The 72,089-nt window shown below is 41.6% G+C and overlaps 1 protein-coding gene across 1 annotated transcript; it reads right to left on the minus strand.

The window, feature by feature from the left end:
- Positions 1–9,861: 9,861 nt before the first annotated feature.
- Positions 9,862–33,331, minus strand: LOC104834737 (A-kinase anchor protein 13-like). The gene is made up of 4 exons (XM_010572300.1): positions 33,281–33,331; positions 32,524–32,671; positions 21,908–22,204; positions 9,862–10,049 (listed from the first exon to the last, which is right to left on the minus strand). Exons 1-4 carry the CDS (start codon positions 33,329–33,331, stop codon positions 9,862–9,864), a joined length of 684 nt encoding a protein of 227 aa, XP_010570602.1.
- Between the last annotated feature and the right edge of the window lie 38,758 nt (positions 33,332–72,089).

The raw sequence follows: 72,089 nt of genomic DNA on the forward strand, positions 1-72,089 counted from the left end.
GAAACACAGACCTCTCTGTCTGGAGTATTTTTCTTTTCAGCTGTCATATATGAGAAACCACTGTACTCAAGGCCACTCTCAGAGTACAACAGAGGCAGTCAGCACAAAACCCATATTCACCCACTCATGGGGACAACATCAGCTGGCTTAAAGAACTGAGCGTGATGAGCCTGCTCCAGTTTCTCATAAGCTTCAAGTACACTTATGAGCATCTTCAAATCAGCACCCACAAAGCAGCCTGCACGACTTGAGCCTTAAAGGACCCTCAGCGACTTCAAAAGCCGCAAAATCCAGAGCAAGGTGAAAGGCAAGCACAGTCCCCTGCAACACCATGAGCATGCCCACCTCTCCTGCCATCTACCACCTTCACACAGCCCAGACAGGTCAAAAAATCACTTCTGCTTCCAAAGACAGCAATTTCTTTTCATATTCAAGCTAACAATCTGTGTTACACTGTATAAAGAGCTTTAAACCTTTTGAAAAACCAAGATCTTTCTCACATCCAGCCAACTACAAACAACTCCAAGCTCTCATTTCCAGTAGCAGCCACCTACGCTGCACAAAATTAAGCAGTAAGGTAGTAGATGGCTCAATCTATTGACTCCTTCAAATCATCCCTTTCATACACTGCTGCATCCTGGCACTAATGGTCTGCAGCAGAGAGGACAAATGGGTATTTGCAAGTGTTAATTTGTTTGCACACCACTATTTCTGTTGTTCAGGCAATCACTTCCAAGGCCATGTAGATCATACGAGAAAACACTCCTGCTTGTTTGTCTTCATACACTGAGCTTAACAGTTTGTGTCTTTCCTTTATGTCTCACTGCAAGCCCTGGGTTTTACTGAGAGATGATAAAAACACACTTTCTTCCAGAGAAAAAAAGCTTTGCAGTCATGTATTTTGTACTCCCTGGTTGTGAAAGATGCTTATTTTGTACAAATTAGGAATTTCTGTAATGGTTGCATAGAAGTACATACCCAAGCCCATCTACTAGGAGATAAAAACAAATATGCAAATATTTACTGAAGATTTATTAACAAAAATGTACATAGAAACTCCAGCATTTGAGAAGTCTGAAAATCTGCTTCCATTCAGCACAAAAATTCAGTTTGCTGCAGTTTGCCAGCTACAAGGGAAATCTGTCTTCTTATGAGGTTTAACCATCTGGGCCAATTCTTTCTCATCCTCTTTTCAACAGCTTCCCATTGAAATATGTAAAAGATACCAGTGAACTGAAAATTTCATCGGCATCATCTCTGAGCCCAACTGTTGCAGAAGAAATTATCTTGCTTGGTTAAAAAAAGCAAGGACTGCTCAATAAGGTTGACAGTGTTCACTAGCACAACCATGCCGTGTCCCACTGAAGAAGCCTAGAAGAAGTACTCCAGCTCCAGTCCCTGCTGCGGTCTTCTGTCCCATGGAGGTAAACCCAGAAGGGGAATTCCTGGCTTCAAGAAAGGACAGACTTACCAACCTGCCCTTCATTTGCGGAAGAGTGGCTCAAAGAAGGATGCCAACCCCAAACAGGGTGAGAGAAGAAGCAAACAAGCCTCCAAAATACTCTCAGGCCTTGACCTGCGCGATCCAGGAGCCGATTAGATTGCTTAAACCGCAGCATCACCTCCTGCCCATTTGGCACCTAGGACAAAACGATAGGCTGTGGTTTTTAAACCTCTCAGCATCACCCAAGTAGACTCATCCTTGGCGAAGGAGGAGCCATACCGTACTCGAGTGCTGAATCTCTTCTTGTCTTGTGGGGGAGCAGATAGGATGGCCCCGGGCCAGTGAGCAGCGGAAAGAGGGAGAGGAAAGCGTGCACCGACACAGCACAGCTCCCAGCTTCCTGCAGATACACGCGAGATATTTTTAAGAAGAGAGAAGATAAGTGAGAAAGGGAGAACAAAAAAAATGAGTAAAAGCTCTGCCAGCCTTCAAAAGCTGCAGAAACTGTGCTCGGTAACAAGGGTTTGAAATTCAGCAGTGCCGGTGCTCCCGGCAGGCGTACTTTCCGGTACAGAGATAACAGGTTTTAAATGGTGGGGAGAGGAAGAGGAGGGGGGAAGAGATCAAAAGATGAACAAAAAAGCCTCAGTGGGTTAAGCAAAACCTCGTGTTAGGAAGATTTATCCCACAGTTTTACAAATGGGCAAGGAAGACAGTGTGGGAACTCAAGGTGTTATTTCCTGGGGATATCCCCTCCAGATTTCTGAGCTGGACTTTGGCTGAAACAAAACAAACTCAGTAGCGTTGCCAGCTCTTATGATCTTGCTGCAAGCCTGACAGCAGCTGTGCGTTTATTCTGAAAGCACCAGCTCCCAGATTCATGTGATAAAGAAAAAAAGAAAAAAAAATCACCACTTTTTTTTTTTTTTTAAATTAAACAAAGTCCCTAGCATTACAGCTACCATGAAAAACTAGGAAATGCTAGAATTTAGATGCTGTTATCTGTAAGGAAAATAAAAACTAAACTAAACTGCATTTTAATCTTACATTCTTTTTTATTACTATTATTGTAATATCACACTGAAAATACTAGATCAGACAGATTGTGATCTGGGATAAACAAGGAACGGTGCCTACTGGGACAGGATGCTGGACTTGCTGACAATTGCACAACATGTCCGTAACACAGGTAATTTAAATCAAGCCAACAATCCCTCCTGTGAAAACCCAACACCCAGACTTAAAGCAGTCACCAGCACCTAAACCCAAGACATCTTAGAAATTTGACAAAATAGAACTTAAATGCTATTTGCAGAAGTGTTGAGGTAATAGAGGCTTTGTATACATATGATCAACTTTTCACCCACAATCTTTAGTGATATACAAAACTCTAGTGCACACAAACACTTTCTTGCTCCTCTTCATTTTTGTAGTCATCAATATGCATTGTTTATGAAACTCAGAAAACACGTGGAACCAGTATATGCTAGAATAGGTTAAAACAAACCAACCATTTGTAAATTTGACAGATATCTAACACAGCATTCATACTTCAGGTGTTCCCAAGTGTTCCAAATGTCCCAGAAAAGTAGAGAAAAAAATGTCTCTTATATAAGAAAATTGTATAGATCACTCACTAATTTGAATACTTTTGACGTTGAAGGAAAGAGTTAGAAGTTCATCTGATGTAGAAATGATGACTTAGCCCTTACAGTGCTTTGCACAAACATGAACTGCAGTGGGTTCAGACACTGAACTGAATTCAGGATTGCATAACCTGCCCTTCAATATCAGATTAAATATTTAACAACTTGATTCAAAATATTTAACACTAACTTCTCAGTCCATTGATCAACACACTATACAGTAGGAAATCATACAAGACAGAAAAGCTGGCTTGGTCCTTCAACAGCTGTTTGCAGACGCACATATCCTAAGAGAACACGTACAGTACTTCCTACCACAAAGGGTCTGTGCTCCTAAACCTAAGCATTTTTTAGGCCCCAATGTTAGACATTAAAAAAAAAAAATACGGCTACAAACTGTCATCAGCTGTATTTGCCAAAAAGTACAATGTGCATTCCATAAGAACAACTGTCTGTTACTAAATGCACTTTTCCATTTGTTTTATTTTCATCATCTTATCTAACAAGAAAGATACCCTGCTCAGGATGTAGAGCTGTAGGTCCAACACAGAACTCAATGTCAACGTGGAGTCTCATCAGTAAACAAAAGAAATTTAAGGTGAATGAAATGAAATGTACTCAAGAGCAAAAACAGATGCCATCTGTTGCATTTTAAATACAAAAGCACAGTCACAGAGACTACTTCATCAAGCAATGTTTTCTTTACAGCTAAAAACAGCATTCAGATCAGGACAAGTGATATGGAAGGAAGACTTGTCTCTGCAGAACATCTCTGTGTGCTGCAAGTGAGTGTGACCACAGACGCTGTAACACAACCCAAAGATGAAGCCATCGCTTTGCCTGCCTCTGACACAGCAGTTTACAAAGTCGTCTTCTACAATAATCTGTTCAAACTTTAATCCCTACCATGAACGTCACTACTTCTAGCAAATCTGCTCCAGGGACTGAGTAACCTAACTGGGTGTCCAGCTAACCCATGCCTGAGGCAAAAAAGCCAGCAGTTCTGGGAAATCACTTATCTGCATTTTCTAAATCTATCCTGAAACGGAGCTGGTCTATCATAATCACTTACCAACCACACAAGGCTGTTCGGGGCTTATGGCCCCTACAATTTCTGGGATCACCTCCGGATCAGGATTGCTGGGGGGGGATAATTTTCTTCTCATATCTTACCAAATCTTCCCAAATCTCTCCTAAATCTCTTATTTCTCCTCCTCACTGGCCTGTTTACATGAACATCATCTCCCAGGACCTTCAATTTCCAAGCAGGATATCAGAGACAGTAAAAAGCTGTTTCTACCATACAGACAAAGCCACTTCTCTCTCTTCTGTATTCAGAGGTGGATACATACAAAACAAAGGAGAGAAGGGAGCCAACGAATGAAAATACAAGCCTTCACAGGGATGTGGGAACACACTAGGAAGTCAATAAAATCTGGAGCATGCAGTGGGTGAGTAGGTGGAAGACAGAAACACAAACTCTTCCTGCCCCATCATGTTCACACCTGGTTCCCCCATCCCCCCACTCCCAGCCTGCTCCTCTGCTGTGGCCAGAAGAAACCTAGAGCACCTCAGCCTCTTTCTAATCATGACAATCAATCTATTAAAACAATGGTGTTTCAAACAATTATCTTAAAGTTCAGCAATACACAGCCACAAAACCAGACCCGGTGGGATCACTGGTCCTCCCATGCTTTTATAGCTAAACAGCATCCTCTCAACACATGCATCTTTCATCAGGTCCTCTTTAATTGCCCTTTTAATGCATTTGAATCTCCCTTTAAATATTAGTCTTGTGCCAGCACTTAGAAAGACAAAGTCAAGCGTTCTCCCCTCCTTCCATACCATAGCAAGCCGTACCCAGCATACTGCCCAGCATCCCGAATAGCAAACAAAAGGATTTGTTGCTTGTTTTGGGGTGGAAGAACAGAGGGAGAAACATCAGCATTACTTCAATAAACTCTTCAGCCGCTGATTGTGCTTAGCCAGAAATAAAATTACGTGTAGCATCACCTGCCCAGTGTGGCAGCAACCTTCTGGCCACCGGCATGTCCCCAGCTATGTCCTGCTTGTACTCCTCGTACAACAAATGCTAGAACTGGTGCGACCAAGGGGAGACTCAGAGCCTTGCACACAGTTCTCAGCTCGTAATAATGGCAAGGGTGCACACAGGGAAGGGGGGTTCAGCCTATACGTTCTCAGGCATATAAGCACCCTGTTTACATACAGTTGCCACAATCTGGCACTGAAGTTGTAGCAGCCGGCAATGTTTTCAGCCCCAGGAAACTAGTGATTTTGGAAAGCACCACAGACAGCTCTTCGCCTACGCAAAGACTGAATTTAATGGAACAACCTAACACCAAAATTCAATGAAAAATGTCAATCTTTAATTATCGTCCCAATTTGGCAGGGCACTGTAAGAAATGCTTAATTTTAAGACCATGCTTAAACTCTCTGCTGAACATGAACTGGACATTTCTAAAATTAAACACCTGCTTAAATGACTTGCTAAAATTGGAGTGTAAAGAAATGGGGTACCAGGCAAATCCACTTGCAGCTCTGGCTCAGAAAAGCAGAAAAGTGTATTCCATTATAAAAGTAAAGTTACTGAAAAAGCTTCCTCATCTGAAAGGCACCAAGGAGATTACAGCACAGACTTCACCAATTACTTACATAAAATCAGAACAATAGCAAGTGATAATCTTGAATCGCAAAATGTTCATAAAACCCTTCTGCTACCAGTGAGTTATTCCTCATGTGTGTTAATTAAATCAGTTTAATTTGGGAAATACACATTTGTACTGACTTACAGTTTCACATACTGAGCCACCTAGTTGTTACCAGGAGATGTGAAGCAAGAGCAATCCCAGAGCTGTGCAGAAGTGCTTTGTAGCAAAAAGCAAGCAGAGAAACCAGCAAAAGCAAAACTAATATTAAAGAACTTGGAGACTGTTACAACGCTGAAACTTCTCCTTTGCAGGGATTGGAAAAATGCAGTTTTTCTTATGGGCTTTACTTTTCTCTTACTCCCCTTTTCCAGGGGTCGTAAATTGCTCTCAGCTGTGAAGGGATGACAAGCATTTCACTTCATGGAAAAAAATAATACTTTGAGGTTACTAGACAGAACTCTGTTCTACAGAAATGAAATCAGAAATAAAATCAGTGTTTGTATGTTTTACATAATGGCACTTCCGACTTCTCTGAAATTCTGCATGCTCGCTATTTCTTGGAGCCATTTTCCTTGCCTGACTTACAGAGCACTGAAGAACATGGAGCTGGCAGGCAGATTATGTTACTACACCGAACTGCATTTGAAAACATCAACTACTGCAGACTGCAGCTGTCCTACTGCAGAGGCCAAATTACTCACATGGACCATACCACCCCTCTGTTCAATAAACTGACTCTTCAGAGCCAGCCCTTCTCTAAAGAGCAGAGCAGCAGAGCTCTGCCAACGCCCTGCAGCCAGCATTGCCCAATTTAAACACAGGGGAGTAACAGACTTCAACGAAGGGACCCTTTGCTTTGGAATTCGCTCCTACCAGACTCAGAACTTGTTGAAACTCAGAGAGGGCTATGCACCCTGCCTAGTTTCCAAAGCTGTTTCATGCAAGTAAAGATAATTTATTTAAACTGTATTTAAAATTTGTATTTAAAAAAAAAAACAAAACCAAAAACCCCCCAAACAAAACAACAAACCAGCAGTGAACCAAGCTGGTAGCAAGCAAACAAGAATGTTCCTAGATAAGATCCTTTTTTTTTTTTTATCCCGCCCCTGCCAAAAAACCTCCTGCCCTTATGCATTGTCCTATGCCATTTGCACCACAGGACAATGTTTACTGTGCAGTTTTAATCTTGAAGATAAAACAAGCACCCTCAGGAATGATATACAATCGATGAATAAACACTGCTATTGGCATCGTGCTCTCCATCTTCAGCGACCTAAGTGTGCTCTATCACAGCTCCTCAGTTTGGTCTTGAAAGCAGCAGCACATGCACCTTGCCTGCTAGAGGATGCAAGAGCCAGTGCACAAGCTCGATACTACAGAAAGGAATACTTCAAGGGTTGCAAAACTTAAACTGGAAGCGTCTTTCATTTTTTTACATGAAGAACTGCAACAGCTGAAAAGGGAAAGCTCATCTGATAAACAGAAATTCAAAATGTCACCAGTGTAACTAGTTTTTGAGAAAAATATTTACACTGCAGCTGAATCAAGATGCTTTGCAGCCAAAGCCCAGCAAAACTGCAACAACGGAGAAGGTTTTGTGTCTGCTTTTTAATGATTACATCCTAATTACAGCAAAATTTCACCCTTCCCCAATGCTGGCTGGGAGAATCATTGTAAAATGCAGGGTCCTGCAAATTAGCAAGCAAGTGAACAATAAAATCCCCCCCAAGGATAATGCATCACAAAACACACTGCATTCATTTATTTGGCGAAGTGCAGTTTAATTACTTGTAAAAATAATGACTCCTTTGTATGGGCTCTTGCTAACATGCGTTGCTGCTCGGTATTTTGCTGAGTGGTACAAGTTGCGTGCCAAATTTGCGTGCATGGATTATACAGCGTGCACATAAGCAAAGAGCAGAAAAGAGATTGTACAGTATCCATTGTGTTTTGACAACACACAAATGACATATACTCTCTTCATGGAATTTGCTTTTCTATGTTTTGAAACTTAATATTTCTCCTCTCAATAGGGATTTTCAAGCCTCAATCCCATCTCATTGCAAAAAAACGCTAAGCACAATAAAAATCTCTGCTGGGGAATCAGGATGTGACTGTTTTGCAGCTGCCACCCTCCCGTGGGGAAGAGCTGTGTCGGTCCCCATGTCACACGGTGCTCTCACTGCTCTGGCAGCCCCGAGCTCATAGCACAGTGCTCCACCACCATCCCACCCATAGGGAAAGGGGGCCACGACTTCCAGCATCCACAGATTTCTGTTTGCAAGGCTTCATGGAGATAGCAGGGTTTTCAGAGTCACAGGATATGTGGCACAACTGCAGATGTTTATACATTTTATTTCCACCCAGCAGTCCAAGAGGAACTAACCATAATGAACAGTTTAAGGACATACTAAGAAGAACAGGAGCTGGGATCTTGATGGTAACATTACTGAAGTTGCTAGTGTCTTATTTTCAAAGATGAACTGTAAAGGTCATCAGAGAAATCCCTTGGATTACACCAGCAGCATCCGTTAAAGGGAATGGCACAGGGCAATGCCTGTAATCCAAGTACTCTTCTTTTTTCTTTCCACTGAGTGGGAACTGATATTCCAGTATTGGAACCGGTTGTGAAATACTCCACCAAATACATGAATAGCTGTTGTAATAGTTTTGTTTACTTCCTATTTCTTTTTAAATTACCAGCTCTACTCATATTCAGATTGCAGTATTTGCTGTAAGCTTTATAATCAAGTTTTGGCCAACTTAAGCTTTCTGTAATAGTTTTGGCCAACTTAAGCTTCTTGACAGTATGTAAAGTGTGTTAACATGGTTAGTCTCACTTTGGAGAACTTTGCTGCAGTTATAGGATGAATTTGCACATTCCAGTTTTACAAGATAGCCTGCAAGAGAGTTGTATGTTTTCACAGTATGACTGTTGAACTCGATGGAGAAAAAAGTAACACTGTCATCATCTCTGTATTAATCCCAGCAAAGGGGGCAGAAGAAAAGGTTAGAGTATAGCTCCTGTCCCACCCTGCACCTTCTCCTTCATCCTCACTTTGCATGTGTTTAGCTGAATTGTTAAGAGATGAAACTTAAATGCAATCACTCCAGCAAAATAGACCATATTTTTTGCCCTCTAACACTCCGCCCAACAACTACAGAAAGCAGAATAATTTACAATTCGTAACAGAGAAGTGTTGCGTGATAATGTGGAAAAAAGCAGACTCCTAAACATGACATTGGGTCACTCAACATAAACCCGAAGTATCTGAAAATTCAATTCAGAAAAACAAAGTTAATAACAAAGCTTAAGAGAACCAGGCATCAGAATAACACACATGCAGACCAAGTCTTTTCTTTTACAAATAGCCCCCTGGGGACTTATTTAAGCTTTTTGTCTTTATTAGCCTCAGCTTTTAAAGCTAGATCTCCAAACATTTGCTATTCAAAAATAACTTATCTTCTGAAGGATTCCTTGTAAAACACTGCAGTAAATGCTCATGCCACTAGTTACTTGCTAGGAGTTTGTAAGATCTGGCTGCTTCTTAAGACCACTGAAAAGAGAACTGTTTCTGCTGTTAACTACTTGCATTAATTCTTACCTACATTTTTTTACCTATACTGGTAAGATACCTATTCTCTACAAGATGCCACCTTATTTCAATACAATTATCATTATTTCGTTTAACCAAAAAACTCCAAATCTACAAAGTAAGAACACAACAATCAACAACCACCACCAAGAAGCCTGTTAGCTCCCCCCTTTGGGGCAGCTGTGCTTGTTCAAAGAAAAGCTTTTTCACTTGAGTCTGTGTACAGTTTGTCTTAGTCAATAGTACGGAGACTCACTTTGGACTTTAAGAGACACCTGGAAGCAGAACACTGTGCAACAGAAAAGGAGAACATAACAACATTACTGCGTTTCCCCTAAACCCTAAGGACCTGCTCCCATTGTTGCTACCAAGAAAGGTAAAAGCAAAATTTTATAAAAATTGCCTTTAAGGATAGAGTATAACTCTATCACTATTCAGTAATAATGTACAGCAAAGGCAAGCATGATACAGAATGGAAAACCAGCAGAGGAACCATCAAATCATCCTTACTCTGTCAGAAGCTGGTGCAGCTTCTGGTAGCCCCTCTCCAAGGCCAAGCTTACAGGCGTTGCCCCTTCGTTGTTGTGGATGCTGAGAGCTCCTCTTCCACCTGGCTGCTGGAGCAGAAACCACGTCAGCCGCAGCAGACCCAGCCTCACCGCAAAATGCATCAGAGTTTCCCGAGGGATGTTCTCTGGGAAGAAAGAAGAAAAAAGAAAAAAAAGAAAAAAGAAATGGGAATTTGTAGGCTATGGGTTAGGTGAATGCCATATCCCCACCTCCCAGCCACACCACACACGATGGCTAGCATGGAGCTGACAGCCCAAAAGCTGAGGAACCTGCAGCACCTGGAAAAACACGCTGGCTGCCAATATCCAGGAGAGACCAGTACTTTAAAGCGAGGGACACACTACAGTGGGACTGGAAGTGCTCAGGACCTCTCAGAGTGAGACTGACCACAAAAGTCAATGTGACAAAAACACCATTTCATAAACAGCCACAGCAACCACCAAGTTGCAGCGCTTCCAAACAGAACCTGGCATGGTCAAGTGGGTTATTCTAGATGTCCAAGCCTTCTCCTCACATACCCAGGACCAGGTTTCAGGAACAGACAAGTTTCGTTATTTAATGGGTCGTTGATTTGTCCCAAGGCATGAAAAAAATCAATTACATTTGAAGCACCAATCTAAACCAGTTATTGAAGAGAACAGTTTAACAGCTCGTGTAGAGAAAAAATGAAGATTTTGCTTTCCTGGATTGATTATGCCTCAGACCAGCTTTTCTCAACTTTATACAGTAGCTCTGCCATTCTCAGTAGCAGCAGTTATAAACTCTACTGCTGCTTTTTATGTTTAATAACCGTGACCTTCTAATTTGGTAAAAGTCACTCTTGAGCCTAAGCTTTCATCTCAGAAAAATATCCCCTTACTCTAAAAGCTGCAGCCCTAGAACGATGCTCTGAAAAGCTTCAACCAAAAATGAGCTCCAGATGCACTGCTGAAATACAGTATTTGCAGATCAAAGCCTGCTACTTCTGTATGAAGGGCAAAAGCACATGGGTTAAAAAAACCTGCAAGTAATATAAATTTGTTCTTTTAATTAACAAAGGATTTCAGTATTGACTGGCAGCAACAACAACAACAAAGCACCAACTAGGTCTCAGTAAACCATGCCAATAAGCACACTTGGTATAATACCTTTAATATCATAGCAATGATTTATTGGGTTATTAATTTGGTTGCCAGCCAAACCTATACAGCAGGTTTAAGAATACAAGTACATGATGGCTTTAGGATTTAATTAAGTATTTTTTTCTCAAGAAGTATGCCCCAAGAGAAATCACTTCTTCAAAGTGCTGTTGTTTTTCTTGCTTACTTGCTTTCTTAAGGGACATCGTTAAGACGTTCAGTGAAAAGCAAAGCAAAAATGGGCAGTTCTCCCCTGCCTGACATAAAATTTTTCCCAGCTTTTTGGATCAACTCCTGAAGAACTGATCTGTATTCAAGAACCAAAAGCTTTCTGGCACTGTCTTTCTTCGAGATGACTCCAAATTAGGTCTCTGGGCTACAAACCAATTCTTCTCCCTAACCTCCTCTTGATTACCGTAAAGCAAAACCATGCTGTCCTGAATACATGAGTGTGTCTGAATGGAGGTTCCAGCTGATCAGAGAAAAAGGGAATAGCTGAGCTCACTCAGAGACAAATTCTCAGCCTGTGGGAGAGTAATGACATGGATTTTGGTATTAAATGCTATAGAGTATAATGATTTAGAAATAAACAACAAAACAAGGTAGTTAATCAATGATTGTCAGCCTTGAATTTAAACAAAAATGAAAAATAACACACCATATAGACAGACATAAGGGAAAGGCTACTGATGAGGTTGCAAAATGAGAAAGCGTGGATACAGGTAGGACTTACACACAGTGAAAGCAGACGCCCAAGGTTTCACTCAATGAACTTGTACTTGCACAAAGCTCCTACATTACCTGTACACTGGCAGAGTCAGCTAGTGTAATTAAAGTGGTACAACTCTTCCTACTGAGATGTAGGAAGCGCAAAAGCACTTCTGTTAGAGCAAACGACTGCCATCCAAATAAAGAATGAGTTGCACTTGTCTGACCACATGTGTTCTAGCACAGGATCTGCTGTGCTAGCTTCTTTGTTGAAAGGAAAAATCATCTTTCTAACTAAAATGGAAAGCCTTGCACTAAAACTGAGCAGCATAGACCTGCAAAGCGTAAGCATGAGTCCCTGGACCAAAATGCTTCCTCCTCCTTCAGCTGAGAGCCTCACAGTTAGGTAGAAGCATCTTTTCTTCATCATGGTTCACCAATAAACACACATACCAACTGCAAGTTCTGCAAGATGCAGGCAAATATTTATCCTGTCCCTGATCCAACCGGGTGCCCCTGTCTCTTATTTCCATAGATGAAATAGAAATAGAATCATTAAGTTTGGAAAAGACCTCCAAGATCCTCAAGTCCAACAGCCAACCCAACACCACCATGCCCACTTAACCATGTCCTGAAGTGCCATGCCTACGTGTTTTTTGAACACCTCCAGGGATGGTGACTCCACCACTTCCCTGGGCAGCCTGTTCCAATGCCTGAAAAGCCTCTCAGTAAAGAAATTTTTTCTAATAACCAATTTAAACCTCCCTTGCCACAACCTGAGGCCATTTCCTCTCGTCCTATCTCCAGCCACTTGACAGAAGAGACCAGCACCCACCTCACTACAACCCCCTTTCAGGTAGTTGTAGAAAGCAATAAGGTCTCCCCTCAGCCTCCTCTTCTCCAGACTGAACAGCCCCAGTTCCCTCAGCTGCTCCTCGTAAGACTCATGCTCCAGGCCCCTCACCAGCTTTGTTGCCCTTCTCTGGACACGCTCCAGCACCTCAGTGCCTTTCCCGTGGTGAGGGGCTCAAAACTGAACACAGTACTCGAGGTGCGGCCTCACCAGTGCCCAGTACAGGGGAACAATCACCTCCCTGCTCCTGCTGGCCACACTATTTCTGATACAGGCCAGGATGCTGTTGGCCTTCGTGGCCACCTGGGCACACTGCTGGCTCATATGCAGCCAGCTGTCGACCACCACCCCCAGGTCCTTTTCCGCTGGGAAGTTTTCCAGCCACTCTTCCCCAAGCCTGTAGCGTTACATGGGGTTGTTGGGACCCAAATGTAGGACCTGGCACTGAGCCTTGTTGAACCTCACACAGTTGGCCTCAGCCCATCAATCCAGCCTGTCCAGATCCCTCTGTAGAACCTTCCTACCCTCGAGCAGATCAACCTTCCCTCCCAACTTGGTGTCATCTGCAAACGTACCGAGGGTGCACTCGATCCCCTCGTCTAGATCATTGATAAAGACATTAAACAGAACTGGCCCCAAACCCGAGCCCTGGGGAGCACCACTTGTGACTGGCCACCAACTGGATTTAACTCCGTTCACCACAAATGCCCCCTCCCAGTTGTCCCAAATGCCCATCTGATGTAATCTGCTCATATGACTGCATCATCTGAAAATCCCACCTTTTCCCCATTCTTTTAAAACAATCTTCTTTATCATCAATTTAGTAGACACAGTAGTTCCAGCATTTGGACGGAGGTGTCTACAAATGCAACTGAACTGAATGTGGCCCTGCCCCAATGCCTTTGAGCAATGACGACGTGCACAGAAGATCTGTACAAGAAGACATGGCATGCTGCCATCCGGAGCATATTAAACATACAAACTCACTATCCAGGCCCATTTGGAAGGCTCTGCCTAACATATAAACTGGCATGAGGCCATCCTAACAGATGGGCACAGATGATGGCAGCAAAGAGACAAAGTACTGTACATACAACAACTGTAGGGGCCACAGGCAATGGCTTTAGAAGGTTTTGGAGTGTGCAGAACTTGCATGGCTACACTTAAAAGGCGTGTGCCATCTGTGGGCTGGATTAACTACTAATATATAATGAAAAATACATCTGTTGGTGTACGATGTTGCTCAGAATAAGATGAGAACTGGTCTGCATCAAGTACAGGAGTGTTGCTGGATGGAGAGGGGAGGAAGACAGACGGATCCCTTCAGCCTTCCTACCTCTGAAGGGATGAAGCTTGTAGCACAAAATGTTGAAAATTCAGTCAACGATTTCAAGGTATTGTCATGGTGCGAAATGTCCATCCCAGACATGGAAGAATAAAAAAAAGCTTTAACATCGAATAGCCAGAGCTCTTTCTCCTACCCCATATCAAGCATGAGCTCCACATCTTAAAATGTCTGTCCTTTGAACATCAACAAAAAGCTTCTTGTAATTAGGAGACTGTGGAAATACAAGACACATGATACTGGAAAGGCCAAGGTTGTTTTGTTCCTTTCTCGTTTCCTAGTAATAGGCAAGAGTTGAAACATATGATTATTGTTCCATTATGGCAGGGCACTCTAATCCAGCTGGCAAAACATAAGACTTTAGATATATTATTTTTATGTATTTTTTTGCAGCTGTGACACACGAACAGACAGTTTATCTGGGTAACTAAGGACAAAACTTCCATAGAAGACTGTCAAATATACATTGCTAACAGTAAAGGATTAACGTTTAAGCTGCTATTAGTACAAAACAAATAAGCACTGAAGAAAAGAAAATTTTGGGTATGACACATCCGAGAACACACAAACTGTTCTCTAAGTGAAAACTTTCTTTTTAGTTCTGATTAAGTAACAGGAAAAAAAATACTGTTCCTTTTTAAAAATCACTCTTTATCTAGAGTAACCCACACCTAACTGCTCAGTTTATCCTCCGTGCCCTGAGACATCTCATCAGGGAAGAGACAACCATGGACTGGAATAGCTTGAAACATCTCTCACTAGTCTTCCTGTGACAGTAACCTTGCCTTCATTCTCACCCAAATTCACATATACTCGGCAACTTTGAAATCTAGCATTAAATTTGGCCTCAAAATCTTGTTCTCCTTGCTTCTGGTGGAAATGTTCTCACTGCTCAGATCAACCCTCAAGAAACATGGGGGGCAAAACCCAGCAACAAGCTATCACTTAACGCTGAGGTCCTAGAGGAAGGCTACAGCAGACAACAGTACTGAAGAAATGTCAAGGCAGACACTGTGTTTGGAGTTACGAGTTCAGTTAATAAAAAGGTGTGTGGGTAATTCTTTTTTAATCTTGTAAACAAGAAATTTTTCAAAGGACACCAAAGGATCTTCATGTCCCTATTCCCACTAATATCAAAGGGAACAGAAACTTTCTCATGCCAATGATTTCTCAGCCACAAACTGAGCGGTACATCTCAGTACTGAGCAGCACATTTCAGACGCAGTCTGAACCAGAATTATGTTCTGCTTCCCACTTTCCACTGCAGAGGGCATTAAATTTAGGTATAGAAAAGATTTTTTACATCTTATCAAGGACTAAAGCTGAACAGATCGCTTTGCAGTGTTGACACAGAAAAGATCATGCCAATGTATACCATGAAGTCCTTTATCAGAGGGCAGCATGGAAGGTAAGCAGCAGATTAGGAAAGGATATGAAACCCTATGAAAAAAGTACCTGTAACTATTACGCTGAAAGGGTTCGATGAGAAACTATAGAGTGCAGCAGATGAACAGATAAAAGCTTTATGTCTGAAAAACATCATCAGCTGCATATCTTTAACATCCTCCCATGCAAAAAAGATTAGCTCCTAATAATCAAATTTCCTTCTAACTATTTCTAAAAGCTTTTTAAAGGGGTTTTTTTACGCTTTTTGCTTTTTTCTTTAAATAAGGGGTTTTTTGGTTAATTTCTCTCTTCAGACTTTCTCCATTTCTGTAAAAAAAAACCCAAACAAATTAACTATCTCTAATCATGGTGACACTTGCGTTGTGCTGTACACTGCAACCCTACTGGTTTTGTATGCAAAGTTATTAAACTCGTAACCCAAATTTATTCCGACTATTTCAAACCAGGGCAAAGCATTTCCTTCTCAGTCCACCTCCTACCTGGTGAGCTCATGGGGTTTCATTTCTCAAGCAATACTTACTGCACATGGATGTTTATTCTGCAGCATTTCTGGGAAGCTGTACATATTCAAGAGGTCAGTAACTGTGTTCCTAAAGTTAAGGAGCTGTTAAGTGTTTTATGTAATGAGGTGGTCTACTGGTTATATGCCCGTAATTGTGGCTGACTATCTCACAGCTCACCAAAGTGACTGCTTCTCCTTACCCTCCCACGGGAATGGCTCCATACCATAGCTGATCACCGCAACCCTCTGCCAATGTTAAAGCAGCTCCTGAAAGCACCACCTCAGAAAGTTCGCACCACTGAAATTGTAACCATAGGTCTGGGTTTCACCACTTACTCGTAATGAGCAAAATGAAATGGCTGTTTCCTCAAAGGTTTTGTCAGAATATTAAAAGAGATTTTGAAAGTGATCTGTTTTCTACTGATCATTAACTAAGGATTAAGCTCTCTAAGCTTTTCATACCTGAGCCTTAGATCCTCCCTAATTTTTTTTCTGCTTTTTTTCTGCAACACAAACAAGCCATAACCATTACTCATACCTCCAAATATTCTGTTCTGGTTTTCTAGTTAGCTTATTTTCTCTTCAGCCATTTAAAATAGAAAATCACAGCCCTGTATTTACATTGCATGCATCCTCAGAATAAATATTAAGTTTTGATTTCTAGATATAAAGTGTAACAATCTGTTCCATTTAAACAGCCGCCTTTAAATGCCACTGAGAACAGTAAATAACCCTACTTTTCACAGCAGTAACAACTATGTTCTTTACAGAGTTACACGGCACTTGTAATAATTAAGATGGACATGATTATATGGCACCTGAAAGTAATGCTGTGTTTGGAATACCATGGTAACAAGAGTAATCCTTAATTATGGATATTCTGAAATTGTGGATGCCATTTGAGTTCATACAGATAGACAGATAATTAAGAGCAAGGCCCAGGAATCACCTACCGCAGAGGGACAGTGTATGGGTGGGAGAAGAGCACAGTCCTCGGGACACAACTGCCCCAGGACAGAAGTGATGAGGATGGCAGCCGTACAGGGAGGAAGTCAGGACACACTTACTTGCCCAAAGGGGTTCAGACACACTCTTTACCTGCAATGTAAATCCTTTCCCTACACACACATGCACTCTGCTCTGCCCCTGCAACACAAGGACACACTGCTGCACCAGCTGAGCAGAACCACAGCACCATGCATGGCACTGCTTCCTCCGTCCCCTTCAGCCTCAACACGTGCTGGGCTTTTGGTTTTGCTATTCAGTTCATTTAACCAAATGGTTGAGTATCTTCTGCCTGCCTCAGCAAGAAAGGATGGAGCCCAAAGACCTCCAAAGTTAGGAAACTTAGGTGCTCCCATCCCCAGTTCTGCTAGCACGGCACCAAGTGAGATCTGGAAGATATTTTACTCTCCCAAAGTCTCATTACCTGGGACCTCTGTAAAATATTTTATAACTGTGGGTAAATAGATACTTAATGCAAGTCTTTCTGGGGTCCTTTTCTCTAAGCTAAGGATTAAAAGCTAAGACTTGTTCTCCGAGGTCTTCTACAAATAGCAAGCAGGAGGCTGCACCTCAAGTGTCCTACGCAGCAGGTGGGTTCAGGGAGAAAGAAAAATAAGAGATGGAAAGCAGGAAGGCAACTTAGAAGTCTGATGTACAACATCCTGAGAATAAACCACACAGCAAAAACATGGCCACCGTTACTGGAAAAAGAACCAGAACACCACAGGTCCCTTCTCTGATTTCCAGTCAGCTCCACAGCTGTTGGTTGACTGTGCTACTTCTCCACAGGAATGTAATGTTGATCACAACACCCTGAAACCTTTTGAGAGTAGCTCTTATGAGGAAAAGCTTGAGAGAATAGCTTTTATATATATATACACACATAAGTATATATGTGTATATATACACACACACACATATATTAAGGGGGAAAATATTCCATAAAGAAATTGTTTCCTAGATACCTATTAAAGTCAAATCAGGATCAAATCAGAGAGGCAAAGAATTAGAAATAAGAAATTTGTGCAAGAGTATCACCTTTCCACACAAAAGCAGGCAGGAAAAGCTGTAAGATGAGACCACTGATAAATCGTTTGAGAGAGAGGACTCTGTTTTCCGAACTCGCTTTTCCCATCAGGTATTCATAACATCCAGCCGCTGCTCTCCATTGCATGAGTGTTACTGTCAGTGGTAAGACTAGGCTGGGTACCGTGCTCCACACTGCTGGCTGCTGAACAAAAAGCTCATCATCAAAGCCCCAATGCTATAAAAACATAGTGTGGTGTTAAATTTGGCACAAAGGGTTCATTTAAAGCTTGCTGAGGTCCAGACAAATCCACTTCTTTTTCAGTGGATTTTGGGTGAAGAACTAAGAACTTACTATCACAAACAACTTTAGTCTTTCACATTGTACAAGAGTAATATAAATTAATAAATATTCGGTTTTGAGCAAGTTAACCAAATCATTAAAATAATATTACTTTGGGAATTAGAATAACCAATGCTGCTCAATGCATTTAATCTTTGGACAGTTTCTTTTTAAGCAATAAACCCTTTTGCTGCTCTAGACCAATAAAAAAAAAAAAAGAATGAGAATACTGCAAATGAACATAGTGGCGTTTTGAAAATGCACTGATGATGATACAGGAAGAAATGTTCATTTTATTTTCAATTTGTTTGAATGAATATGGTGTCTAAAGAGGTAACAAAGGAATAAATGTAAAGACTACCTACTGTGAAAGATTACCAGGATTACTGAAGCGGAACAAACTTCTATGTCAAATGGCAACAGCTAGCTTAAGTAGGTTACATACAAATAAATATAACAAAAAAGGGGCACTGGAATGTTTGCAAACGTCTTCCAGCAGTTTTAAATAATCTTGGAGGTATTTCTAACATGCAGCTGAAAGGATGTGCTCTTAACAATTTGGCTATATGACCATACCATACCTGTAATCCTGAGCAATGGCAAACTCTTAAAGAATGAAGACCTTCGTTTGGTAACCAAAACATAAGCAAGTAGATGATTCTCACATAGCTTTGTCAACAATAATCCTGCACGTTTCCCTACTAAAAGGTCAAACCTACTAATGTGTTAGAAAAGAGGGAGGGATGCTGCTGCAATAACATAAGGAATAATAATGGATGAACGCAAACCACTGAAGATTATTTTAATGATGCAGCCACCAGTCTGCTGGTAGCCAGGAGCACATGGGGTGTTACGTCCCTCCTTCTCCTCAGTGTGGGGACCTTAACTGTGAACTTCACACTGCACAAACCTATTGACACGAAAGATTAGTTAAACATCCTCAGCAGATGGAGCTGGGTGTTACTTTTAGCAGCTTCTCTGCCCTCTGGGGTGTGTGACGGCAATGAACTCCCTGCCCTCTGCTCAAAGACTGGTCAGGGTTGGGTGCAAGCAAAAGCAAGGAGAAGCCTCTACATAGAGCCACCCCCTCCTCAAAAATCACCACAGAGTTGTGCTTGATGGTGGATCTTCTACTTAGCTTCTGCCTGCAGAAAGGCCACTACCTTTTGTAAAAGCTAGACTTCTACTTCAGTCCTTAGAAAAATCAACTTTTAAACATGCTTGACAGCAACGGCCATCTCTGAACAGCAGTTCCCCATCAAGCTGCAGCACTCAGGGAGCTGGCTGAGGCTCCCGCCTCACTCCTGCCTTCAGAGGTTTTGCTAAACAGCAGCGTTTTGTTTCAAACCCACAAGAGCCCACAGAGACATGCCAGCTCAGAGGCAGCACTAAGAATCTTTCAAGAAGGGATCTGACATTTTCTTTTGTTCTCCTTTCTACAGCATTTTCTACTTTGAGAAGGTTATTTGAAGTATCTGGTCCTGACATTTAGCAAAAAGTGAAATATGAATTGGAATAGCTGTTCATAGGTAGTGATGCAGTGCAGGACGGGGTGTCCCACTGGAGGGGTGCTGACCAGAATATGTCCAATTGTTCAAATGCTTCCACAGTTTCAATCTTTGCTGTGCTCTTCTCTCTCCCCCACACAAATTAACCCACAAACACCAGTACAGGGGTCCTAGATTTTACCAGAGGTTTTTCTAACCTAGCGCTTCATCATAAGTCAGGGACATCTCTTCCATCTCACTGTAGCAAAACAGAGTTTTATGACAAAAAGGAAGCTTACCCATGCAAATCTTCCCTGTCACAATCACAAAAAATTCCCCCAAATTCCCCATGTATAATTATCTCAATGCAAAAATTTACCACATAAATCTACCTCTAGCAAAAAAAGCTCATCAGAAGATGAAAGACAGACCAAGACATCAATAAACTGCCCTTTTTCAGTTACTTATGAAAGGACTCGCCAGAAGGGAACTTATTTCACAGTACCAATATTCTTGGATGAAAGTTGCATTTAGTGCCATTATGTTTACTCACTTACACTTCTGTCTGCAAAAACCTCACTACAAGATGCCAAAATGCCCAGCACTACAGAGCTCAGCACTACAGAGCTCCCCCTGTTCACACTGTAGATGCAATGGATGCTCTACCGGTCCATTAGCATTCAGAGCCCCACATGATCACGACTTTCAGACACACAAGCACATGCTGAGCAAATCAATATAAATCTTATGGCCTGATTTCCCCAAGTGCTGTTTTTCCCAAGAATAATCAAAGTCAGAAAGAGAAACTGGATCTCAGCCTTCCCGCAAAATCAGCAACAATTCAGAGCTTCAATCAAAGTTTTTGTTAACTTAAGATCATTCTGATGTATTTTTATCACTTAAACCAGAAATGTCTGCATTATCACAACTTTTTTTAATGCAGAAACAAACATCAGTGTCTTCCACACAGGGGAAAAAAATACCAAGTGTTTCTCTCCTTGTAAACATATGACAGCATCTCAATTTCTATCCAGAAACCATTAAATGTGTTCAAGTCTTTTAAAATCTGCTAACGCTGCTTGAATTGCCTGTCTGTGTATTCACATTTACAAAAGCAGTCAAGCAAGTCAGTGAAAAATAAAGCAGGAAAATCTCCTGCAGAAAACCCTGCTGCAGCAAGCAGAACTGATCTGCTGTTCCGAGCAAGCCACATCCCATTCCTATCCAAGTGTTTACACTATTGCATCCTGTCAAAGATAACAGATGCCTCACAGCCATTTTTGTTAAGTGAAACTCTTTGCCAAAATACCCTGAAAATTTACAGCAAGGATTTGTACACACTGGAACTAGTCCCCCAGTCCTTCAATATGCTTCCTTAAACCCCCCGGGGACAGAGAGGAGAAAAAAAAAAAAAAAAAAAAAGCAGAACTCCAAGGACATGGACATGCCATAGCATCCCGAAAACCTTGGCACTTATGCTTCAGCAGTCACCAGAGACTTTGGGCCAGCCTTGGGGTTTATTTATAAGCTCTCAGTAGCCCTCGCTGCTGTGGTTAAGGGTCAGGGTTTCCCACCTTCGCCTTCTTTTATTTGCAAAATTGTCCAGGCTTATTTTGGGGAACGCTTGTATTTGCTCAGCCAGTGTCCAACCAGGGATGCGATACAAATCCTCAGGGGCAGAGCCCCAACTTCTCCAAGAAAAATCAGATTTATTTTACACTTTACAGTCGCTTTGCACCTGTGTGATAAAACCAACAATTACCAAAAGCGCCAAATTTGTGGCACAAGGATATTTCCAGGAGCATCAGACTTTCTAGACACATGCTTCTTTCAGGAAATCTCAGAAGCGTGATGCTAATACACTTACCATTGCATACACACACAAAAAAACCCGTTTCTGGGTATATGTTAAAATATTGACCATTTACAACAGATTGTGCTATTTCATATGAGAAGACACAGAGAAAACATCCGTGCCTTACATATTTTAAGGTGGCTGAAGTGCAAAGCATAGGATGTAGATGTAGTAGGAGCATGCTGGTGCACATCACATCCCATCTCTGAGCACGGAGACTAACACACCTTTTGAAAGGTGTGTGGAGGATTCCCAAAGCAGGGAACCATTTCTCCCAGGCTTTTTACCTCTCTCCCAACCCACAAGTCTCACGCGTGCCCTAGAGGTCCTCACCGGTCAGGGACTGGTCTGCTCCCAGCACATTCCATTCTGCCGGCAGCTTCAGGTGTCGAAATGCCAAAGCCACCTTCTCATCCAAAAAGTCCACGTCCGCAGCAGGTGGTCTTGACCGGTCCAAGAACCGGGTGAAATTTAGTGCCTGCTGGTTGCCGGCACAGGTGGCCAGAAACTGGGCAGCATCATAGGCTTCATCCTGGACAAACTGGAAACTCTCTTCTGCCACAACGAGAACAGGATGACCTTCTCTAGAGGCACAAAGCGCCACCTTCACTGTCTCACAGCAGTCATGGCCTGCAAAATAAAACCAAGGGACATGGTAAAAAAGAACAATTGCATGCACTGAAGAAACACAACTGAGCAACTCATTTGACCACATAGTCTTTAACACTAAATCGGGTAAGAGAAAGTTATTGAGAGTTGCAACTCTAAATTAAACATTATCTTGGGAATTTATATGTATCATCGGGGTAAGTATTTATTACAGACTTAAAAGGAAAACATGTGGAACTCTTCTGTTTGGCACAATATAAACCAAGAAATGTAAGCCACTCTTATCTGACCACACTATTTTTGACCAGCTACAAGTAAACTCCAGAGCGTTAAGTAATTCAAGTGAAGAATTTGCTAACATACCAATGGAAATTGCAGTCCAAACAGTCAGGTTATATAGTCAAACTTTTCTTTTCCAGCTCCACAGGACTCCAGTAACTCACCAGAAACCAGAATCCAAGTGCTGCAAAACTACGTACTCCAAATGCTGTCACAACACTTGGCTTGTACATAAAACACCACAATTTCACCTAAAACAAAGGCCTAAAAAGCAGCAATGGCTATGAGAATGCAACCTGCCCAGGCATGCCCTGTGCATGCTCTCAGATCTCAGGCTCACTGCTGCACCTGCCCTTTGGATTTGGGTTCACATAACAAAACTAAAACTAAGCCGCTTCTGCTAAATAAAAACATGGAAATGGCCACTTTCTGTATTTACAAAACAAAAAGGTTGGAAGCTTGATAACTTTTAGGTTTATTTATTTATTTATTTAGGGCAAGGGAAGCAAGAGAAAGGATGCCCTGGCACAGCAGCAATTTCATTGACTCAGAAACTAAAAAAAAACAAAACAAACAAACAAAACCAAAAAAACAACAAAACCCACAACACCTTTTTTGCAATTTTGAAAGGAAAAATATACTATGTGTTCAACACAATCAGCACTTGTAATTGTCAGACATACCCCTTCAATAATAAGGTTTGTGTTTCAAGTTCACCGTACAGCACAGTTTCTTGTTCCAGTCTCGGACTGACGTCATGGCTGTTTTTGCCAGAACAGCATGGACCCTGCACTAATTACTGGAAAAGCTTCTTTTTGCCCATGACCTCAGCATACTACTACATTCATGAAACCCTGCTTAATTAAATACAAAATGACGATTTATTTTTAAAGGCTTGAAAATTCAATTTAAGCCCCTATTTGTGGTCAGTGGGAAAGTTTCCTTCTTGTGTCGGGGCCCTTTGCTGTTGATTTCCCTGACAAAAGGAAAAATATGTCCCTAATCTTCATGGTCTTTCAGCCAACCTTCTGAATCTGTTCTGAGGCTTTTGGCATCTATACAGGTTTTGTCTGCTGAAAGAGGCGATCCTGAAGTTAATTGAAAGGTCAAAACTGCTATTAGGACACTGCGGGTAGCACCAAAATTGTCAGAGACGAGGCTGCATGGCTTCCTAAGCAGAGCAAATGCAGCTGGAAAGGTATCAAAGCCAAGTGTAGAAGGGGAGGATGAAAACACACACGGATGTCACTGCAACAGCTCAGTACAACTGGGAGGCTCTGAAGCTGAAAGGTGAGAAAGCTTCTTTCCTTCCAGCACCAGGCATCTATTTGCAAGAGGATAATGTGAAAGCTGAAGGAATAGATATACTAGTATTGATGTTATAAAAAAGAATAAGGGTAAGAAGACCTACTTCTACTGTTCTTGGAAATATTGCACATGCATTGTAATACATCACCAATCAATAGGACAGGCAGTGGCAGGGATCTCAGCAGCCTGGAAACCCATTCAGAAACTCCACCTGCCCTCACAGTAGGAGCCTCAAATATTCAAGGGAGAAGCGAGGAGATGGTGCAACTTTTGGGGAGCTCGCTTTTAACGCAGTTCAGAAGTGTACACCCCTCCGCTTTCTTGCTTTGCTTATCTTCTTAAGGACATCAGAAATAGGAGCTGGTAAGACTAATTTATTTTGTTTAAAACCTCCACAAAAGCATGCAGCCCGCTGAGAATGCCATACTACCCTACAGGAGCGGACTCAAGTGCTGCGAACTTGGCTCTCCCTCATGCAAAGTGGTAGAAGTTCACTAGAATGCAAAGGTAAAAAATTCATAATAAAAGACTCCTTAATAGCATGAGAAAAGCTAAATCTTTTTTTTTTTAACATATTATTTTCTGTCTATTCCCAGAAGAATGCCATCTGCAAAATAACCTAGAATATGGCTACTCAGCCAGAAAGCCAGTTGACTTTCAGAATTGAAGCAGAAGGCAAACACAGCCCATGAGCAGTTACAGAGAAATACTTCAGGACAGTCACTTCCTTGTCATGAAGCCAAACAACTCCTCTGAGGGACAGCAAAAGCTCCTCCATAATGGCAACAACTAGAGAAACCTCAGTCAAGACACGTCGTCTTCTTAAACCGGTACATCATGGATGTACACAAAATTCCCTTGGATGGAGCATATGTTAAACACCAGCCCCAAAATTAAGCAAAGCTACAGGATTGTTCAATGCAATGCAAGGGGAGGCGACAAAAAGGCCACGTCCTGATCTGCAGCCAACAATGGTTCTCTTGAAACTCCCCCAGATATCTAATACAGCCTTGAAAGGGAGGTGACAGAGCTGACGATCCATTTTCATCTAATAGGATCAAACAGGCATCCTGCTAAACCCTGGGGAATGTTCTTCGAAAGGGCAACCGCTGACAATGCTTTGATGTTCTCCTTCCTTACATCTGAGAAGATGTCAGACTCAGGGCGTAAGAGTCTGGGACAGGTTCTGACTTTTGGCAAACAGTTCAAACAAAAGAGAAGCCAGTAAGTAACAAGCATGGCCAATACTAAAAAGATTGCTCAAGAGGTCTCTGCCCCCCTGCTTTGAAACCTCTACAGAAACGATGTAAGCAAACATGTCCCCAATACATGAACCTTCTGAAGGAATTGTCGGTAGGGCAACGCTTCTCTCAACATCAAAGACCATTGCTTGCTTCGCCTAGACTAATATCTGAACTTCAACAGACCTTTTTCTCAGACCATTAGAAAAAGTGAGCTAAGCTTTCTGGCACTCTCAGGAGATAAGTGGTTATCATCTAAAACAAGCCCAAATCTGTTTTTATGAGGTTAAGTAACTTGCCCAAGATCACAAAGAGCTCTGGGCGGTGTCAGAACAGACACTATTGCTCTGATCATCTTTTCTGCTCTGGCTGGCAGACAGCAAGGCTTTCTCCTAATATGGGTTAGGCACCAAGTCATGCACTTTGCAAGCATCAGGGTGTTCAACTATTGACTACTATAACTCCCTCATATACCTTCCCCAGAAACGGAATAGAAAAATGTCCAACTCATTAAAAAGGCAAAATAAAAACGTGGGCGTGTCAGGAAGAGTGATAAGCCTATTTATAGCCTATTTGTAAAGGTTTGCATTTTGGTGGGCTCAAAACACACGTATCTGAATAAATCACACAGATGAGCGCACCCACAGAAGGGAAGATAAATCTCTGTGCTTTACAACGTGATCAGGTCTGCGATGCTGTTCAGCACCCCTCCTGATTGCCTCCAGTCTTCTCCAGAAATCAGGCCCGCTGGCCAAAACAGCAGTCAAAAGCAAATAATGAAATACTGAACATCACCACACTGGTATCATCCAGCAGTATCCCTGTTCGAATTTTAACTCTTCTGACAAACATGACAGTTCTACCTTGCTGATGTCTCAGACTGCACAGAATAACTTCATGTTTATGGCTGGGCTTCTCTTCTTCATACTTTTTTTTCTGCCACAGTACAAAATTAGGTCATTTATATGCTGGCTTAACTGTGATAAAAGTTAAATAACCCACCCCTTAATTCTTCCTGCATTGCATTTTACCCCATTTCTCCTTCTGCTACTCAGTTACTTTAAATTTAGTTTGGAAACAATTCACTACTTCTAGCTGTTTTGAGAAGTGCCAATGTGTGGCAGGAAAAATACAGAAGTTAAAAAACTATTTCAGTCTATGTAGAGATGGGTGCAGTGACTGCTTCTGTTGTGATAAAGCAAATTCCTCATCTTCACGTAAAACCACACTTTAAAAATTACTTTAAATGAGACAAGAACCCTTGAACTAAAGAATTCCTTACTGGGCCACTTAATGACGCTTGCTTTGGGCAAGACACAAGAACAAAAAATGAAAACATGGGGTTCTGGTCTCTCTGTACTTACCCCTGCAGAGATAAGATACATCAGTATGATAGCACTGCCTCCTCTACACGATAATGATACAAAAACAATGAGCAGGAGAAAAGGTGGAGATTTCTGAGCTCTAAGTCATTAGCAGACAAGTTAATGTACGGCCTTAGACCTGTCCATCTAATTGGTACCTGTGTCTTTGATATGGGGTGTGGTTAAAAAGGCAGCAGCAAAACTCTTCAGACTTTTTTCTTGTTAAACAGGGTGCACATGGAGACAAAACACCCCTAAACAGAGCTTTACTAAAACATGATTTCATTTCCTACTCCTCTAAAAGTGGAAATCCTGTCCAAACCTCCTATTTTCAGAATTCACATTTGAGCTATCAAACAATGGGCCCCCAGCCTGGGCAGCTATTTAAAGCCCTGCTGGAATCACATGTTTGGGTTTGCCTGGTAGGTGACTAAGGACTCCAGTGCTAATTGCATCCTCTGAGTTACCATGGTGGAGCTGGGTTGAAAGAGGTCTTATGAAGAGATTTAAGCAGGACAGGAAAGCCAGACAACAAATGCAGCAAATCTCATAGAGTATCTTGGATTTGCATCCAAGAGATGTTGCCATCTGGTGGCTTGTGGACAGGGAAGCCAAGGGATCTCCTATAGCCATGTGAAAAGTGGTTTTTTTTCTTCTTCAGAAATCCCAAATTCTGATTCTGAAAATCAGAGCCCATATTTGAAGCGTGTTTGTGTGATTTACACAGTTATTGTGTTCACTCTTGCAACACAGGAAACCTTATGAAATACATAGGCACAGTACCAGCAATAGACAGGAGCCTTTGTTTTTCCTTTTAAACCCTCAGCTATTAATATGGAGAGTGTAGAAAGACTTTTTTAAGGCCTTTATACTGCAGATGCCTTAAAAATCTATAGATGTGTAGACCCCGCATATCACATCTTAAATAATTTTTATACAGATTCAATCGCTTTTTCCTGTGACTGATGTCATCTAGAACTGGCATCATTTCCTTTTAATTACACTGCCCAGAGCAATTAAGTACACCAAAGAGGATGGACTGCAAAAAGTCATCTTGGCTACACTGTTTTATTCTATTTTAGGGGTTTTTTTGTTTCATAATTAAGAGTATTTTCAAATTCACAACTGGTATTGCCAAGTGGTCATTTGTTATGCAACTTGTTTACCCTTTTCGTCTACCAGTACAAAGTTTGTAATTCATAAAATACAGCTTTTTCTATGAAAAGTTGTTTCTTAGGGGAAAACAGTCTGTGGTAGAAGACAATAAAGCATGAACATATGTAAAGGATTTCACAGTAAAAGAAAAGTTTGAAATGAAGATATTTCCAAGCAAATTGAAATTAATTTTAGTCTATCCTTTTAACTAGCAGGAAGAAAGTAAGAAAGAAAGAAAGAAAGAAAAAACAAAAACCTGAGAACTACAGCATTAAGAACAAGTTAAAGATCGAACCTGCTTCTCTACCTTAGCTTAAGCATAGAGAGAAAACTCCCAGTGAGTCAAGGCATTTGGAGTAAACAGGAGTGTTTCAGCCCTGTAGAAACTGCTGGCAACCAGCTACCAGCAGGCAGGCAGTCTCTCAGGCCCTTTTTCTGCCTCTAATTTTGCTCCTCCTCCCCTTTGAAACCCATACAAGAATCCTGCACCTTTTGAGATCAGATACCAACAAGAGAAACATGATTTAGGTACTACAGAGCAAAGGCTCAGAGTGATACAACACATTGCAACAGTACACACAAAGGCAATTATATCTCACAAAATTACCTTACTTAGTGTTTCAGTGACTTAGCTTATAGACAGGGTATTTCTTACCCTTCACTTGCTTGATCAGGAGCTGCTGCAGCTCTGGATTTACAGTATGGGACTGTGTCTCCCTATCTGAAATTTCATTTCAAATTTCCTCCACTGAGCTCTTCTGCATCTCCCACATACTACAAACCCGTCTTTAAATGCAAAGCAAAATTTGTGCTCAATAATAGAGCCGTTATTGTGATGGCCCACAAACTTGCACTAGATGCACTGCACAAATACTCAAGCTCCCAGCAGACCAGCTCACTTTGTGAGCTTTCTCCTGCAGGAATGTTCTCCCAAATCTGCCCAAGAGCTTCCTGACGCCGAGATGCCTCCACTGCCCACAGCAGGCTGTGGTTAGGGCTTCTGACTCATGTGGACAGGGGTGAGGTTGTTCCTTCTTTTGTTAGTTTGTTTGCCAGATTTGAGGCTTTTTATTATTAGGGTTTTTTTTCCAGTGGGGGGAAAAGCTGCTCTAGCAGCAGAGGCAGGCAATGAGGCTGCTGTCTTGCAATGAAGTTTCACTTCCCTGCTTTAACACAGACTTTCTACACTACCACATGCAATCTGCTTGGCCATTCAATGTCTCAGTTACCCTCCTTACCCTGCAGAGATGTTGAGAAGAAAAACGTACATTAAAGATTATGACAGTCTTAGTTACTACACTAATAAGGACTTGCTGAAAAGCTTAGTTTATTACCAACACTAAGTAGGACAAGCACATGATGTTAAGTGGACACATCCATCCCCAACAGTACAATTTCAGCAGCAACAATAGTTTAGCCATAGGAGCAGAGCTGATACCATCTCTCTGCATCCTTCTCTGCTTGGACCTTTGGTATTTTCTTAATAACCAAACTCCAGCAACCAAGCTTTTTCAACTAATGATGTCCAAACTCAAGCAACATCCAGTGCCATTACATCTCTCTCTGCCATGCCGACGGACTTTAACATGGTATCTGACAAGACAGCATTTGAAATTGTTCTGCAGAATTAGAGTGCTGCTGGTACTGAGGAAAACTTCAATTATAGAGACTTTGAACCAGATGATTTATAAATTGAAGCATTGTAACAGTGACAGTAAAGCAATAGTTAAATAAGTTTTTGGTACCTTTTGCCTCAGAAGCTTAGTTGGACGATGTAACCTGATTTGTCCTTAGGCTGGCAAAAGAGCTACTGGAAGCACACAAAGCATCATCCGCTGCCTAATTCTTGTATCCCAGTAGCTTATTTTGATACTTCAAGTAATGACAGATAAGCTCAGATGAGAATCTGTTTCTTACAAGGGGAAATTATTTCCCTTAAAATAACACAGTCAATAGTGGGGCAGGATAACAACCCCATCCCATCCTTCAGAGCAAGTGCAGAAATACAGGTAAGTATTTTGTCCTTTGAGTGACTGCTGAATCTACATTAGCCACATCTTCAAGTAAAAAAAGCTGCTCCCATATATTTACAATCAGGAGTCCTTTCTTTTATTATGTACAGAAATAAAAGCTTACATTTGAATTGTACTATTAACTATATATATTTTGAGTGTTTAAGGCTGATGATAAAGACAGCCTAAGAAAGAGGCAGATTGCTCTAGTAATTATATAAAATGCAGCAGTCATTTGACTCTGCAGTTGTAAGCTTTTATTTAGGCAGTCTTTCAGGATATAGAGAATTTTCACACACAATGAGAATTTAGGAGGTATTCTGACATTTTATACTTCCATTCTATTTTCTTTTAATTTCTCATCTAAAACCACCTTATGTTGTTGAGGTGGGGGTTTTTTATGTGATTTCCTTTGAAAGCTTTGCTAAAACATTCTACTTAATTTTGGCAGCAAATATAATTAAATAATTTCTCTTTCTGTTTTCTACGCTTCCATACATCACCAAAACTACTGACAGAGTCAAGAAAAAAATTTAAAATCTGGTTTTGTTTTTACATTAGCTTTAACAGAATTATGGTTACTCTTTTCACCCCAGCCCCTGATGGACTTCATGTGAAGGCTCCTAGGGACCATATGAAACTCTAAGGACTTAGGATGAGGATGAAGGCAGAGCCTCCAAGCCCAGAATAGAAGCAGAAGAGGTGCAAGGCAGGAAGGCAGAGAGGCTCGGTATGTTCTTGAGTGAATCAGCCTTTCCTTCATCCCAGGGATGTGCAACACATCTTGCATTGCAGGGACGAAGAAAGATGCTCAAAGCTGGAAGTGAAGGATGAGATTTTGGTTACAAAGCTGTTTGCGAGAGTTTCTTTGCAGAGCACTTGCTAAGTGCCTGGGCAAGGGCTGGTCTCCCACACACTGTCTCTTGTTCATGGCTAATCCTGCAGCAAGGTCAAATAACGCCAGCTCTGAGTCACCGCAACCATTTCCAAGGCAACTGGCCGAATATACAGTGTAAACACATGATTACAGATTCACTGTTGAGTTCAGGAAGAAGGAGGAGGAGGAGGAGGAGGAAGAGCTGGGTTGAAATAAGTCATGCTCTTATTGAAATCAGAGTAGTCAGTGCTGAAGCAACACTGGACAAACGCATCGGTGTCAGCGGAGGGTATGAAAAAAATTGGGTTTTCCCATTTTGCTTCTCTCCAGTAACCCCTTCACCACTGAAGTCTTTTTTTCTCAGGTAGTTTTTCCAAAATGAGGTATGAGCATAGAAGAGGTGTTATCAAAATGGTTGCTTTACATGCGAGATGTCACCTCTTCTTCCCTTGCACTGCGACCCCAGACAGTGCTATCTGGCAGGAAAGGGACTACCTTTCTGAAAGGTCTGCTAAATCTTTGCCTGATACAAGCTGTATTTTGGGACAGCAGCTACCCCTATCTATCATACTACACCGCAAGATCAGGACTCTACTGGGTCAGAAAAAAAAAAAAAAGCCCATTATAACTAAAGGAACAATTGAGAACAGTTCCCTCCTTTCCCTTTGAATCACAAACAGTGTCAGATTTCCCACTAACAGTGACAAAACGAACCCCAGGGAGCCCTCCCCAGTGACTCAGTTACATTTGGGGCCAGCAGGACAGGCAGAGCCCAGAGCATCACCCTGGGTACTGTCTGGCAGCCACCACCCCAGCCCCATCCACCGCTGCTCCAAAGACGTCAGGGCCAGCGGTGATAGGAAAGCATCACTCCCTCCCGGAAATCCCATCAAGTATGCCGGTTCCCGCACGGGCTGAAGGGGAACACTGAAGCTTTTCAGTTCCTTTCTTGGCGACGCTGCCACGGTCCCGAGGGGGAGGTGAGGTCATTGCAAGCGGCGCTGGCAGAGCCCCGCGCCTGCCACACAAAAGCAGGGAAGGAGTCACCCCTTCTTCTCCCTCCTCTGGGAGAAAATAAGCACTAATCTAATTGATTGCACAGGGCTCCAGTCATCAGTAACTGTAAAAAGACTTCTCTTCCCAAGCCAACTGAACAACTCAAACAGCACAAAAGGAGGAGGAAATGAAAAAATACGGTGGCCAACTTTTAGCCACTCATTCCCAGGAGGAGAAACTCCTTAGCCCAAATCTTACTTCACATGCATCTCTCATAAAACAATACTTACAAGATAGATAAAAAGGCAAACCCATGAAATACACTTGATCACTTAAGCTATACTGTGCATAGTGAAAATGTCAGGCGTTTTTCTCACACTAGTATCAACGTGCTGCATAGCAACAAGTCAGAATGAAAGGTTAATGGTAAGGACCGCAGCCTGGAACAGGCTTATTCCCACGGTCCTGAAGTCACTGAAGGAAAATGCTGCACCGATTTGTTTTGTTTTGTTAATGGCACAAAGGCTTAAAAAGAGTGGTGGGCTTTAACGTGAAAATCCACCCCGTCTGAACCGGCTGTGCTGGAGGGATGGCACCAAGCACCTACATTGCCTGCCACTGCAAGTGTTTCAAAAACTCTGTGTTGGCTCTGATCTGCATGACAGGATTTAGGGGAAAAGGGTTGTATTTCACCAGGACTACAGCAATGAACCTCACCGAGGTAAGCAGATCCTAATTGTAGCTAGGACTTACCAGGCTGTACATCATTTGGACAACAGCATCTCTAACCTGACAAACATGTCTTCCATTATCTTGCTTGCATTTAAAAGCCTTTTACTATATGTAAACATAACTGTGTATTTTCTACAATAGAATCCCATAGTTACACATTAAATAATTGCAACCTGAGAGTCATATAATTCTAGCGAAATCAAGCAAGACATTTTTAAAAGACATAAGCAGTCATCCAAACTATGTGTTCTACTCTCTCTGAATGTGTAAATGAGGAAAAAGACAACCAACAAAACAGCATTACATTTAAGTCCACTTGAGCTAACCAAATTTCACAGACTGATACACTGATATGCAAAGAAAGGCAATTGTTTACCAGGAGAAATTGTCTCCAGGCTCCCAGGATTAATCTTTCTCGTACTTGTGCAGTGTTGGACAGTTGACCCAGTGAAGACCAAGTAAAAAACTACATCATCTTCAACTTTATCTTCCTCAGTCAGTTGCACTGTAATAACAGAGTCACCCTAGGAAAAAGGACAAGAAAAAAGGTTAGGTTTACATTTGCAAGACCCACATCATATAAAATAAAACTTCTCTACCTACAAGGCTCCTACTCCCTGTTTATACACTCCTTTCACATGACTCAGGGCCCATCCTAATTTTCAGATATGCAAGTCATCCTTAGCATGCCTAAGCATCACAGCCAGCCACCCAGCTAGAAAATATGTTGAGTGCAGCTCTAGGAAGAGATATATAGAAATCCCAAGGGTATATTCAAAATAGCAACTTAACATGGTGAAATCACGCCAAGTCTGACAAACATGAGCATATACCCCCACACGGTCTTTTTTATACACACGTGCGCACATATATGTATGTATCCCCCCGCATACGCATATCTAAAACAACAGAATTGAAATAGCGGCCTAGAATTGCCTCTGTCTTCATAAATTTTAACAAATTCCCTGAACCTTGCTTGAGCTTTCACATTTCTCCCATCCAAGCTAGCCACTGTGCTTATAGTTCCAGTGTAACCAACTTAATCACTAAACACATCTCTCATCTGTAATCCATAAACACACAAAGATAAAAAAGTTTCATATCCACTGAGATTTTCTTTCCACCTTCCTTACCAAAAAACAGTAACTGTGGCTGTACAGGCAGCAGTAGCTCTTCTCATTCATCTATAAGCTCATGCCTTGGTAAAAAGCTCTGTACATTACCAAAACCAGCAGTTCTTCAAGCCCTGAAAAGAAATCTGTTGTGATCTGTTGGCTGAACACTCCCACTTAGTTCTAGGGAGGCTTTGTTTCAGTATCAGTATATTCGATCATTTTGCTCATCTTTGCTATCAGCAATAATTATGTTCATAAAGGGCACGCATGGTTATCATAGTTAACCCAGCACAGGATACAGTAAGTACACCTGAAATTCATACACCTGCATGGACAAGAACAGGAGACATATCCACCAACTTTAGTTTTCCACGGGGAAGGGAAAGCAAGGAAGGAAGATGGCTTTCAGTTACTACAGAACTAAATGAAGCATTTTCATTTGATCTCACCATACATCATTTATCTGCCCAAAGAATTATATAAACTACAACACTGAGAACAACAGACTGTGATGTGACCTTCTGCCTCTTTCCTATCAAGATCAAAACCAGTTGGATGCCCCAGTTTTACACTGCAGCTGCATTAGCCAGCTCTCTGCCACCATCACATTGAGCATTTGGTTAAGGCTGCAAATCTGGAAAAGATTTTATTATTATTATTGCAGATTATATAATTCTAATTTGCATATGTAATAGAATACGCATGTCATTTCATTTAAAACCGTCTCCTTAAGATCACTCAGTTCATCCCTTCTCTTTGTCAAATATATTGCAGAAAAATCCCAGACTTCCAAGCTCTCCCATACACCTGTGCTGCGTTAGCATCGCTTCCCACGCTCCGTCTCACATCTCCCCATTCTCCCTCATCTCAGGCTCCTTTTACGCCCCACCACAGCTTCCTCCTCCAAGTTCATGTCCAGTTCTCCCCCTCTGATCTGGCCTGTCTGGTACCTCTTGCCACGGGCAGGATTGCACTTTGTTTTGATAGAAACAAGGTTTTGCAGTGCAGTACACAACCAGCCCCTGGTCTTAAAAACAAATATATGAGTCAGTCTTACAACACACAGGAAAGAAAACCATGAATTCAAAAAAGATAAATGGAGCAGCGAGTCTAGTTTGCATTTCCAGAGGTTGCAGAGTTACAAACGTACATTTTAGGAAGGTCTCAAGTGATAATATCAGACCAGACTTCCAGCTGGGGGGAAAGGAACCATGCAGCAAAAGTATATATTGTACATAGTCAGTGTCGAAACAAAAACAGGTGCAAAAAGAAATAAATCAAGCTTTAAATTCAAGCATGACCAGCACACATGCTGAGTTGAAAACTAAATATCCCATTTCAAGCAAATGGATCCAGTTTTGAGCGGATGTTCAAAAAAACAAAAGCTGAAGTTTCAACCTACAATCCCTTTGTGCTTTGGTTTTTATATCCGCCTTTGTTCAAACTGTTCCTCCCTTAAGGCATGAACATACAAAGCACTTAAATAGACTTAAAATGCAGGTGACATTTCAGGACACTCATCAACAGGGTTGACTGTTTAAAGTGGTATCTGTTAAAGGAGATTTTTCTTTTATTTAACTCAGAAATCAAGTACAGCTAGTCCAATTCCTGTGAAAGGAAAGCAAATCCGCACAGAGTGCGCATGAGAAGACACATATCTATCCATGCGAACTACTCACATTTCAAGGAAAAGCAATTTAATTTGCAGCATTATTGCAAAAGCTAATTTGTATATTTTGTTATTGATAAAAACCTTGCAAATACACGTAAGAGACCTCAACACCAGAAGTTCCACATAACCTGAAATCCATCTAAGCTGAGACTTAAAAGATGGCTGAATTTCTTATATAGATACCTAATTTTGAAGGTGGCCCTGCTTTGTAGGGTGGTCAGACCAGATGGCCTCCAGCAGTCCTTTCCAACTAAATTATTCCACTCTTTATATTCTAATTCAGTTTATTTCAGTTATTGTTTAAGTCTAAGGGGAGCACAAATTATCATCACCTGATATCAATTTAAAAGGCTCTTCAGCTGTGTCTAAGTAGCTCTTTATGGTGGGATCGTCTCCACTACCCTGCTCCCTCCTCCTCCTCTTCTGGAGGACCCTCCAGCAAAAGACTGAAGAGGAATGCCCAATATCCTTATTATGATAACTGAGCATCTTCTTTTTGTTTACTTGAAATTTTAAGTTGTCTCCAAATATCTTCAGCAAGACCAATAATGTGCCACTTAGTTGCTGCGTACTTCAGTTTACTTACAAGTGTCATCTGAGCTACCTCTTAGCTGTACTGTGCCTGGTACAGCTCACTGTGCATGATGTGATCTGAGATCCCAGAAATAAAAGAGCAAAGCACTAAATAAGAATGACCGTCCTCCTTCAACACACCTCTACTTCCCAGTTATTAACAATTTTGTTGTCCACTGCCAATTTTAAGTTGATTTTAAAATGTTATATTCAAACAACATATTTATTTGAAAAGGAAATAATGCACAGAACAATCCTCTCTCTTTCCAACATTTTTGGAGTTAAAGAAAATCAGTTACAAATGCAGCCAAATTCCTCCAACCCACATAGAAGACTTTCCAACAGCCCTATTGCATTCAGCCTCCAAAAACTTTTTAATTGAAGTATGTTTACCTTTATTCATTTAATATTGTCCAAAAGATGTCATCTGTTCAGTATCACTGCCACACAAGGTGGTTATTATAACCCTTCTTTCATCCCAAATGGCTAGAAATGGGAGACCAGCCTGCCAATATCCCTTTGGTGAAAGTACAGACAGATCAAAGCCATTCCCTGGAATGCTCCAACAAATAAGAATAATTTAATTTCAAAACTAGTTTGGATTGACTAATACTTACTTGGCTTAAAGCCCATTGGAAATGAAAACATTCCATTTTGGTCCATTCATGAAAGAGGTCACCCTCTCCCTCGTTCAGATCTGAAAATCTCTGGTTTCAGATAGCTGCAATGGGATGTAAAGAAGGTGGATGTGGCTCTTTTCTCTAAATATATTCCCTTCCTCAAACTGAAGGGAGAAAGCAGGTCTGCCTCACCAAAGGATGGGTGCACTGGAAAAACCAAGCCTGACTTTGGACTACTATAAAACAATTCAGAACGAGATTTTAGAGTGGCACCTCTCTGAACCTATGGCTTAGTTAAGGCAGCTGAAATGCAATTATCTCGAAAAAGGCCAAAATACTGTTACTAGGTCTAAAAAACAAAACTAGATAGACAACGCACCTGTTTGTCAGCATATTTTGCTGGCGTTAGGACAACTCCACCTTTTCAGGTATTTGTTTTTCCAATGCTGCAGTTAAAGGCATGTGGATTGTGTGTAGGCAAAGTACGAGCAACTCTGAGTAATCATTTCTTCTTTCTCAGACTTGATTTCTGTGTCTGTTAAACTATTTACCTTCAAAGGCTTTTTTTTTTTTTAATAGATGACCTCAGCAATATTTGGAAGTGATGATGAAGCGAAAAAAATCTTTAAGCTCAAAAGAATTAAGATCTCTTATGTTATTAGCTCAAAATACTATCCACTTTCCAAAAAGAAATAATTGGTTTAAGCATATAAAGACATCTTTCTCTTCCACTTCAGGCTCTGGAAATCTGTCTGGTTCTGGGGAATTGATACCATTTGGGATCACAAGGACAGCCCCAGCAAATGCAGAATTCAAGACCTCAGGATGAGAAACATGAGTTTAGCTGGCAGGGGGGAATTTTTCCTGAGGGATATCAGTTCTACCAGCAACAGGTACATCGCTCTGCAATGGACTGTGAAGGGAAAACTATTCTTATCATCTTAGCATGCTGGCTAACAAATTTTAAAGTTGTTATTGTTTAAAAAAAAGAAGGCAAACTGTATTTTTATAGCTGAAGCATGTGATTTCTAAGCTGGTTTTCCCCCCATGGTTCATAGTGGGCATTTTGAAGTACATTATCTAATGCACTAACCACCCACTCTGAACTCCCCCCACACACACAGTCTAAAAATACTTATGAAAATGAGGCGTGTGTTAGATAGCAATACTGGAGCACTCAAGCATTACTTTAGCATTCTGCTTTTAATGAGAAAACACTAACAACCAGTAATTGTGAATTTGTTCTACACAGAAAAGCAGAATTGCTGCTTTTCCACCTCTAGCTGTTTTTTCATGCAGGAAAAGCCTAGCCAGTGCAATCCTACTGAATGGAACGTCCATGGGTTACATGGGTTAGAGATTCACATGCAAGGAAAGAAACATCCCTCCCAGTATACTTCCTTCTAAGAGCTGTTGTAGATGTTGGCATTATGATGCTTTATTAAAGAGGCTGGATTAGACGAGTAAACATAACCTGCCACTGTAACAAGTTTTGTTTTGTTTCCGCTATTCATAACATGAATGCTTGTTGGGTCATTGCTTATTGCATTATGTTGGGACACAAAAGGAGAAATATGCTTTTGAAACACTTCCCTCCCCCCTCCTTGGGAAGCTCTAAATAGCTCCCACAAGAGCTACACTGTACCCAGTAGGACAGCACAAAATCACAGTTCTGGTTTCTTCCTCCTCCTTCAAGGAATTCAGGCTCATTGGTACCTTTATTTATTAATTTTTATATGCAGTTGGACTTGCCGTTACTCCAGCTACTGCTTAACACAGAGTAGACAGGATTGGGCTGTAATTACAGCAGGAGGCGAGTCTTTTCACATCCCTGTGCTTCTAGTTTCCTCATCAATGAAGTGGGAATCGTGGTTCAAACACACTGAGTATTTTTCATCCAAATGGCTTTTAAAGGAAAAGCTGGCTTTTCAATCATATGACGTTTTCTTTGGAAAGTGTACAGGACCAACAATAATTAAGTTAGACAAAATCAAAGGGAAAGTTGAGACAATTCCACCTCAAATTGAGAATTGCAGAATACTGCAGTTGGAGGATGGAAAAGGCAACTTGCAATATAGCTTTAGAAAATGTAGCAGAAATCACCCTGCAAGAAAAAAAGTAAAATGTAATTGTTCAGATGCTCGATGATCCATTACCATCTACCTCTGCCAGTACACAACAAGATCAACAGCTAAACTTTTGCTCCCAGACAGTGTCCCCATCTCAGCTAAGTATCTTGGAAGATCCCTCCCATCTAAGGTTACTTTGGGTTGGTGTAAACATATGCTTAACCCCCTGGAGAACCACATCTGGAAAGGACACTCGCAGCACACCAACACACAGACATCTCCATGCAGAACAAAACCAGGCACAGCTGCATGGGCTCCTGACTGCAAAAGGAGATGGGGGTTTGGGCAACTATTTTTAGAGCAAACACAACAGTGCTCTCATCTCCTGGAATAACCCATTTCACTGAGAAAGGCTTGGATTCCAGTTTTTCCAGGTCTCACTAAGCGCTCCAGCCAGTCAGCTGCAACACAGGCACCAAGCACTATCACTGCTGGCTCATAAAACCAAGGGATACTCTTCCACAGCAAGAAAATAACCTACGTCCAGCATACACTTCCAGGCTGCTATTCCCAGGTTAACAGAAGCAGATGAGCAGCTCAGCCCTGAGGGGTGGAATGCAGGGATGGGTCCTACCTTCAAAACATTCATCTGAGTACCCTCCCTCTCTGCCCTAGCATGGGGTGAGTTTGTCAGTGGACCTCACTTAATCTTGAGAGCATTTTCTCTCATGGGAACATTATTAGGGCTTCTAAGTTGCCTCCTCGTACTTCACTCCCACATGCTGCAACACCACAGCTTGAAACATCCATCTCCTTTTGCAGATGTGGCCGTTTACCCGGCAAGCTCCCAGCACACGTATATAAACGGAACAGACCATGGGAGGACGTCAGAGCTATCTGTTACAGCGAGATAACAGCAGTCATTACAGACATCCTTAATTTCATAGAATCATAGAATCATTCAGGTTGGAAAAGACCTTCAAGATCGAGTCCAACCATCAGCCATGCCCACTAAACCATGTCCTGGAGTGCCTTGTCTACATGCTTTTTGAATACCTCCAGGGATGGTGACTCAACCACTTCCCTGGGCAGCCTGTTCCAATACCTGACACAACCCTCTCAGTAAAGAATTTTTTCCTAATATCTAACCTAAATTTCCCTTGCCACAACTTGAGGCCATTTCCTCTTGTCCTCTCTCCAGCCACCTGACAGAAGAGACCAGCACCCACCTCACTACAACCCCCTTTCAGGTAGTTGTAGAGAGTGATAAGGTCTCCCCTCAACCTCCTTTTCTCCAGAATTTCACCAGTACATATTGACTCAGAGGAGCATTTAGGAGAAAAATCATGTCAAATGCAGTTTATCCTGCAGAACTCCAGTCCCCAGAAACAAAGGTAGGGCTGTGAAATATGTCTGAACATGAGCAGCTCTAGAAATCCCTCCTCACCTGGAGATATCCCCCTTGATAAAGGCAATGACCTGGGTCAGGAGCATGGAGAAAGACAGGTGTCGTTCAGCTGGAGTGTTGCAACCTCCTGCAGATAAAACTTCCAGGGAGAGACTCCAGAAATAAGTAGAATGGCAAGCTGCCAAGTTTGGGGTAGATTTGGGTCCTTTTTCATAGTCAATGACTTCAAACACCTTGATCTTAAAGGTGCATGAAGCAGAGATGTTTTTTGTTCTCTTAAAATAAATTTAAAAAAAATATGAAAGAAGACAACAGGAACTACACGAATGGTTTAAAAAAAGTAATAATAATAATTAAAAAAAGAATCAATCTCCAAACCTAAATTTATTTCCCTTTTAAATTAACAGCAGTGCTATTATTTCTGCAGGCGAAAGGTTTCAGGTTAACGGCAGAGATACTGAGTCCCTCTGTGATGAGAAAGACAGATTTTGCAAAGCAGTCTCTTACCCTTAGGAAAATACAATTGCAGACTGTAACTTCTTGCCCACAGGCCACCAAAAGAGCAGAACGATGGTACATGTTTTTCTGCCAGCCCACACAGCAACTTGAGGTGATACCTTCCATGTTTCATTAATGCTGCACTGAGCCAAGTGATCTCTTCTTCCAATGCTAACCACAAAGCCATGACTGGAACACTGACATATATGCAAAATAACTTTCTTCTCTCCACCACTTTCTTGCCCCAAAGGTGAGAAAGAATTTGGTCCAAAAATAAGATTAGCTTAGCACACTGATGGATAAAAAGTTGATGCAGGGCAAAGTAGGGATGCAGAATCAAAAGACCAATTATTTAAGACTCTTTGGGTAAAAGGAACATGTGGGAAAACATGGATAAATAGCCCTGAACTGTTGCCTCCAGGCCCAAGCTGGCTTCCACAGATCCAACCTGAGTGCGACCTGTGCTAAAAACACAGCATGGACTCCCTCGATTCGCCTGTCTGCAAAGCCAGCATTGTTACAGCTGATTTATTAATGCAGTCTCACAGCCACACCACATCTCAAGCCAGTCCAGGTGTCTAATCCCGCAGCAGGGTTTCTTTGCAGAGATAAATAGTTTGAGGAGAGGAAAGGGTGGATTTTCTCCTGCAGAAATGGGTACACTTGAAGAAATCCATTATTAGTAGCCCACATCCTTTGACAGATCACATCTCCGTCGGTCTCCAAATCAATCAGCTCAGAGACGAATCTTTATTGAGTGCCAAGATGCTATTATAAGTATTACATACATATTAATCCAGGCAGCTTGAAGGAGATGTCTACAGACTGCCAACAGAAAATCCATCAAAGTAACAGGATCTCGTTAGTGCTGAAAGAGACACATGATTTATCTTTATGGGTACATCTTCATGACATACCACTTTGCTACACAGAGTCAGGCAAGTTATTAGATTGGGCTGTTAATAGCCAATTTAGCTGTATCATTGCCTTAGCACAGGGCTCCACATGCTCTGCAGCACTTACGTTACCAACACTTGCTCAGAGCACGCTTAGTCCATCTGCTTAGTGCCTTCCGTGCTATGCAGACAGCCTTCACAAAACTGAACAGCCAAGGTCATTTCTAACAATTTTTAGCATACAGGAAGACATGATAAAATTAACAGCAAAATGGCAAAAAACAAAGTTAAAAAGAAAAACAGAAAGGATAAGAAAAGTGCCATTCAACTGTTTGTGTTATATGCAAACACCTAGGGGAAGAACTGCTATGACAATTTTATTGTTTGGGTGAAATTGGCAGTATAATGAAGAAAATATTTATTTAATTCTTCATTTATTTGGGCAGTTCAGTATTAGCCAGACCATTCATTTAAAACATTGCATGCTTGCTGTCCTCAGTCACCATGGCCTATACTGCCTGAATAAGCAATTATGGACAGTAATCCCAAATCCCTTCTACTGCAAGCCCAATACAGCTCTGGTACAGAGAAGGAGGAGGTATGGAGGTACACAGGCAACAATACATTGGGGGTTGCCCTCTAAACTATGCATGTCTCCATGTAATGCCATCACATGAACACGAAGACAAGATGAAAGACAGGGGAAATTTCTCTATAGCAGAATATTCCCTCCAGTATCATCCAGTTTCCACAAGTACTGATCTTACTATTAGAGGGTTTTTTCAGAAATTGTGGAAACTACTACAGTCAATTCCTATAAACACACCCAAATTGATAGGAATGTCTTGCTCTGGCCTCATCCTAAAGCCTCTTTCTTCTGTTCTTCACTACACTGTTAGAGAACCGAACCAGAGAATTTTATTACCAGCTGCTTGAGTGATTGACAGTATTTCCTGCTAATTACTCACATAGCAATAACAACAAAACCGTAGTGCTTGAGAGAAATAGCAGACAGTCTGAATGTATTCAGTGACTAACAGAAATTTAGCTATTCTCTTGGCACTGGAGAGGTGGAGAGTCACAATTCCTGGAAGATAAAGTACATATGATGACACATTATTTGAAACAATCTCCTTTCACTAGAGTATTTTCACAAATAGCCTTGATATGTCTTAAAGGGAGAAAAAAAAAATCAGGTTTGAACACTAACATCCAAAGGCCTAAGAGAGCAGAAGGATGGTGTTTTCCTAGTACTTCAGCCTCCTCTATAGTAGAGCAAAACCCTCGAAGAGACAGAGCTCAGAGTGTGTTTCAGAGTGCTCATTTTCCTGCCAGCTGCAAAATATCCTCGCCAGTCTTTAAATATTTCACAACTACAGTACTTAGAGCTACTATAATTATTGAAGCCCTTTTTAAAGTGATGTTTTTTGCCAGTAAAGAATAGAAACCATTATAACTATTATCTCACTGAAGAAGTAGCCCCCGCAACCACCGCTACTAGAAAGATGAAACTTTTGCAATGCTTAGAACAAAACACTTTGAAACAAAGATACAAACGCAGGCAGCCCGGCAGAAAGCAGCACTGAAAATGTGTCCTGCAACAGAACTGCCACGTGATGGCAGTGCACAGCATCGATCTTTGCACAGAACAATTAATCACAGTTTATTTTATTTTCCACTTTAGCACAATATGGAATTGCTTTACTGAGCAAGGCAGAGGACGAGCATTTGCAGAGACACCACATGCAGCACAACCTTCAGAAGCAGACAGGAGGCACTGCAGATAGAATGCAGAAGATTTGAGAGGTTATTTGAAAACATCATACCTTCATCAAATCAACTTCTTCATAACCACTACTCTCACATCAGCTTTGCTGTCAGAACTGCCTCTAGTCTAACAAAATGACTGTCAGCACTTTGTTACAGAAAATAAAGCAGGGACATGTATCCTGATGAATGAGATGGGAAATTTGTTTGGTCATTCTAAAGCTAACATAAGAATATTTATGAACTCTATAAATAACATTCACAGAGGAAGAGTAGTTGAAGAGTATTTTCATCCTCTTAAACACCAAGTCCTGATCTCTGTTGCTCATTCGTCCTGAGAGGAGGGGAGGCAACACTGTCAGCCAGCTTTGAGGATGGGACACAATCTCTTAATGTCCTTCCAGATATTAACCAGCCCATCAGCTACCACAAGAAATAAAGAAACCTAAATTCAGAGCCCAAGACACACACATCATTTCACCTAGTTTTAATAAAACCCTTAGTGTGACAATACAAGGATTCCTTTTGCAGTTTCAGAAAACAGGCTGAAGCAATCTAATAGCTCCCCAAAAGAGGAGATCTTTGTCTCCCTGCTTTCCCACCTGTCTATCCCATACCAGCTCCAGCATCTTTCTCCTGGAAGTCATATTATTTAAAGTTCACACGTAATGCTGCAAAGGGGTGGTGAGTTAAGGGCAGAATTTCAGGCAAGTGCTCCAGACTAAGCTAGACCATTTACTGTTTACCAGCACATTCATACTCACAAAACAGGATCACAGAAGAAAAGATCAAATAGGTAATTATGGGAGGAGGGCTTTGAACCCAAATCACCAGCATTTTTAGTTTCAGATAACATGGAAGAAGGGTTGAGAAAGGGCCACTGAACTGCAGTTTAATCAATGGCTTGTCCTGGACGAAGGTGATGCTGATGGGCAGGTGGACTCTTCTGACTTCTCCAGCCAAAGCTGCTTTCAGTAAACGCACAGAAGTGACCATTTCACAAGGAGTCCTACACTAACATCACACAGGTCTCACGAGCTAGCAAACACCTCACTTAAGAGGAGCAAGCCAAGCAAACAGCCTCACAAAAACCAAACTGCAACCCAAAGTCTTCACTTAGGTACCCAGGAACCGAGAAGCAGCAGGTAGCTTGCCAGAGGATGGTGCAGAACTCAGGTGGCAGCTGCCAGGCACCCATTTCAACAGAAGGGATGGCTTCTTGTGTGATGTAGACCAGAATTTGGGAAGTGGAGGATGAAAAGAATCTGGATCAAGGACTTAAGTGACAAAAACTTAAAAGATGAGGTCGAGCACCATTTAGCAAGGAAACTATTTTGCCTGCAGAATAAAAGCAGAACCAGACAAGTTGCAATGTGCTCCTGTGAAAAAATCAGTTTATTCAGGCGCCCCAACTGACTTTCTTAAAACCAACCAAGAAGCAGGTTCTTCCACAAGCAACACAAGCAAATATTTTATTTGTAAAAGGTTCTCAGAGGCCTTCTACTCATTCATAATTCAAAGACATTTTGAAGGCAGGGCAGAAAACTAGTTTGTCATTAAGAAGAAATCAAATACCCAACAAATAAAAGACAAGAAGTTTATCAGATCCTCTCACCACAGAGCTGAACTAAACATCAAGGCTGATTCTCCTCTTGCCTAAGGACCTTGAGAGAAAGTAAGACAGGGCTCCTGTATAGTGATTTTCATGAGAAGTTCACACATCAAAAGCATGTGAGGTATGTTATACTTCTTCTGCTGGACTGATCTCAGATATTCAGGCATCCCAGTGGCCTTTGTCACCATACATGCCACTAAGCAAACAAATTCAGCATTAGTAGAAGAGTAACTAAAGCACAGCTGCCAACCTTATGACAACATTTTACTGTAGGTTTATAAAGGTATTTCATTTTGTCCTTTTGTCCCTTTGGTAGAGACTTCTGAAGATCATTAATTATCTAGAACACAATAGTGCACAAGTCACACCTGAGATGGTTTCAGCCACGGTAACAAGCTGGCTGCCAGGCAGGCATGCCTGCACAACACCTCGCTGCACTCACGGACATGGGGAAGTACAGCACTTGGGACACACACTGCTGCCACAAGCCTCAAGCTCTCCGTACTGTGAACTTCTTTCTTTAATCCTTTAATAGTTATTCAAAAGATGTTTTTTTTCTTAAAACATGAACGTCAGAGGTTATCACAACTGTTTTTCTCAGGAATACACAGTGCACTTCAGTAGGGCATCAACTGGTGTGAAATACGCAAGTGGGAGAAAAATATTACCAGCATTATCCTTTTCTTCCCATTTTAGATTAAAGCAGGACACACTGGGAAATCTACAGTAGTAGTTCATTCATTAAAAGAAGAGAGAACCTACTGCACCCAAAACCCAGGTTATATTAGGAGAGAGTCAATGCATTCTTTCTGAGGCTTTTGAAGTTCATACTTCATTAAGTTGCATGACATTTCAGCTTGGAAGTGGAAGCTCTCATCTCTATCAAAACTCTCCTTGAGAAACTCTGCAGGTTACACAGCTCCTAAGTGGCAGTTTATACAAAAGACTCCATCCACAGACCTGATTAAAGACCAAAGTCAACGGGAGCATTTTTATCAATTAAGTGTTTGCCCTCCCATGCAATCAGCAGTTATGACACATTTGGGTTTGTCACTCCAAATAACGTGGGCACACCTTAGACAAACCATGCAGAGGAGGAGTGCTGTGATTTAAAACAAGTTTGTTCCTCTTAATCAAAAAGGAAAAAGGAAAAAAGTTTGCAGCAATACATCATCCTTCTCCAGCTGCTAATCTTTTCCATTTCACACCCACTGATCATTATCACCATGAAGAAACATTCCCGTCTTAAAGGCAGATCCAAGGTTGTAGCCTTGGTAGTAATCAAGAGATGACACTTAATGCTTCCCAACTTGTCCCCTGCATGTCACCCCAGTCCTTTCCCAACACATTCATACCCAATACTGGTCTCAGGTTGTTGTTCTAAAAAAAAAATAAAAAAAAAATCCAACATTGATTTCAGAGTGGCAGGAGATGCGACTGGGTTAGAAGAACGATCAATAACATTACAAAGATCCTATAGCTAGCAGAAGCTGAAATCAGATGCTATGCAGGTCGCTTTTGAAGTAAGATCTTTCAGGACATTCTATGCAGCTGAAGGCTCAACCTTGATAATTCATGCACGTGCACTCTATATTTATTAAAGTTTGGTTAGAAATAAGGATACAGCTTGTGATCCTTGATCCTTTTGTAATTAAATCTCCTGCTGAACTGTCATGGTTTAACCCCAGCCAGCATCTAAGCACCACACAGCCGCTCGCTCACTCCCCACCCACCATGGGAGGAAGAGAATTGGAAGGGTAAAGTGAGCAAACTCATGGGTTGAGACAAGAACAGTTTAGTAATTTAATAATAATAAAAAATTGTAATGAAAAGGAAAATATCAAAGAAAGAAAAATAAAACCTAAAGAAAGACAAGTGATACAAATGAAAACAATTGCTCACCCCCAACCATCACCATGCCCAGCCAGTCCTTGAGCAGCAGTCCCCTGGCCAACCTTCCCCCTAGTTTTATTGCTGAGCATGATGTCATATGGTCTGGAATATCCCTTGGGTCAGTTGGGGTCAGCTGTCCCAGCTGTGTCCCCTCCCAAATTCTTGTGCCTCCCCCCCCCCCCCGTCTCCTCACTGGTGGGGTGGAATGAGAAGCAGAAAAGACCTTGGCTCTGTGTGAGCACTGCTCAGCAGTAAGGAAAACATCTCTGTGTTATCAGCACTGTTTCCAGCACAAATCCGAAACTTAGCCCCATGCTAGCTACTATGAAGAAAATTAACCCTTACCCCAGCCAAAAACAGCACATGAATACTCTGCTGGCCTCTCAATTAATGATAACATCTATAAAAAGATTAACACTTCACCTTTACAAAGCTCTTTCCCATTTTCTTTCTTTTGCCTGGATGTTACCAACAGCTGAGTTTAAGCTAAGTGACTAACTTAAATTATTTCATTTATAAACAGAGAACTTAATGAATCACAATAAAAAGGTCACTTAATAATAAACCTCCATTGTTTAGAGCATTGTTAACCCTTTTTTCCCCCCTATCTGCATACTCCTTGATGATCTGGATATTCCAATAACACATTGACAATGACTAAGAAGTACCTTACAATACTGAAGTTGAAATTTTGACTTTTGTTGGTAGAGAGATACAACTTTTATAAATAGGTGATGATCAGTGAGTTCATTGCAAGTATTTAACAAAAACAAACAAAACTGAATCTCCTGACTTCCCACGTCCCATCAACCAGACTTCTGCAACGCTCCCATTCCACCCCAGCCCTGGCAGCAAACGGAACAATTTGGTCCTTCAGCTTTGAGACCCTGGGCTTCCCCAGCACAAAGCCCCAGGCAGATCAGAAAGAAGGTTCGAAACACTGTCCTTTATCCACTATGCTGTGCCCAATAAGAGTGCCCATATCGATGGGACAGCACTGAAATACAAGAAGGATGCGGGTAAAGCAAGTTTCGGATTTAATCCAGTATCTGTATATTAATAGAGATGTCCCTGACTACAGTCTGAGGCAGGCAACCAAAGGACTGTCCAGCCACACAGACTTTTTTTGTACATCCTGCAGTAAAATGCACTTGAAGAAATCAATGTGTCTTAAGGACCTTGTAGTACAGAGCCCCTTTTCCACAGAATATCCACAGCTCCACCAAAGACTATGTAAAGCACGATCCATGTAATCACACACTGGGAAGAATACAACCCATGAGAACAGCAGCAACAGAAATCAGATACACTGAACCCAGCCAAGTGACAGTTGCTTTTTGTAACTGTGACCCATGCTAATGAAAAAGCTGGGAGATAAAGCTCATCCTCTGTTAAAACCCTCCCCACGCTATGCTGATTATGGCTCTGGAGACCACATCTGCCTTAAAGTCAAGCTTGTATCACAAACTTTAAGACCACTGCTGTAATATGGAGAACTCAAACCATCATCACAGTTATGTGAACCACAGAAGACCTTGTCAATAAATTCTCCACTCTACTACTCCACTTCTTCAGAACATCACTGCTGGCAGCAGGACAGCAGCTCATGTTAGTACCCCATCGAGATACCAGAGGGAGGAGGTAGTGGGTTTGAACATTTCAAATTCACACCACCAGCTACAAAGTAACACTGCCTTTTATAAAGGCAATTACATGTTGATGGTGGTACAGATGGGATAGCTACTTGACCTACAGCCTGCTTACGCACCAGCATTAATGGTATCGCACCATGGTGAACATTCCCCGTGCTATATTGAGGAACGCTTCGCTGCCCTATCTCTCCTGGCACGAGCTCCTCTGCCCCATGACTGCACTGCTGTGAGCAGCACCAAGCTCCGGGGCCAGGACAGCTCATTAAACAGCATTAAGTGCAGGTAACGAACAGTTCAGGGTGTGAGATACAATGCTCCTGGGGGGACCAACTGAACGAGCCAGGGGCCATCTGTTTGCAGAGGAAAGGCTGAGCTCTTGTTCCAGCCCAAACCTGCAGCAATACAATGCTTAGCTCCAGTTCCTGGCAACCTCATTAACCAATGAACAATCAGGCAACACTTAAATGGGACAGACTTCTTTAATCACAAAAACACGACACTCATTATTATTATTACAGGATGTGTTTTCCACCTTATCTCTTCGTCTTTACAGTTACAAAGGCCAGTAGTCTCATCATTACAGGCTGTAGGACCTCCCAGTGGCCACAAACTCTGCAGAGGCAGGACAGCTGATTTTTATAGAAGAGGCAAATAAAAGTATAATCAGCCAAAAGAAGGTTATCACGAAGGATGCAGCAGATGGTATTCTCTCTATTTATGTACGCTGACTTGAATAACGCAAGAATCTTTATTTCTCTTTTAGCGTGTATGTGGAAGTACCATCTTTTCCATCACTCACGAAACTTTGGTCCCAAGTACACCAGACATCTCAGGTTCCCAAAACACTTTTCATAATGGCAAGGTATTAATCTGGGCAACCCGGTAATTATCAGAGAGGATAAAATGTGCTTTAGCTCTCTAATCAGCTTCCATGAACTGAATAGGAGACATGATTTTTTACTTTATCCTCCTAAAAGAAGCTCAGTAATGCTAATTATGATAAAAACAACTACCAATGGAGCTTTCAGGATGAAACTCATGCAAGATTTAAAAAAATTAATAAACAAAATTAAGTAATCTTGAATCTAAACTATTGGCTTAAAAGAAGGGCATAAAGGATCCAATCAATGCAAAGGTATCAAGAACAAAAGGCTGAAATTTGGGGGAAGCCATTTTTCCTGAGAGTAGACAAATGTAGGGAGATCCCCTGACATGTCTGTATTGCCTGTTATTTCCAGTCGTTTACTTCACAGAAATGAAATTCCTTATGGAGAAATTCACAGGCTACTGTTCTCAGTTATTTGAAAACAAGCTCAACAAGCATGTATGCAGAAAACGAAGTTGATATCACTTTGAAGAAGGAACCTGGTGAGGTTTGGCATTCACTTACCAATGGCCAGGCCACAAGACTGTTGTGTCTGCCTTTTGAAGAATAAAAATACCAAGAAGACACATTTTTCTTTATGATCTGCTCACACCTAACCACTCTCAGATGAGATGAGCTGTCAATTAACAACACGTGCAAAACAAAACTGATCTTAAAATGTACAAAGCAAACAGGAAGATTAAATACAGAATTTTCAAGGTCCTTGAGTTTCTCTTTTTGCACACACACCCTCCCTCCCCACACCTCTTCCTTAAGCTACCAAAATTTGTCTGTTTTGAAAGGCAGCTGATTGCTTATACACCTGGCCAGGAAAGGAGAAGGAAGAGAGAAAAGGGAGTCACTGATATATTAATAGTTGTCATCAACTTATTTGCATTGCAAAGAAACACTGAGTACCACATAATCATTATTTTACACTGGGCTACATATGACCTCAGCCCAGTCCTCCTCACTATCACATGGGGATGAGGACTTTTAAGTATACCACTCCAGCATTACATATTAAATACAAACCCACACAAAACGGTGGGAAAATAAACTGAGTCAGAAGATAAGACTAGGAAAACAAAGCCTCAAGATTAGTTAAGTCATACACTGTTCAAAAGACAGGATACTTTCATCCTGCTTTCTACCGTTCATGTGTTTCTACTGTAGCATCTACATCATATATTCGCACAGAAGTTTCATTCTCTTTTAATGTGTCCTAAGTTTAAATTAAGTTTCTTCAAAGTCAAGGTGCATTCAGTAGACTTGTGATTTAACAAAATTCAGGCAACACTTAGTTTCAAAATACAGAATATGGTGCTGTACTCCAGGAAAGTCATGCTCCCAAAGTCAGGTCACACTACGCAGTGTTTTAATCTTGCTTCAAACACAAGACTTAGTACACTAAGTAGAGAATAAATTCCAATACAAACTTCCAGCTAGTAATTAAAAGTAGGCAAAATTTAAAAGCTTCCATGGCATTAAAGGTCGATATGATCCATTATCTATAACACACAACACTTTCTAAGATACAGGTCTATCACCAGCCCTCATAATTTGTCCTTCCTTCCCCTTAAAAGCCACATTTGCAAGCAGTTTTCCCTTCAAATTTTCCATCCTTGCATCCAGCTCTACCCTTGTTAGTGAGGTCTGTGGGTACGACCATAAGGACAGGAAGGCTTCATCAGCTAACCCTGCTCTGAACATGGCAAGGCAATATGGAAAGTAAACGGTTACAAGCCTGGCTGGCAGCTTTGGCACAAATTTAACACACATGCATACACCCCCACAAATCCAGGTCTAATTTGACAGTCCCCATGTTCTGCAACAAAGCTGCTATTCAAGAGCAAGAGGAAGCTTGTTCCTTATTAATGTTGCCATCGAGGTTACAAGCTTCCAGGAGGCTGACGTAAACCATTCCCTGCTGCAGCAGTCGCAGCATAGCCCAGCCGTTCACTGCTTCCAGTTCCTCCCTGCCACATTTAAAACGCCAACCAGAAAAATATTATCACAGTAGGCAAACACTGCACACTGGGTTGCCCTGTTTTCCACACAAGCGATTTCTTCTTACAGCCTCTCAACACATCAAGTCACAAGAGCACAGCCATGCACTCCAGCACACTTTTGAGAGGAAAAAATAAAAGCAAGGGGATGCCTGCATGGTGACACCATTACAGGTCTCAAAACTTCTTTAAAATTGCCTGCTGGAAAGACAGAGGAGCTCTGTGACTTACCTGAGCATTACCACCGAGCATTTGCAACTGAATTAATAGAAATAACTTATTTGGGGAACAAAGAGAGGAGGAGCAGAGTCTCCAAAAAGGGTGGTGGGAAGCATTTTGTGCGAATACTAGGAGAGGAAAAAACTGTTTAAGTTTTGTACTCACATATAATGGAGCTTGCTGTGGATTAAGTTTCATGACCTCAGACCACTGAAACAAAAAAGAAAAGACAAGTTTAAGGTATTTTTCATAAAATTTTAGGTACTTCTTCATAAGCTGCTTTAGCACCCATACATTACTTTTTCCAATAGTCACTTTTACACAACGATTTTCTATTTTCTCTCTTTCGGCTAAACAAGGATCTGTCAATTTTATTTTTTTTTATTTATGCTCACATTAAGCAAAGACAACTCTCAAATGCTTGGTAGAGCAAAGCACTCCTCATCTGAGCCATCGGCAATGTTGGCAATGAAGACGGCCCAAGTAAAATTCACTTCTTCACATCCATCTCAGTTCATCTTTCCTCCTAGCAACCCTCACTTCATATCTGCTTTTTATGACAATTATCAATCCTTAACTGCTATCTGTCCACCAATTCCCCCACTCCCACCCAAAAAATGTTTGTAAAGATTTGTAGCTCTCTCTGCTGCTGGAAAAGAGCAATTACTCTTGTCGAATACTACCTTGCCCAAGTTAATTTGGTGCCATTTTTCCCCTTCCACTGGATTGTTTGTTCAAGAAACTTTTCAAAACTACATAAAAATTAAACTATCAAAAATGCTCCTTGAAAAACTGAGGGAAAGCTTCCAGAATAGATGATGCTCATGATTCTGCATCAGTACTTTTCATAGCAAAAAACTACCATTACTCGTCCTACCAAGGTGATTTTAGTCAAGGAACTTTCCTTTTTCAGGTTTGCCACTAGAATTTCTGTATAACCTGGGGTGAAAGTTATTTGTATTGAGCTTCGAAACAGTTGAGCCAGAATTTCACTTGCATTTGTTGCTCCATTGCAGTAGAAAATACTCGCCCTGAACAAAAGCTGTAAGTTTTCATTTAATGTGTGTATTAAGAGGTCCAGGATCCTAAGATGAAGGAATGCAAAACAATTAAAAATGGAATTTCTGCTGTTGCTCATGTCTGCAGTACTGGTAATGCTCTGTAAATACTTCAAACCCTTTTTTAAAAAGAGATGAAATACCACTCTGCTTTTCACACAAAAAACACAGGATCTTGTTCGTACTTCATTCCTTTCCAAATCCCACAGCTTGCCTTTAGTGAGACAGAAACTAAACCACAGCCTAAGTTTTCTTAGCTGATTCCAGCTATCCTTGCTCCCTCACATGTTCTCCCTATTTTACAAAGAAGCATTTTTGTATCGGTTGCTTTCAAATGCCTGAGCTACCTGCCAAGATTGCTCATCAAACAGTCCCTCTGCAAAAGGTCCTCCAAGGCAGCCAGTGGACAGACAAGTATTTTGCAATAGTTTTAAATCTACTTCAATTCATACCTATTTTCAACCTCAAGATTCCCCTTCCAACAGCATGAATGCCTCAAAATGGTTATGCTTGATAGTTTTCACTGTCTTTTCAGCTCTTACAAAGACTTAGTCATGAAAATAGGGGACTAGTGGCACTAGCTATCATGTGGGCAGGTGAGCTCCAACTGCTCTGCAAGCAATCCTCACTTGTGCCCTACACCACGCTCCTGCTACTCCAGTCCTACTGAGGCCTCAAAAAAAAGAAAAGGAGAAACAAAAAAACGCATAAACCCTGCCAATCTCCCTCATGACATACCAGACCCTCCCTCTCCTATTCTGAACCTGGGCATCTTGAACAGGGGTACCAAAACAATATCCAGCCAAGAGTGCTTATTGTACCTTATGAAAATTAAATATTGGTTGGAAAAAATCGTTTTTATGTCCACTTCACATTTGGATTTTTATAGTCTTATTGCAATGGACCAATTCCCCCAGGAAGCAAAATTAAGACCTGTAGTCTAACACAGCAATTTGGTAGTATTTGGATATGACTTTTAAAAAAATATTACAGTACAGAATCAAAACAGTTGTGTCTCAGATGATAATGTTTAAATGGAGTTAATACAAAGCATCATTTTCTCACCACATCTTTTCAAGTCTTGGCAAGTAACTGAACAACTTTGCTTTTTCCTGATAAAACATACAGTGTGATATACCTTCAAAGACAAAGAGTCTATATTTTTGCATTTACATCAACTATTAGGATTACTCCTTATCCCCAAAATTCAGCCATCATTCTACACTAGCAATATTTCTACTGGCCTTCTATAGAATAAAGTGCAAGTTAAAGGATGCCACATGAAAAACTCAGGAAAACAGAACATGATAGGTTTGCATTTGCCCAAGACATCACAGGCAATACATATATTCTACTCAAGTTCCTCTTCACTCCCAAATAATTATTTTTTAAAAATTTTATCACCTATTTCAGTTTCTTCGTAGTTTGCTCTGAGGAAAGGAAGTTATTCTAAAGTACTCAAATATATTCCTTTCTCCTTTGTTATTTAACAGCTTTACCTCTTCCCTATCATGGTTCACAGGTATGTTATTGTCACTCTTGCCATTACACACGACAACGTCTGTGATCTGAAAGTGAATTACATCTACATTCACTCAAAAAGCAAAACTAATAAGCACACACTCATGGAGGTCACACCTGGATTTCAACCACAGCTGTTTACTTTGCTTCAGCAAAGGCACAGGGCACCAGCCAGCTTCTCAGACTTGGTAGAGTATTCTCACCACTGCCTCATCCCTCCTGTTCCACTTTGTTTGCTCTACCCAGTCATCGAGCCAACACTTTCTAAAAAGTCTCATCCAAAGCCTTAGGAAATAAGGAGGAAGGCCCTAAGTGCAAGCCTGGGGCATGCACCTAATCCCCAAAAGCAGTAGCAGGACCTAGACAGTTTTATTTTCCCCTCCCTGATGTAGCTTTGAGAAGCTGGGAGGTGTTCACAGGAGGAATCAGGTATCTAAGCTGGAACTTTTGTCTCCTTTTTTATTGACTACTTCATTGGTGCTTTAGCCTACCTTTTTCAGCAAAACCATGGGGGGACCTGTTTTACACTAAAATTAATGCTTCTTTCTGTGACATTAGGGTTGCAATGCCATAGGACTGATCAGCTGTGAGCCCCCTCCCTGCTTTCACGATTTTTGTACAAGATGTCATTCTAGCACCTGCCACCAACACCCATTACACCTTTATAAAAAGGAGAACCACAGGTCACGTGCTCCATTGCAAGGTCTGCTCCGCTGGGTTTATCCAAAGTGAGAAGCTGTCATGTTACACATCACACTTGATACACTCAAGACATTTTAGCTGAAAGTCCCAACATGCGAACACTGCCCAAGCTCCTTTGATGAAGTCTGTCATCAGTCCTTCTTTATGGAGAAGACAATATCAGTATTAGTAAGAATGCTCCTTTTAAGACCATTGGTGGAAACCAGTAAAAAGAGCTTTCCTATGCTGTCTAGCTCAAACAGGCTGCACTGAAGTTACTAAAGATCTGTATGAAACATCAGCTGCAGAAGAGCATGTCCTCAACAGAGCATTTAGGTTGCTGTAATTCAAGGAATAAAGTGAGATGGCATCCTCTGATCTTTGCCATCCAACAGAAGTGCAGACCATTTTGTCCTGTTCCATCACCTCCCTGGCAGATGCGCGATAGCAGCTGTAGGGTTCGGCGTTCGGAAGATCTCACGATGTCACGGAAAGTTAGAGGGTTAGTCGCAGCCTTGTGATGTGTCTGTAATCCCGCCTACCCTTGTTAGTATAAAAGGAATTGACTGCGCAATAAAAGGCGGAAGTTGGCGCTCACACTGTGTGTGTTATCTGTCTCTTTCCCTGGTCTGGGGTTGATGAGTGATCTAATCGTGGCACCTTGATATGCGGCGAATGCTACAAGCAGCTGAGTAAAAAGAAATGAGAAAGAGGAGAAAGACATGTACGGATCAGGAAAGGATGGGTTGGCATTAAAAACTCCCACTGAGTAACGTCTTTCTGTGGTAGAGTTGGTTTTGGCTGCAGTGAAAGTGCCACAAGTCACAGAGTCCAAAACAAGTAAATAATTGATGTGTAAGGAAGGGAGAATATTGACACTTCTCATCAAGGAAAAAAGGGGAGGCCTGTGAGTTCAAACTCATGACCAGTTTTTGTTGGGTTTTTTTGGCAAGAGAAGTACACAGCAGCAGCAGTGAAATAAGGTGACACTGCTGAACACTTGGTCTTGTCAGACAAGAAAACAAAAATCCTGGAAATACTTCCTGCAGGAAGATTCCCCCCCCATCTTACTAGTTAGCCCTTACATCAGTAACTTAAAATGATTTCTCATTTCATAATGCACGTCACTCCAATTTTTCAAAGGATGCAGACTTAGTTTGCAAGGAGACAGGCAGGTTTAGAAGATGTTTTATTTTATCTTGCTAGGAAGTGCTTTGGCAAAAACATATGTGAAAAACTGAGTGACAGATAAGCCTGAATGACTACTCTGCATCAGCAAAGGACTAAATTTAGTTTTCTAGACAACTGAACTTCTCCAACCAGTGGGTAGGCAGGGAGCAGCCTCTGAAGAACTTTAAAAAATTTTAATACAGTAAGAAAAGGGAGAACAAAAGACAGACCATACTGGTCATAATCAAACCAAGATTCATAAGGACTCTAATATAGCTAATTAGCAAGTTGGACTACTTTAAGTGTAAAAATAAGGAATAAAAAAAAAAAGGGGCGGGGGGAAGAAAAAAGCTAAACTGTGTTTTCTCCTATATTAGAGGAGCACATCCTTCAAGTTGATGCCTGCTCTGAGCCCCAGAAAGCAATTTCTATCTTTTTGGACAGGTAGCACTTGCTCTATCAGATGCAGTAGACTGCAGTGAGAAATGGCTGCCTTGAAAGCCAAACTAACAAGAACAGGCAAATATAAATCCTACCTCCCCTGCCCAGCTCCCACCCAGCAAAAGTAGTCATGCCCTTATGGCAGCCAGCAGATTCTGCTCCAGTAGCAATTGCCTGTACTTAAAACATTCATATTATTTCCTGAAAATAGCTGAATCTTCTGGATTTCAATGTCTGGGAGTTTTATCACACACTCTATAGCTATCCAGACACTTATCTTGCAATGTTTCTGGAATTGTATTAGGTTTTCCCCCTTAGAATAACACAGTGAAATCCCTTGCGTTTGCAAATTTGAAAGTAGGACATGAAATAAAAGTCCACATTCAAGCTCTTAAAAGCAACAGTGGTTTTAGACATTATAAAGATGTGCATAGGTCAGTAAAATCAAAAGCTACTGAAGCCTTCTCAAAATGGGAAGGACACCTTTCTGCTCTGTTAAGTATTAAAGAATTAATACAGTGAGTTGTATTTAAGTCTCTTCTAGAGAACATCAGTGTTATTTTGCACAAAAATTCATGGAAGAGTACAAAATGACTGTGCTTGATTTCTCTGGGTATGGTAACACCTGACAGGGAAAGAAAGAAAAAAAAAAAAAAAAAGGCATTTATTTGCTTTATTGTGGTTCCCAAAACCTCAGCCAGGATTAGGGCTCCATTGGTTACGTGCTGTAAAAATGTCAATGCAAACAGAGTTTCTGCCCTGAAGAGTTTACAAACAAGCACAGGCAGTGGGAAGGGATACAAACACCAAGTGCCTAAGCATTAAATCCTCTCCATCCACTACTGCCAGCTACCATTTAATTTAACCTTAATTAGTTGGCTTATTTCTTCTAGGCATCCCAGACAAAGTATATCTTGAGGACAAACCTGAAAGCGAGGCCAGTGGTCCTCCAGATCAACCCAGCCCGCACACAAGCAGTAACGCTGAAGGTCTTTGAACACCACATAGCTAGGAGCTGCCAAAATGGCTTTTCAATTTTCCCATCATGCCCCGTTCAGGCTTGCTCTTTTTGGCAGTAGGCTTACATCAAATGCCGGTTTCACCACCCAGCTTCTGCATGCTTCCCAGCATCCACTCCTGGCTGCTTGGCTCCATGAACCATATGAGGAGATTATATAAGGAAAGAAAACATCATGCCACTCTTAAGACCTTAACCTCAGAGTAGTCTGTTTAGGGATTTTTTTTATTTTTTTAATCAGAAGAGAGAGCTACATGATGGACAGAAACAAGAACAATCACTCTCGCCTCCAACGACCGACCAAAACTGCAACAAGCAAGAGGACGAGGGGCATTTAATCCATGTGGTATGTCTGGGAAAGCCTACCTACCCCTTTCCCTCATGCACTAGATACACTTGTTTTAAGTGTTTGAGCTTTTTCAAGCTTTTCAAGTTCAGTTTTAAGGGTTTTTTTTAGGTAAACTTCAGTTTTAGATATACTTTTTAGACATAAAGTTTAAGTGTTGCTGAACCTTACCTGAACTGCAGGACTTGACTTTTTTTTTTTTTTTTTTTTTTTTTCATTTTAGCAATGATCTGTACTTGCAAAGCTTTAACCATGCACTCCCAGCTGTTCAAAAAACCCAGTCTTAGCCATAAAGAGCTTGTGGTTGTAGGCAGGAAAGAACAGCCAAAAACCACACAAAGAATCTGATGAAGTTACAGATCTCATGGAAAGCATTTGAATAGATAAGCAGAAATGCAGAGAAAAGGAAGATGGCTTTCCAGCTGTAAGGGGGACTGCATCACCAAGCTAAAAGGCAAAGGAGGATTTTTTATTATTTTTTAAAATGTAATAAAATTTACTTTGTACCAAAATAAAAAAAAATAATCCTGTAACACTGGTTTGTAAGGACTTCAGTCCTTGAAATGACTAAACTTTGTGACTTCAATGCTCTGGACTAACAATTCACCAGGTAGTCCAAACTACACTTATCCCATAGAAATTAGAGAAGAACTCTTTATGCTCATTATCTGTACGAGAGCAAGCCATAAACAGAATTTCTTTTGTACTGTAACATTGCCATCAATAAATATACCCATGGTGGGACAACCTGCCTTATAGCCAATCCTCAGATTCTCATCCTTTAAAAAAACAACCCATAAGCTGTGAAAGAGTTTAAAGAAAGCCAGAAAATACGAGCACGTATTCACTCTCCTTCCTGGGCTGCATTGCTTCCTTCTATATGGCTGCACTACAAAAATAAAAACAAGCTTCCAAAACCACGACACTTCTCATTCAACAAAGCACAGTGTCCTCAAGGGCACTCCCCCACACCCTGGTTTTACAAAATGTTAATTTATGAAGTGCTTAGAAATATCAAGAGGTTTGGGTTTCAGGCCCTACAGTGCTCCTGCTCTAAACTACACAAGATAAATAAAGATGCGGAAACAGCAAGTGGGGGGACCAGAGAGGAGACCAACTGGCCCTATACAGATGAATTCCTGCTGAAGCCACAAATTTCATGCAAAGAGAACTAAAATAGCAACGTCTCACAAGTTTATTGTTCTCCCCTAGTGTCAAGGGAATTACTGAGCTGGAATATTCCCCTTTTCTTATGAGTGGTATATGACATTACTGCATTGTATTACCCATCACCAGTTTCCTTACTTTTTTGTTATAATGCAATTATTTGAAAAAATGCCCTTCTTGGTTTGGGGGTTTGATTATTCTTTTTCCCTACCTGTAGCAAAAAGACTGAAAATGGAAAGAAACAATGAGTTAGGGGGTTTTTTTATTACTTATATTTTCTTGTTTGGTGTTTTTCCTGGGTGTCCTCCTACAAAGTTCAGACCTGCAATAACTTATTCTCACCCTGTGGTGCTGGGTGAGACACAGGTTTGCTCACACACTTTGTCCCACAAGCTTCATTCATACTGAATGAATGCCAGAACTCACCATTCATAAAATGAATGATGACACCAAGCTGTGTGGTGCGGTTGACATGCTGGAGGGAAGGGACGCGATCCAGAGGGACCTTGACAGGCTTGAGAGATGGGCCCGTGCAAACCTCATGAAGTTCAAGAGGGGCAAGTGCAAGGTCCTGCACATGGGTCAGGGCAATCCCAAGCACAAATACAGGCTGGGCAGAGAATGGATTGAGAGCAGCCCTGAGGAGAGGGACTTAGAGGTATTAGGGGATGAAAAACTGAATATGACCCAGCAATGTGTGCTCACAGCCCAGAAAGCCAGTCGCATTCTGGGCTGCATCAAAAGAAGTGTGGCCAGCAGGTCGAGGGAGGTGATTGTCCCCCTCTGCTCTGCTCTTGTGGGACTCCACCTGGAGTACCGCATTCAGCTCTGGGGCCCCCAACATAAGAAAGACATGGAACTGCTTGAGAGGGTCCACAGGAGGGTCAGGAAGATGATCAAAGGGCTGGAGCACCTCTCCTATGAGGACAGGCTGAGAGAGTCGGGGTTGTTCAGCCTGGAGAAGAGAAGGCTCTGGGGAGACCTTATAGCAGCCTTCCAGTACCTAAAGGGGGGCTGCAGGAAAGATGGGGAGGGACTCTTTATCAGGGAGTGTAGTGACAGGACAAGGGGTAATGGCTTTAAACTGAAAGAGGGTAGATGTACATTAGATGTAAGGAAGAAATTCTTCACTATGAAGGTGGTGAGGCAGCAGAACAGGTTGCCCAGAGAAGTTGTGGATGCCCCATCCCTGGAAGTGTTCAAGGGCAGGCTGGATGGGGCTTTGAGCAACCCAGTCTAGTGTCCCTGCCCATGGCAGGGAGGCTGGAACTAGATGATCTTTAAGGTCCCTTCCAACCAGAACCATTTTATGATTCTATGATTCTAATTGGTATATTAATGCCCTCTCCTTAAAATCCCTGTGAAAGGAGACTAAAAAAATCCAGGACAAAACCTACAAACAGCTTTGGCAGGAGGAGTAAACCCATAACCCAGTTCTTCAACAACATGCATAGAGAAATTTGTATAAATACAGTAGCTGCAATTGCAGTGACTAAAATAAACCTTACGACAGAAAATGAACATATATCCTTTCAGGCACTGTACTACTAAATGGAGAACGACCTTCCCCATAGCTATACTAATGTATGATTTTGTATATCTGGTCAGAAATAGGAGGCTGAAGGAATTAGAAGTAACCCATCCCAAGTTTATTTTGCAGACACATAGGAAAGTAATACCACCAACAAAAGCTATCAACCATGGAAAGGAGTGGACGTGAGGAAACAAGAAACCACACTTCAAACTTGTGGCAGCAAACAAGTTACCAGGATACTGCAGCGTTGTGTTGACTATCACAACCGAGTTTAGAACTAAAAGAACCCCCAGATATTTGTGTACAATCATCTGAACGTACATCACTTGCTGAAGGTTATGTTTTGTCACTAAACTGATTGCTTAAAAAATATATATATATCCCTCACACAGCACTTCTACAGGTGATCCTGCTTCCCAGCTGCGTCCTGTCTGCAAACAAAACCATATGCTGCCATTCAATTACAAATACACAGGAGTTTCTTTTGGCTGCGAGGGATGGAAAGGAGGTTTAATGGTGTTTTGTGTTGGCTTGGTTCTACCGTCACTCTCCTCCAAAGGCATGGAGGTAACCCAGCAAGCCACCCTCAAGAAAACCAGACGCACACAGATTGCTTTCACAGCAAGAAAAGGAAAAGAAACTTTGTGACAGCCTTCTCCCCCTAGAAGAAATTGAAAAAGAACTTATTTAATTGCAAAATCAGCCTAAAATCCCTTCTTTTTTTCTTTTAACGGTGTTGGAAACCTCAGTAGCGCAGCCTTCACGTACAACAGCCCACCAAACAGAAGTCAGAGAGTTGCTACAGCTGAACAACTTGCAGGTTATGCTGCAGCAGAGGGGCCAGGAGCCTAGCTGCAACACAAGCTAACAGAGCATCACTGATTTAATTGACTTATGATTTAATAAAATGCTCTGGATACAGATTAACCCGCTTTGCTTAATGTAGCTCAGCTTCCTGGCAGCAGGAACTGGCCCAGCGCTGTTCCTGGCCTGGGAGCTGGAATGCCCAGGAGCTGCATCCACTGCTGCTCTGGGGTCACCCACGCTCCAGTCAAGCCCCCAGCCACGCCACTTCCCTTCCCCAAATTTATCCTATTATCCTTCCCAAAATAACGAAGCTTAACACAAAGCTAAGGTACAGGCAAGCATATACACACACACATAAAAAAATAAGCTTAAGCTTTTTCCGTGCTATAGTAAGTCCCTTACCCAGCTCTGCCAGCCCTGTCTTACTCCAGAGATGAATACCTAGCCAAATACCCTTAGTCTCAGGACTAAGTTTCTTCTTTTGCACCATCTCAACCTCATAATTGTCTAAAAATCATTTAATGGATTACTTAATTCCTACCCAAAGCCTGGAAAGAGATGAAGCAGTGTAGGGTTAATAAAAGCAGCACCATTCCCCATGCCTAGCAGAGGAAGGCAGCAATCTCTCTCAAATGTGCACACCTGGTTTCCCTGCTCCCATCTCTTCACTCATTAGTAAATATAAAAAACCACCTCACAAAACTCAGATAACAGCAGCTATCCCTCTACAGTCCATATGCCCAATTTCAAAGAAAAATACTGTAGAAGTTGGAAAAACAGAGAGTAAAAGGATTATTAGCTAGCTCTAATTATACAAACTGATCTCATCCTCTTGTCATAAGCCTCTTTCCTGTGTCCGGAATCTATTTGTGCAACATAAAGGCCAGCCTTTTGTAAATGTCCAAGGGTCATCAACACAGGGTGATTAATTTCCCATTTTACAATACACACATACTGTCAACAAATTCACTTGTAATAAGACATAACTCTGCCCTCACTTGTCAATTTTTTCCTTTAAAATATTACAAATGTCAAACAATATTTAAGATACCAATTTGTAAAATCCAAACAACATTTCAAAAGGAGCTATCATGCTGCTATACTAATAAATAAAAATCACAGACCACATCTTCAGTTCAAGTAGCTGCATCCTAATAAAGTTAAGAACTAACAGCCAACTTTAATTAAAGTGCAGCATGTACACAAAAGCACACGTATGTTTATACTCAAATTAAGTCCTCCAACAGGTTCTGGGGCAGCTGTTTCATGTATGCACGAGACTTTCATCTCAGGCTCAAATACTGACTTCCAGAAATCCTTAGCAGACATTCTAGATGCCTCTTCAAATGAGTAAAATCCAGTTTATACCTTCCAATATACTTTTGTCATTTGAATACACATTATAGCAGTAAATTGTGGGGAAGCTCTCAACAATAACCAGCTCACTTTTCTAAGAGTGATTATTGACTTTGGATGTTTAACTAGGAAATTCTTGAAAAGCCCCTATTTTCAAAGGACAAGTGAAATCAGAATTTTCTGCAGAAATGGGGTCCATCCCAAAGGGTATCAAGCTGGACAGCTGAAGCATCACGAAATTTGCTAGTTACCTTTGAAAACAGAGATGCATTACATGGGACTAACAGAGCCTCCAGATGCACAGCACCAGGTGAAGAACGGTAGGAAGAACAGGATTTGGGGAGTATTCCACTCTAGTGTATAAAAGATTAAACATGATGGATAGTTGTTATTAGCACCGAAATGCCTGCAGCCTTACATAGGCAGTGGGAGAAAGCAAAGCTTCTAACTATTGATTCAAACAACTCTTGACTATAGCATGTGTCCTAAAAACAGCCTTCTCCACCTTACTATTCTCCTCACTTTCAGGGCTGTGTTGTTTTAGGAACTACGTTGAGCAATGATGGTTTTGGCAAAAGAACCAATAACCTGAAGCCCTAGAGCTGAGTGATAAAGCCCTGATTCTCTCTGTACCCCCCAAGCCACAGCACTTGCACTGCATTCCCAAAAATTCAGGCTTGGAGTAGAAAACAATTCATGAGGCCCAAAGGAACACGCACCTTTTTTATGCTGACAAATATTATTAAATACTTCCTAGCATTTGTGAGCCAGGTAGTTATCCAACATGTATTTTCATAAGTGCGTGCACCAGGCTTAACTGCTAAAGCCACAGGCAGAGTTGGAAAAACTGGCATCAAGACCAAGATCCAAGGGACGCCTCCACTCTCATCTCAGTCAGAGCAGCTTTGGTGCCTAATGTTTTAATGTGCTTTTCCTCTCTGAAGAATACATCAGACTCACTTTTCCCTTTAGGCTCCCTTCTGCAAATGCTCCTGCTCTGCAGCTCTAGGCATCGCAGACTTACTCAGGGAAAGCCTGGTTGGCACTTTTTTCCAGAAGAGGAAAGCTTCATCAGAAACTTCAGGTCTCCTACTGGAGAACTTGTACTAACTCCACTCCCTGTGGTACAGCACAACCACATCTGCCACTGCAAAACTGTTTCTTCTTAAGTGCTCCTTTTCTTTCAACTCACAAAACTATGGGAAAACGTTCTCCCCTAACAAATATTTTAGGTAGTCACAGAACATGTTCATTTTACTGGAACATCCCTTCTGAGGCACAACAGTCTCAAAAAATGCACATCATTGACCTAGCAAGTGCAATGATGGAGTCACTTGGTACTGCATCCCCAGAGAGGAAAAATTAGAGCTGCAGCTCTGTTCCCAGGACAGTGTATTACCCTGCACATCCAGGGAATGCCCCACCGAAGGTAAAACCCTAAGCAACAGAAAGTGTTATACCTCTAAATTTGACAAGAGAGAATACTCATTCAAATCTGATTTTTAAATTAAAGCATCAATAATAAAAATCCAGATAGGCACAATTTCTTCCCAATTCCACTACCCCACCTTCTGGGTTCGAGCCTTTCTGCAGCTAGCTCATACTCAAAAAAGCAAACTTTGCAGAGACACCCCACTTTGCACCTGAAATCATTTCTTTCTTTCAACTGCCTTTACAAAGCAGCCTTTCAGACTGATCCCTCAGGAATCGAACAGGTTAAGTGCCCACAGGTCCCAGCCTCCCCAGTAAATCATTTATTACTCCAGCTCAGGGACAAGCAGCTATGCAGAACCGAGAGCCCATGCTGTGCAGCTGTTTGCCAGCCAGGCAACTCTCTGCAATTATGTTATAACACAGGATTAAGCTTGGGGAGTTGAAATACGTCCCTTTATTACTGGGGTTTGTGGCTTTTTTGGTTTTTTTGTTGGGGGTTTTTTTTTTTCAAGTTATGCAGCTATTTTAAATGTTACAGAGCTCATTAACATGAAGTTCATTAAGCAGTAACTACTGTATGAATGAAATGAAAAGATTATCATTATAAGCACAATTATGGAAATACTAGACCAGCAGGCAGAAAAAGGAAAAAGTATGAGAATGCTGCTCCTACACTCCTGTTTAGCCTTTTCTTTCCAGATCATCCAGAGCAGGCACACCCAGAAATCAGACATGATGCAGAGGCTAGTTCCCAGGCAGGAGGTCAGGTAAGAAGCAGCTTTCACTGCCTATGCTGGGCCTCCCCAGAGATTTCGCTGCTGCTGCTGTGCAAGAAGTCTTCCCCTTGGTTACCCCCAGGAAGGGTCTGGCACCCTCCTCAGCAGCAAGTGCTGCTTGCTGCAAGCTCACCACGCTCCAGAAATTAGCAGCAAGAAACTATACGACAAATCAAGCTACAAATTGCTTCTCTTACACAGCAAATGGTGTCAAGCATTCCTTCTTTAAACATACATTTGGCTAACAAGCATCAACATTCATGATGAACTTGGAGACCAGCTCTCCGCCAGCCCTTACTCATTCCCAATTAAGCAGGTTTCATTCATAATTTTGCCAAAGACTTCACTTCTTTGTCAAGCTCTGAAAATAGGTATAATTCCCCTGCCCAACTCCACTGAAAAGAGGAAATCCAAATAATTACAATAAATACTTGTCTCTCCACAGTAACAGCAATTTATGATTAACCCACCCAGCTGTTGCTACAGCTCAGCAATGCCAAATGATTTGGACCCAGTATCATTAAGGCACTAGTCTTCTCAGGCAAGACCATGGAAAATGTGAGACACTGCAGAAGGTAAACAGGTTAAAGACAGTGGGAGGAGAAAAGAGGCAGCTTGCGGTGGTTTTCTTCCCTCCCTCGACAGAGCTCAAACATGGCAAGCGCCCATTTGCAAGCAAGACTCTCACAGTTTCTTTGCTTTAGGCTAACAGTTTTTGCAAATTCAAGTCTTTTTGGAGAGAATGGGTGTAACACCATGAGTCAGAACAGCTACCGTCAGTATTGCAATAACCATATATTCGCTTTTAGGTCAGATCCATCCCCTGATCTGGTTCACCACACCAAAAAGCTGGTGTTAACAGAAAAACAAACCCAGAAGCCTCAACACCACAACCACTCCAGGACAGACAGATGGCTGTTGTGCCAACCGGGAGGCACGTCTGACCAGCAGCTGGCAGGACCTGAGCTCTGATCCTGACTGGCTCCCATGGAAATCCTCAGGCCGTAACCATGTGCCTGCCCCAGGGACATGAAAGTCGTATCTTGAAATAATAGCGGAAAAACAGCTGATGCTCTAAGTGCTATTTTACACCGTGGTATATGGTTGATGCAAGGGGCCAGACCACATACCCCTTTCCTTTTCTTTTTTGCTTCCACTGTAAAGAAATTGTATTTTATGGCAAAATAACTTGTCAAATTTGCTTAAAATGTGCTTTGATATCAACATCCCCTTCCACTGTCAAGCAGGTAAGCTGGGCAAACCCATTCCCCCAACCCTTACTTGTACCTGAAAGAGCTGCCAAAACATGTAACCTTACTTTAACTGCATGAAGCAGTACAGGTGGCTCCAAAATGTCCTTCAGGTCGTTCCCACACTAAGCAAGGAGGAGGATGAGGGCAGGTCACGACGCTCAGCTCCTAGAAGAGAGGGAAGAAGACAAGAGTCACCAGGTAAGAGGGACAGCATGGCACCCAAACCAGCATTGCAACACCTTCACCAAGGGGATGGAAACCATCCTCTACCTTGCTAGCCATATGGGAGGCATGCATTGCCTCCCGCAGCAGTCCCATGTGGTGACCCACCACAGGCTTCCATGGGGCAAACATGGGGCAATGACCACACAAAGTATAGGGCTATATATAGACCCACATGGGCATCTGGCACCATCTAAGAATAACTGTGCTGCTGAGTGGTATTTACTACTGTCCTCCTGTTTGGTTTATCACCAAAGCTGTTGATCCGCTGTCCATCACCGTATCCCAAACCTCTAAGGTGGCCTTAAGTCCTTTACAACCGTCTTAAACATAACCACTCCAGGATAGACTTCATCTAACTATTTGTGAACTCCCTTACGGCAAGATATTTTAAAAGGAACAAAAGCATCAAAAAGTAGACAATGGCAGTTGACGGCCAGCAGATGAAGCCCAAATCTACCAGCAAGTCTCTGCCAAACCCTTCTAGGTTGCCTGCACTTTTCCACAGGCTGATTTTCTGTTCTGGGCCAAAATCTACTCAACAGATTCATACATAGGGATGAACCTGGTCTACTGAGCACAGCTGGAAAGAGCAGTTGAAGTGAATTAAATGTCAAGAGGAGAAAAGCCCAGGTTGGACTTTAGATTATTAAATGCTGTAGGATATTTTATTAGCTAAATCAAAGTCATCAGGGCACCTTAGGCCATCATTTGGTTACCACACCAGGAAAGGTTGTGGCTGCACACACATCACCAAATGCAAGCGCAACACACTGACTGCCTCCTCCTGTTTTACCAGATAGAGGACACTGCCCCTGTGCTCTCCCCACTGGGAAAGCATCCGTAATCAGGGAATCTCACAGCCTGAGCCAACCTGCTGACTTCAAAGTGCAATTACAAGCACAGAAGTAACAATGGCAAAACTAGTTACTGGCCAGGAAATCAGTTGTATTGTGTGAATTAGCTGGGGAACATACAACACTGGAAGATGATGCATTGCACAACAAATGTCACTTATTCATCTACACAAGAACAGCATCACCTGAACACCTCAATGTCAGTTTTACACAATGTTTTCTTAAGATTTATTGCTAAAAGTCTCTTTTATCCATTCTGCTGGTGGGTTCCTCCTGAGAAATGGGGAGAGTATTTTGCAAGGCACTACAGGGTACTGCATGATAAAAGGCATTTTGCTACATATATATATATTTAAACATAGGCCAAATTGGAAAAAAGAAAAAAGTTCACTCTCTTGCTCCTCTTAAAGTATTAGGATTGTGCATTAATTTCTTCACTGCGTTGTCATACATTCTGAATTACATTCTTATGGTAAACTACTGGAGCTGAAAGAGGAATTACCTGAACTCTTAAATCCCAGTCAAGAGGGCACAAACCCTCTTTGGATTCATTAACCAGTAAAAACCATCCTCGCAGTCACAAACAAACAGACTGGAACTTCCCTCAGGCATTCCTGTAGTATTACTTTCAGGACCACATTTTAAAAGACAGTTACTGTTTGATAAAGCAATCATTAACTACGTTAAGCAAGCAACATTAACCCAAGGCTCCTACTAGCCGTCCCATATTGATCTCCCAAGTAACTGCTCTCTCCAGGGCATATACTACAACAATACAGTGGTTTCAGCTATTTGTGAGACACGGATAACTTGGCTTTTATTACCATACTTCTAATATTTTGGCAGAGAAAGCAGGGTTTACTGCTATTCCTTTGAACTGACAAGCAATATGGGTATGGCTAACACTGTTAAAATAGATAGTGAGTATGCTGTGAATCACTGCAGGTTTTTCATCATATCTGCTAAGGAATGAGGGTGTGTGTATGGAGACACACATGCAAAGCTCACTTGGATGCTCATGACTTGGAAAGTATTAGCAAGTGGAGAAAATCAACTGGCCTAGCAATAAAAAGCAATAACACAGATCATAAAATTCTTCCTCTGGGCTTTTTGTTTGTTTGCTTTTATTCTGTAGGAATTTTTAGATTGCTACAGGAAGAAGCAAAGAATATTAAAAAGTCTTAGATATACATTTTAGTTCCATATGTAAAGACCCTGCACAATCAGTAAGGCTGACCACATTTAAAAAAAAAAAAATCAATTCCCCAACGAACTGATTTCTGCTTCCTTTGAAACTGCTATGGGGTAACTCCCACATGCCTAACCACATCCATTTCAGAAGAAGAATTTCCCCATGTGGATTTCTTCTGCTCCTCTTCCTCTACTTGGAAATCATTACCAAGTGCAGATGAACACTGATGTAGCTCCTCTTTTCTGAATCTTAAAAGGATGGGTTTAAAAATTTTGTTTCGCAGGTGAGGTCATACTGTTTTACAAATAAAAAATTTTCTGTATCATCACATGAAGATGATGACATACAGTATCTTCATAAGGAAAGCTGTAAAAAGCAACCAGGTTCCTACACTGCTCTGCCAACTTTCCCATATTCTGACCTGTAACTCTGGATAATTTCTGCCCAAAAGGGCCTGTAGTCATGATAGTCATGATATCACAGTGCTCACTGAAGTAATACACAACCTATTCTGCTTGGATTTAATAAAAATAGGAGAAAAAAATCCATCTTGTTTGCTAGGAGAGGATTATTTGATGGCAGATTGCTCATAGTCTCGCTCCCTACATACTGAGACAGCTAAAGCGGAAATTACCCATGCCACTGATGAATTACTGAAACATGTTTAGGGAAAAGAGAGGGAAAGAAAGTTTAAGGACAGCATTACAGCTATTTAAACTTTTAAAAAGACAAGTTAACTGGCCCTGTGGATTACATATGCAATTCCTGTAATAGGTAAGTTCTTGTCCCATAAAAGAGCCCAACAACCTAGAGGTCATCCACATCTGATGTCTCCTTTACAGGCAGAGAAGCCAAGCATCAAAAGGTACTCTCTCTACACTTCTAAATGAAATGAATGGCAGTGACTAACACAACCAAAAAAAAGGAGTTATCCTGTGTTGAAAATCTATTTAGGAGCAAGCAGTTGGGGCTCTTAAACACACATGCTTGGTAGAGCCCCAACACTTGGACCTCAGGGTTTCCAGTTGCTCTTCTGGTTCCTCCCCAGCGAACGCCCACCTTTCCCAAACACCACCTGGCACAGAGGAAACCACTCCTCCAACTTGCTCTTTTTTCCCCCTTGAACACAAACCCATTTTATTTTTCTGAGAAGTGTTGCATATTTTGTTGCTCTGCCAGCTGATTGCTTTGACACGTCAAACAAGTTATCTCACCATCTGGCTGTAATTGCCATCAATGAAGCTTTCAACAAATTCAAAAAACAGCACCAAGATCAGGGCACTAGTGGTCTAGGAGATGAATGGCTGATTATTTGGGATTATTAGATACAGCTGGAACCTTTTGATAGCCAAGACACCCAAACACAGCCAATCCCACAGCTACAACACCCAAACAAACCTCTGGAGTATTTCTGAGTTCTGGCTGTCGCCCGCTATAAAACCTCCTCACAATTTCATATCAAATGATGTCAAGGAAAACACTGCTTCTCCTCCTCATCTCCCAAATTGCTGGGTGTACAACTGCATGATGCTGTTATCTTTTGCTTTTAATACACAGCCTATACTTATATATCATGTTATTTTCATTACAGGACATCCTTTTCCTGCTTCTATTGCATCTCCCAAGAGAAACTGGCTCACAAGACCTTTTCGGACTTTTGTCCCGTGGTCTGAACCATACTTCCTAATTCCTTAGGGAAGGGAGCCTGGACACACTCCACTCAGACAAGGCATTTCCCACAGTCACATGCTACAAAGCCACATTCAGAGCAGGAACTTCTTCCCTTGGTTGACCTCAAGGGAAAGTCAAGCAGGTCCACACCAACGCTAGAGAAGAGCAGCAGCATCCAAGCTGCTACAGCGCTCAGTAAGACAAATCAATGGACACACATTGGCAATATAAACAGAAGAATTAAGAATTATTTGCCTAAAATCTGCTTTGCTTCGGACAAGTGTAAATGCAACATGGATCCACTAACCGCTGCATCACACTACATTACCAGCAAAGCAGCAGGCAGATTGCAGCTCATCACGTTTTACGACACACACACAAGGTTCCTCTAAAAGTAAATGATGGGTTTTGTTTAGAGGACAGCATCTGACTTGGCACACTGGATGAAGAAAAGGCAAGAATTTTAAAACAATGAAAGTAAAACATATCCATATTTCACACAATTGTACACATTGCAGAGCAAGCAACATTAAGAAGTTAACTGCAGTCCCATTATTCCTGATACCAAAAGATCAGAAAGAGAAATTCTTTCATATACACTAAGTTAACTTTTGAAACTTAAGTTCTTTTGACAGCATCGCCCTGAACTTGTAGACAGAAATCTTGCCGTATCGGTGGAAAAGGGAAGCAAGGAAGCACCCAACCAAGAGTGCTTCCCTGCTCACTCCAGACACAAATTTTCTCTCTACAACTTGGAGATCTGCACAGAACTGAAAGAAGTTTGGGGTTTGCTTTCTACTTCCACCAGCAATTGCAAAGCAGTGAAACAAAGAGACTAGGGATGCTTTATGCCTCTCTGCCTTGCCTCTTGACAGCAACTTGAGCTCCATAAACTCCTCTTGTGCAATAAACCCCAGGAACCTGTTTCCCCAGAAGACAAGGTACCATGGGGACTCTTCAAGCAGTGAAACCCCCCTGACCTCTGAGAGCACAGTCCTGCACAAGTCCTCTTGAAAGGCATACAATTGACATTTTGAAGGCTGAAACCAGCAAGAAAAAAAAAACCTGGAAAGAATAACAACATTTTTGTGACCCATTACAGTTTTTACTAATAATAAAAGCAGGACTTGGTCCAGAAATTTGATCATCTTTAAACTGAAGCATGTCACAACATTCATCCTAAATAGCAACTGCTTCTTTCCAGACAGTCTTGTAAAACCACATCAGGATTGAGATAAGGACTTCAAACTGTTTCCACAAGACCATCATGGCTGGCTGACTGTGGGATATATTAAAACTTAACTCTTGGAGAGTTTAAAATCTGTGCAACACATTAACACTTCATTGAACCACCATGGCAAGACCACCATCCCCCTTGTTACTGGGGAAGAATATCAGAGTGATTAGCTAAAAAAGTAAAGCCAATAGCAGCAAGCTGCAATAACACCTCAAGCCCATGGCCACTCCTAAAACACAAATTCTTTTAATTCTGCAACAGATTCTTCTCCTTCCCCTCTCCTTTTCTTTTCTTTTTTGCTTGCTTGCGCTCCCCATCCAGGGAGCAAAGCCACAAGAAGCATCTCTCCTCTAGCATGACATTCAGGTTACAATCTGAACAAGTTGTGCCTTCTTGCTAACACAGGCCAAAGCCCAAAATAAATCACCTTCAGAAGACCAGAAAACAGAGGAAGCACAAACAGTGAAGCCAAGGACTACTTCAACATGGTCACCATCAAGAGCTACAAACACAATGCCTTAACGCAAAGAAAAATGCTGCTTAACCACAGTCCCCCACTTAACAGAATGGGCCTATTTTCTTTGAAATATTGGGTGCAGCTCGTGAGCAGGACAGGTTAAACGTTTCCTGGGAAGGCTACATGTCACCCCTAGAACCGGATACGACCCTGAGAAAAGGCAAAGTGGTTGGAAACAAGAATCATGTGAAAATTTTGGTTGGAAGGGCCCTTTAGAGGTCATCTGAACCATCACCCTGCTCAAAGCAAGGCCATGACATCAAGGTTATGACATTATCCCCTTACTATCATTGTTCAAAATTGTCCCAGTCAACTGTGGCCTCTGTCTCAATTCCCACGTGTAAAATTGAGCTGAATAGGCTCATCGAGCTCCATCGACACAGCAATGAAGTCAAAATCATCATCAGTTGCAAGGCACTCCAACTCCAGCTGTGTAGCCAGCACAATTCACTTATTTAATCTGACTTTCCCCATGTACAAAATTGATTTTCTTCTTCATTTACACTCAGTTTAAAAAAAAAAAAAAAAATCAATAAAATAAAGAACTCTTACCGTACATAGAAAACATGTGATAAGGAAGGGAACGTATAGATGTTGAACCCAAATATCAGCATATAACATGCACTGGCACATTAATACAAGCTTTCTCCTCCATGTTAAGGATCAGCTTGGTATAAAATACAAAGTGCAAATCTATATTCCTGTCTGCCACTGCAGCTCCAACCAAGACCAAGGTCCCTCCATGCTCCACAGAGGCATGCAGGAAGAATCCCTTTGCCACCATCTTTACAGGTTAACCATATAAATGCTGGG

Source organism: Haliaeetus leucocephalus, unplaced genomic scaffold (genome assembly GCF_000737465.1).
Source record: "Haliaeetus leucocephalus isolate CR32 unplaced genomic scaffold, Haliaeetus_leucocephalus-4.0 Scaffold339, whole genome shotgun sequence".
NCBI lineage: Eukaryota > Metazoa > Chordata > Aves > Accipitriformes > Accipitridae > Haliaeetus > Haliaeetus leucocephalus.

Coding starts and splice junctions, on each gene's coding strand:
- LOC104834737 (XM_010572300.1), bottom strand. CDS start 33,331: ATGAATGAGAAGAGCTACTGCTGCCTGTACAGCCACAGTTACTGTTTT. Junction 22,205..32,523: donor CCTGGAGACAATTTCTCCTG/GTAAACAATTGC, acceptor TTTATTTTGCAG/GCCATGACTGCTGTGAGACA. Junction 10,050..21,907: donor AGCAGACCAGTCCCTGACCG/GTGAGGACCTCT, acceptor CTTTCTTCCCAG/AGAACATCCCTCGGGAAACT.